The sequence below is a fragment of the Ambystoma mexicanum genome, chromosome 1p (assembly GCF_040938575.1).
Source record: "Ambystoma mexicanum isolate Mex_15411 chromosome 1p, UKY_AmexF1_1, whole genome shotgun sequence".
NCBI classification, from domain to species: Eukaryota; Metazoa; Chordata; class Amphibia; order Caudata; family Ambystomatidae; genus Ambystoma; species Ambystoma mexicanum.
The window spans coordinates 406,867,541-406,928,488 of record NC_090921.1 but is presented as its reverse complement, the minus strand read 5'-3'; the positions used below and the strand labels follow the sequence as shown (position 1 = coordinate 406,928,488).

General features: G+C 46.2%; 1 long non-coding RNA gene across 1 annotated transcript; it reads right to left on the bottom strand.

Moving 5' to 3' along the window:
* Nucleotides 1-746: 746 nt before the first annotated feature.
* Nucleotides 747-33,217, bottom strand: LOC138571528 (uncharacterized). Its single transcript, XR_011303891.1, has 2 exons — nt 32,983-33,217; nt 747-3,656 (listed from the first exon to the last, which is right to left on the bottom strand). It is a non-coding gene; the product is annotated as an uncharacterized lncRNA (long non-coding RNA).
* Nucleotides 33,218-60,948: the final 27,731 nt, after the last annotated feature.

The following is a 60,948-nucleotide window of genomic DNA, read 5'->3' as shown; positions in this document are numbered from 1 at the left end:
TTTTGGCTTTGAGGTTGGTGTTTAGGTTGGTGTTTAGCCGGTATTAACTGATTTTCCCGGGGTCCAAGCCATGCCCCCTTAAATGCTATTTCTTGATGAACTCTGTTATGTCCTTTTGAGTTCAAGTAACTAATGGTATGGCGATTGCTACAAACATTTATTTATCAACCAACAAACCTATATATCCGTAACTAGAGGTGGTTTCCCTACCTCAAACAAACTAAAACTCGGGCAGTCAGGAAGTCTGTGTAGTCCAAATCAAACTTTCACTGTCCTAGTCCAAACTCCTACTCAATCCCTGCCACTTAAACACAGATATTAATCTAAGAAAAATTATTTCGACAGCCCAGGAGAATGACTCCCTTCTCCGGGGTATGAATCTCTAAAAATGACACGTTCTCATATTCAGATGTTCCAAGGTTCAATCAAAGAAAAGTTCCATGGTTCATAACAAAAGGACACAAAAAAAATAGCAGGTGCCCCTCTCTAGAAAGGGCATGGCATGATAACCTGTTCTGTGGTTTTTTCCCGCTTTGAGAGTCCGCAGCCATCGCTTTTTGCTTACTGTACTTTTTCACAAAGGAGGAATATCCATTTGCATATCAGTGTGTAGTGATAAACAGTACCCGCACCTCCCTGGGATCCAGCCCTTTGTGCAAAGTAAATCACTCCTAATTACCTTCCCACACAAATAAGGTTTAAGAAGCACGATGAACTCAGTCTGGAAAAAAGCCAATCACACAGAATATGATGCTTGCATTTATTATCTACAATGACTAATGCAAACTAAGCAGCAATTTATAATAATGTGGAAATAGAGAGTGCAAGCTATATAATGCCAATTATCAATCACAGATGAATATGCAATTATTTGGTCTTACGCTCCTAATGAAATGTAGATGAAGATACGATCTGATCACATCCAGGACCCTCGCCGCTACCGGTGCCCGGCACTCCTCAGCAGAGGAGGGGAGGACTGGCCAAGCCCCCACAGTCCTACACCAGAGCGGGGATGTGATGTTAGGAGCCTCGGCCCTGATAGCGCACAGCTGGTCGCCCAGGCACTGTCCTTGATGCGCACGTCTTTCCAACAGTCCAGGATGAGTCCCCCCTCCCTGGTCCAAGTATAGTTCTCTTATTAGGAGCTGCACGTCAATCATCATGACGTGTCAGCTCTTCGAGAAGCTTCTAGGCTCTTCCCTCCTGGCAGTAAACATGTTTTTTGCTTGGAAAGTTACAAGACTGGAAACAGCCAGTCTTGGCTCCCAGGCTTCGGGCACTGTGTTTTTTTGCATTCTTGTCTTATCAGTGCACCTGACTCGCAGAGCGAAGACGGGCAAAACTATGCCTGGCTCCCACGAACTGCATGGAGCCTCTTGCTAAAGCACGATGTTTTATGTCTTCAAAAGAAAGGCCTTTGCAATTAACCCCTTGCAAGCATGCAGGCTCATCCAGTTTGAGAGTCCTGGTTGATGTCAGCATTTTCCTCCACGCTTCGAATAGGCTCTAATACACACAAGATAGCTCAGTGGGTTAGTGCAAATGCAGGTTACTGCAAGCGCCTAGCAGCTTATCACTACATTCCACCCCTTTCGAAGTGAGGCCTGAAAATGCTGACTCAGTTCCATGATCTGGAAGCATGCACAGTGTGCTGTAGGCCAATTAAGCGTTTCTCTAGCGCAGTCATTCTAGTATAAAGGAAAGACATTCTGCGCAAGAGCCCAATGAAGACGATAAGTATGAATATTAGGGAAATCAGCAACCACAGCAATGGGTGCAGTATTATATTAAGCAGCTTAGTGGAGGAAGGAGACCATCCAGTGAAAATATCCCACCAGTGGTGAGTAGTAACGGATTGCAGATGGTCAGCAGTTTTGATTAATTGATTTCTGTCTATTATTAGCTTGTACTCTGCAGAAATAACTGAGGTAGCTAGCGTCTGGAAATCTTTCCAAGCAGTTTGAGCAAATTGTCTAATAGCTTGAAGCCGGGCAGTAATCACTCCATAGGATAGAGTCCAGTTAAGCAAATGCGTGAGCTCAGCATGCAGAGTAGTGTGAGACCACTGGGTTAAAGAATATAGGGTATGAGTAACAATGTCTAGGATAGTCACAACTTGATCTACACAAAATACTTGAGGATTCCCTAATAACCTATAATTGTTAATAAGCAAGGAATGATTAGTAACTACGCAAGCTGTATGCTGATCTATCTGAAAGATGTCAGTCCCATTTATGTGGTATTGCATCCAGGTGCACTCCCCTGCTACGGGATGTATACATGGGTCCGGAGCCCTCCCAGTTAGGGGACACACCCACCCCTGATCCCAGGGCATGCAGGTGTGACTGTGGATGGTGTAGTTTTGGCTGTCTAACCATTCCCCTCGTATTTGCGGAACCCACCAGGAACCATTGATTTTCATAGGCAGTACTATAAAAGGGCACCATATTTCTAGAGCATAAGCGGTCCTACTCACTTGCATTAACGCATGGCAGGTGTTATTCATGCAATCAAAAGCAAGCGGCTTAATCCATATGTCTGCTGGTAACTGTAGCTCTGTGTGCCAGTGGGTTGAAGATAGTCGCCCCCATTCGGAGCGGAAAGCCAACACCTGCTGATTTAGCAAAGTTTGCCATAAAATACATCGTGTGTCTTTAGCAGTTTTGTTGACCTGTCCTATGGCAGAGAAAATGTCTTCATAGCTGAAATTCTGCCACTTCCAATGGTTGCCAATACTTGTAGCAGTGTTGCGCAGGGTGGGACTTATCAATGGGCCCCACTGAGCCAGAAGTTTTATAGCGCCGCTGGCATCAGAACCCATAGTGGCTAACTTGTTGCGCACAGTTTCTATGTCAAAAGCATTTAAAGCCCCCGTTCCCACTCCCGCTGCACCCGCAATCAATGAATCTAAACCCCTAGCTACGCGCAATTTGGTGATGGGCCATAGAAATTGACTCCATTTATAGCAGCTTGGTAGTACTAAGGAGACATTGCCCCGTGACAAGTCTATGTCTAAGTGTACCTCTGAAATAATGGAAGCGTGCATCACATGTCTGCAATTTAAATGTTGTCTTACTATTGGGAAATCTAGCAAGTTCACCGACTCCACTTTGTGAGATTTGAAAAACACCATCCTCCAAGTGGGATGCCTACCATGTACAATATTGGTTTTTGACACAAACACCATACTACCATCTGGTATAGGCTGTTTAAACGTACAATTATATGAAGAACATGTGGCTAAGTTATAGTCCAGAAAATCTTGGCGAGTACACTCGTTGCAGTTCTTGGGACAAAAGAAACATGAAACATCAAACAAATTATTTGATCCATTCACTGAAACTTTTGGACCTAAAATCTCGTAGGCGCCAGTCATATGAGTTAGTGATAAAAGGTGTCCAACAATGTGCCAATCTAGAACTCTTGCAGTTCCATGTGGATACTCATTTGTAACGCTTTTCTCACAGGTTACGGTGCGGTTGTAGTTATCACGCAGGACTGGAGCATCAGGTGTAGTGCATGCGATTCTCAGAGTCCATGTAGTGTCTTGAAATAACCCACTCTTTACAGAGAAAGCGTTGGTTTGGCAGGCCAGGAGCACCCACAGCAAGGCAAGTCCCATCCCCTTCATACTGCTCTACGTTCGTGGTGTGAGCCTAGTAGCGGGAATATAAACAGGCACATCAGAATTATGCAAAAGTACAACATAAGTACTTCCAACACCTTGACTTAACACTTCCCCAGCCTCAGGCTTTTTGTTAGGATGGTGCACCCACACCTTTTTTCCTGTGCTACCGAAGCCTCCTTCCCCCCTCAATGTAGTGTCTGGAGATTGCTTGCTTTCTACTACTAGGGGGACAACTGCTTGTTCACAAATCAATTGTGCAATTCGGTCATATTTGGTTAATGGTACTGCAGATGCACCAGCATTATGTAAAAGTACCGAAACAGTCCCTCTATAATCAGGATCAATCACACCTCCTAATATGTCAATGCCTTGTTTTGCCAGGCTGGATCGTGCAGCAATGCGTCCATAAGTGCCAGCCGGCAATTTGATGCCAATACCCAGCGAGATGGATTTGGTTTGCCCCGCCGGTATAACATCATCTTCACAGGTAGATAGATCAAGTCCAATGCTGCCTGCAGTGGCTTGCACAGGCAGCTTAGCTTCTTTGTCGGTTTTCCACACAACAAGAGTCTTTGTAGATTCCACTTTCTCACTTGTCAGTCTCACAAAGGGTGTTTGGCGATTTCCCAGTGGACGATTATTCAGTTCAAACAGTGCATGTGCCAGATGTTTGGACCACCCCTTGAGAGTGTGAGTCTTAGTCAGCTTCTTTATTTGTTGCTTGAGCAGCCCATTGCTACGTTCCACCAAAGCAGAGGATTCTGGGTATCGGCTGATGTGCAGTGTCCACTTTATGCCTTGCTCTAGTGCCCAGTCTTGCACATTGTGTCCAGCAAAATGGCTGCCTTGGTCTGATTGGATTTCATCCGGGATGCCATAGTGTCTGATGAGGTATTCCATGCCTTGCAAGGTAGCCCGTTGATCTGCATGGGCAGCTGGATAAGCTAATAACAGTCCAGAATATGTGTCTACCATGGTCAACACATAATGCTTTCCATTCTCGGGCGGTAAAGGGCCAATGTAGTCAACTTGCCATACGCTAGCAGCTCTTTCACCTCTTCTCAAAGGGCCTTGAGGCTTCCTCTCCAGAGGGTAGTGCTTCACTTCACTGCACACGGAACATTGGGAGGCAGCTTGTCTGGCTTGATCCATGGTAATGGGCAATTGTCTCTTTTTTGCCCATTGGTAAGTTCCTGTTTGCCCTAGATGCCCTGAGGTTTGGTGTGCCCAATCCGCCATCCCTTGCAGCACCTCAGCTTCTTGCGGTGTTGTCACTGGGCGAATCTTTGCCATTTGGTCCACTTCATTGTTGAACAGGGCAGCCAGTGAGGTGTCAGGGGGCATGTGTGCATCGACATGCCCAATGCAGATTTTGCACCTCTCACCTTTGCACCACATCTCTTCCCAGATGTCTGGCCCTCCCCAGATCGGCGTGTTCTTGATCTGCCAACCATCTCTTCTCCATGCCGGTGCCCAATGTGTCAGGCCTTGATATGTGGCCCAACTGTCTGTGTATATGTATGCAGTTTCTGTTTCCTTCACTTGTTCAATCACGGAGGCCACTGCTTGCAGTTCAGCATACTGACTTGATCCTCCCACACCTTCTCTCATTAGCAGTGTTTCTCGATGGGGCTGGAATGCGACAGCTTGCCAGTGTCTTTGCCCTTTATCATACTTTGCCGTGCCGTCCGTGATCCATGCAGACTTTTGTTCTTCTTCTGTCAATGTGTCATAGGCGGGTGCGACTTTGAAGGGAGATTCTGGCAACGCCACAGGGGTGTTTGGTTCAGGCATCGCTTCCAGATCTACCGCCTCCAGCATTTGTTCTTGCAGTCTGGAAACCCCTGTGCGGCCAGCTTTCGCACGTTGCTGTAAATACCATTTCCATTTGACATGAGTGGCGTCTTGTGCTCTGCCACTTTTCCCATTTGCAGCAGTGTCACGCACCCAGCCCATGATTGGAATTTCTGTGCAAATTGTCACTGGTTGCTCGCCTGTGATTCTTTCAGTTTCAACTAGAGCCCAGTACACTGCAGCAACTTGTTTCTCAAACGGAGTGTATCTTGTCATAGGATCTGTGAGTTTCCTTGACCAGAACCCCTGTGGCACTCTTTTATGTCCTTGCTTTTGCCACAAGCTCCACACAGCCACGTCATTGTAGACAAGAATTTCCAATTCAAAAGGATCAGTTTTTGTCAGGGGCCCCAGCGTGATGTAATTTTGCAAGGCGTCTTTAGCCTGTTGGAAGGAAGTCTGTTGCTCTAGGCCCCATGTAAAGTCATGTTTCTTTCTGGTGACTTTGTAAATGGGTTTCAGTATCAGGCTTAAATGAGGTATGTGATTTCTCCAAAACCCCATTAACCCAATGAATCTTTGTGCCTCTTTTTTATCTGCTGGTGGAGCCATCTGCTGAACCATATCAATTACCGGGTCAGGAATTTTCTTAACTGACCCAGACCAGATTGCACCTAGAAATTTCACCTCTTGAGCAGGCCCTTGTACCTTTTTTGGATTTATGGCCCACCCCCGATTTTGCATGTGTGTGATCAACTTTTCAGCAGCGTTTTCTACATGTTCTTTCTCAACACTGGTCAGCATGATGTCATCAATGTAATGAGCAATAAATACATTATCCAATTGCACCATTTTTAAGTCTCTGGCAATCAATCCATGACACAGAGTGGGACTATGCACATACCCCTGGGGCAATTTAGTAAAGGTAAATTGTCTGTCTCCCCAAGTGATAGCAAATTGGTCTTGTGATTCAGTGTCAATATCAATGGAGAAAAATGCATTGGCCAGGTCAAGGACCACATGCCATTCACCCACTTCTCTCGTAAGGTTTTCAATCAGGGTGATGATGTCTGGCACCGCCGCAGCTAAGGGCGGCACCTTCTTGTTCAAAATGCGGTAATCAATTGTCAGACGCCATGCCCCATCCGGGCGGCGGACAGGCCAGATCGGCGAGTTGAATGGACTGACTGCCGGCCTCATTATGCCAGCTTTCACCAATGACTCAATAGTTTCACCAATCTCTTTATGTCCTCCTGGCAACCGGTACTGTTTCACACACACTGGGTCAGCAGGAGGAGGTAAATGCAAGGGGGACCATTTGGCATGCCCAACCACAACGGGGTTAATAACTCTCACATGGATTTTTCGATTGCCAAAAACAAATTCGCCTAAATCTGTAGTCACACTTTTGCCCAACAACACATCCATGCCAAGGATGTACTCCGGTATATCTGCAATCAATACATTTGCTGTGAAAGGCAATCCCGCGCCAATTGACATTTTTACATTAAAGGCTTTTGCAACAGTTTCTGCTCCCCCATAACCATTGACCAAAACTCTGGGACCAGACAATTTACTGGGATTGCCATTCAGAATGGTTACCTCAGCTCCTGTGTCTAATAGAGCCAAGACATGTTTTACTTTCTCATCCAAATACAATGTAAGTGGCACAAAAGGGCGTCTGTCTCTGGGACTAGTTCTCTTTATTAACCGTACCTCAAAGACAGAGCCAGCCCTTCAATCAAAAATGGGGTCTGGGACCTCCCACTTGTTCTTTGCCAAATCAGGGTAACCTTTTGCTCGCACTTTGGGCTTTAACACCTCCTCTTCAGAGGGGGCAGAGGGCTTAGTTTTTTCCCGTCCCTGTCTTTTTATTTTCTTCCATTTCTCAAGCAGCTCAGATGTGGGTTTACCATCTATCTCTTCCCTTGGAATTCCTGCTTTTAGCAGGTCCACCCACATTTGTTTGCGTGTGATCTCAACAGTATCAGCTTTCTCTTTAGACTTTACATTTTTACCACGCTTTTTTTCTGAATCATTGTTTGCAGCCACTAAACGCGCTGCTTTGCGTACATCCAGCCCTTCTAGTTGCCCTAACAGAAGTGCCACTTCACCAATGGCTTTGCCCTGCGCTGGACCCAGCAATGAAAGCAATGCGCCCTTCATGTGACTCGGTGCATTTCTTAACAAACGTGCGCGCATGCCAGCTGTAAACAACTCCATGTCAGGCCCTGCAAAATTTGCACTGTACAGTGCACACTGCAAACCCATCTCTCTAAGCTGGTTTGTTGCTTCAGTTAGTGACTGCCAACAGCCCCAACTCTCTTCCATATCCATTGGACTCCCATACAGATTCATTAGGGCAGTCTGAAGCCAATTAAACAAGGAATGAGAACCTTGCTGTCCGAGCGCACCGCGCACTATCTGTCCCAACATCACATTAGTAGTGAGTGAACCCATCTTTAACAGTTCCTCTGGGGTTAAGAAGATACTATCGGCACCCGTGTCCCAGATGCGAAGGAACCAAGTCAAAAGTGCTTCACCTAGCTTCTGTCTAAATAACTTAGCAATCTCTAAAAGCTCTGTCTGTGTATAATCACGGACAATCCTTGTATTTTGAATATTTGCACCGCCAGCTTGGCCTTTTGATTTGTTAGTGATTAACGGCCGTGCTGGATAAACACATTTCTTTGGAGCACATTCCAGCTCCTCTTCATCGGACCAATTTAATTCAGCAAGTCTAATTTCAACAGACTCATTCCAGTCATGTGCTTGCTCAGTTTCACTATCACTGACTTCACCCGACCATAAATTTGGGTCCCAGTTATCTTTCCTAATTAGCGCGCGAATCCTTATCTTTGACGGAATGCCCCGCCGCTGTCTGCGCTTGTGCGTGGCTACACGCACAACTAAAGAGGCACACCTGTCCTCCATCTGATCAGCCCGTTTAACGGACGATTCAAGGGTCTCTCTCATAATAATTTGTTGCTCTTGGAGCAGGGATATCTCGTCTGTTAATTTACTAATTTTAGCATCTTTAAGCAATTCATTCTCATGCACCTTTCTGAGCGCCTGCAGGAATAACCAGCCTATGTTTCCTGCTGCCTTTAGCTCCTTTCTGCATTTCTCAAGCGGTAAACTCTCCAAGCACTTACTAATTACCGCCGGGGAAACATCATTTTCAAGCATGTCCCATGCCCTCGGTGCCGAGTACCGATGCAAAATATCTGCCACACCCGACCAAGCATTTGATGCCGGCCATCCTGGAATGTGACAGAGTGCACTATCTTCCCCATTGCATTCATCTTTTGCATGTTTTTTCCAGAAGGGCATTGTGCTCGTAAACCCTGCTCACAGCGCCAAATGTAGTGATAAACAGTACCCGCACCTCCCTGGGATCCAGCCCTTTGTGCAAAGTAAATCACTCCTAATTACCTTCCCACACAAATAAGGTTTAAGAAGCACGATGAACTCAGTCTGGAAAAAAGCCAATCACACAGAATATGATGCTTGCATTTATTATCTACAATGACTAATGCAAACTAAGCAGCAATTTATAATAATGTGGAAATAGAGAGTGCAAGCTATATAATGCCAATTATCAATCACAGATGAATATGCAATTATTTGGTCTTACGCTCCTAATGAAATGTAGATGAAGATACGATCTGATCACATCCAGGACCCTCGCCGCTACCGGTGCCCGGCACTCCTCAGCAGAGGAGGGGAGGACTGGCCAAGCCCCCACAGTCCTACACCAGAGCGGGGATGTGATGTTAGGAGCCTCGGCCCTGATAGCGCACAGCTGGTCGTCCAGGCACTGTCCTTGATGCGCACGTCTTTCCAACAGTCCAGGATGAGTCCCCCATCCCTGGTCCAAGTATAGTTCTCTTATTAGGAGCTGCACGTCAATCATCATGACGTGTCAGCTCTTCGAGAAGCTTCTAGGCTCTTCCCTCCTGGCAGTAAACATGTTTTTTGCTTGGAAAGTTACAAGACTGGAAACAGCCAGTCTTGGCTCCCAGGCTTCGGGCACTGTGTTTTTTTGCATTCTTGTCTTATCAGTGCACCTGACTCGCAGAGCGAAGACGGGCAAAACTATGCCTGGCTCCCACGAACTGCATGGAGCCTCTTGCTAAAGCACGATGTTTTATGTCTTCAAAAGAAAGGCCTTTGCAATTAACCCCTTGCAAGCATGCAGGCTCATCCAGTTTGAGAGTCCTGGTTGATGTCAGCATTTTCCTCCACGCTTCGAATAGGCTCTAATACACACAAGATAGCTCAGTGGGTTAGTGCAAATGCAGGTTACTGCAAGCGCCTAGCAGCTTATAACTACACAGTGTTTGTCCCGCCCACAGGGGCAGTCCAGCACCGAAATGCCAGGCAAACCTCCTTTGAACAAGAGTACCAACAGCAACACCAGACACATGTTTCAGCCTTGTTGGGCCTCATCAGTGAGGTGGAGCTGTGCCTCTCTGAGCACAGTGAGCAAGGGGTCCACGTCTGGCTTCCTCCAGGTAACATTGGATGACCAACTACATGTTCCTTGCAAAGATACACAAAATGAAGCAGACGCCCCGCTCTTGAAAGAACATGGCATTATAACATGGTCTGTGTTTTTTTCCCACTTTGAGAGTCCGCAGCCATCACTTTTTGCTCACTGTACTTTTCACAAAGGAGGAATATCCATTTGCATATCAGTCTTTGTCCCGCCTAAAAGGGCAGTCCAGCACCGACATGCCCGGCAAACCTCCTTTGAACAAAAGCTGTTCCTCTCTGAGCAATAGGAGTCAAGGTTTCACAATACTCAAGTGGGGCTAAGAGAATGACTTCCTTCTCCTAGCTTGTTCACCATTCTTTGTAACCCTCTTCTGGCTTTAATCTTAATGTTAACTTCTTCAACAGCTCTTGTAGTTACTGCCAAGGGTTTCCCTCACTCTCTACTTTCTTTAGCTTGCCCCCACTGGGACGATGAAGAGGCTCCCTGAGTCCTCCCTGACTTCCCAGTACCACACTCTTGTGGAACAGGCCTGGGAATTTCCTTACAACGTGTTCCACTACTTTCTCTTTTTCTTCTACTTCTTCAGTTCCACAATTCCCAGTTTCAAACTTTTCCTGCCCCCTCCAGACTTATTCTAATGCCTGTTACCTTGTCTCAGGGAATGCTTCACCGTTTTAGCAGGGGCCACAGGATTGTTCTTCCACTGTCTACTTCTACTTCTCTTCGTAGGCCTGCTTTTCTTAATGGCCAGGTACTGTAGGCAGATTCGGTGTACATCCCAGACCGTACAGTCAACCCGTTACAGGTCACGCAACCATCACAGTTTCTTGTACACCCCATACATTTGCCTAGGCCGCTATAGGTCAGAGTAGACGGTCTATGTGCAGTTCTCGGACTGCACAGTTCACCCATGACAAGTCACGCCACTACCTCTCTGTTTCTCCACTTCAAGGGTGCTGGCTCCCAGCTGACTCGCAGGACGCTTCTCAACATCCCGCTGCTTGTCTCTGCTACTCTGGAGAGCTGCCTCACTGCAGTCTGCCCAAACACAGTCTCAACCTCACGGGCTTCTGGATGGTGTCCTCACTCACTGGGTTCTCCTTCCGGATTCAGAACAGAACAAAGTCCTTCTGTACTGTTTAGTTTAAATAGCGGGGACTGCCCCAGCATAATGTCAGTTCGATTGACAACAGCTAGTCGACCTGCTTGATGCCTCATGCTCTCAATCTTCTTCGTCCCTGTACTTATCACAGCAAGATTGTCTGACAGTTTACACAAACACATGGTTTCAGACTGCATCATAGGTAGAGAAGGTTTGGTTGTTGTTATTACCCTGTGGGGTCGGGAGTTAATCGGGCTGTGTCCTGGACTCACACCCTTTTTCCCCGGAGGGGCGTTCCTCCCCATGAGATCCTCCCGCATGTTACCACCCATAGGCGACTATTGGCTGACTTCCTTCCTATCAAATCATCTTTTCCAGGTGCAACTGGACACTTTCCTCTCCCCCATCTCACTCTCTACCAACGGCGTTCCTCAGGACTCTATCCTATCACTGTGGCTCTTCAACATCCATCTCTCTCCCCACTTGATCTCCTCCTTTTCTCCTCATTTCCAGTGTTATGCTGATGATACAAAGCTTTCCTTCAAGCTTCCCTCCACTTCCTCCACTTCTCCCTCTCTCATTCCCGACTGTCTGACTGCTATTCAGGCACGGTGCACTGCTAATGATGTCTGTCCTCATGCCAGTAAGACCGAGATCCTTCTCATTGGGACCCCTGCTCCCTGCTTCCCCCCTTATCTCTGACCCAAATCCTTGGGTCCTCTCCCCGCATCGTGTGAGGCTAAAAACCTTGGCGTCATCTTCAACTCCTCTCTCCCCTTCTCTCCTCACATCATTGACCTTGCCAAGAAGGCCCACTTTCAGCTTCACCTCCTTAGAGGCATTCTCCCCTTCCCCAGAAACTCAATGTCTCTAGAGCTCTGGTCCTCTCTAGGCTGGACTACTGTAACTCAACCTGCTTCTTTCCTCTCTTTGCCCCCACAAGCCTTTCTGAGGCCTGGGACGCCGCTATATCCAACTCTCCCTAAATACCTCCCTGCTAGAGCCCTTCAGTCCTCTAGCTCCACCTCTCTGCAGGTCAGACGTTTTCACAAGAAGAGATTGGGTGGTAGATCTCTCTCAGACTCAAGCCGGACTTGCTCAAGTTCTGGAAACTTCTCAAGACCCTGCTTTTTCCACCTCTCCCTCCGCTGCTAATTCAACTTCTACTGCAGCGACAGGCGGCCTGGTCCCTTATGAGTTTTACTGGCTACCAGGCCCTCCTTGTCCAGTCTTTACCAGTATTCCCCCTTCAGCACTGCCCTCCTGGGCCCCCTCCCTGACCAGCTTCCCTCCCGAGTCTGGTCCTCCCCGGCTCTTGCACTTAGTCAGTGATCCACAGCTCCAGCACTCCCTTGCACTTACCCCCCTGAGCTCCTCTCAGCACTTCCTAGCCCCTGGGCCCGCCTATCCCTCAGCCCCTTTGGCACAGTATGCAGTTTTTGCACTTCTCTTTACTGTACTTGCACAATCCGAATGTCACAAGGGGACTGTAGGGGAGGAGCCAAGTACTCCCACTCCAACTGCCCAGCCTACATTACCTGAAACGTATTAAACAAAATATTTGAAGTATACTGAACAGTTAAACCAGCAAAGAGAAGAGCGTGGACTCTGTGCAGTACCCATAAGAATACCTATGCCTCAGAGAATATGGGAGATGAAGTACCCATTGAGGAAACCATACCTACATCCAAGACAATATGATGGCCATTCGAACGAGATTCCTGACGAAGCTAAGAAACTGAATGACCAGGATGAATGGTGATGTCATACGAAGCTGAATCGACTCCATATAAATAATAACCAGACCAGAGAGGCAGACGATTTACAAGGTACAAAGAAGTACCAAGGATAAGTAACATCTTGGGATCAAGATGAAGAGACTTATGCCACAAACATGATGAAGATACTTAGTTTAAATGTGAACAGATGCAATGAAACGCAAGCAGCAGAGAAATCATGAAGCTAGCTAAATGCTTTTAAATAGTTAGGTCGCTGCAAGCGGCAACATATACATATATACCTCATAGATACTTATGGATTAAATAAAGAATTAATGTTTCCATTACGTATAAAGCAGTCCTGAACAACGAGGAAGGCCTCGATTCAGTGTTGCAGTTACAAAAGCAATTGAATTAAACAGAATATATTTCAGCTAAGGAGTTGGCTGAGCCACGAAAGCTAAGGTCTTATCAGAACTGGAATTGGCTGACATTGGATACAATTAACGTGAAATAACAGAAGCTCCTATGCAAGAAGTTCAAGCAGAGCAAAAGACATCAGAGCACTATTGAAGAATAAAATCAAATGCAACGAAAAGGCTCAATTTGTGGTGTACAGTCACGTGATGGAAGAAATTTGGACGGATGAGATGATCACAACTACGCATGGAAGCCAAATAGTAACCATACTCCTTCCTTAAAAACTCCCAGAGAACAGTACAAACTCAAGGCCAACTTCAAAGTACTAATTGACACTGAACCATTGAGGTGATGATGGATGATATTTTAATTGGTGGGAAGCTGGTGCAAAGACGAGCTCCCCTGCACCTGGTTGTTCGGTCTACATGCTGCTCACGTAGATGGAAAGTTACTGAAGGGGATTAGCAGCCAGCCAATTGTAGAGGATCACGTAGTTGGGGGTCCTATAGTTTGTGTAGCCAATGGGACGTAGTACATTTAGTGACGTTCATAGTGGCCATCTTGTAGGGAGGGCTTAGTTGCCCCACCTGTTGTTGGCTATCCAATTATTTCTCTCCATTACTCCATACAGATATAACACCTATACTTAGTTATTTACTTAGAACCAATCCCGCTTCCCGATAAGTTTCTGTAGTTTGCCACATAGGATGACGTTGGTAATGATGCAGGTCAACATGTCAGCTATGACCAATTATGGGTTTAAGAACCCAGATTTTTTATGAAATGATTGAGAGAGTATCGGGCGATTGCTGATGTTCGTTGTACTCCCTGTTTTAAATACTTGCATTAAAACAGACAAACCTTTGCCAGGCTATTTGTGTCGTCTGAATTATTGATGTTTGATTAAAATCTGCATCCCCATCTATCTCCAGGGTATTGCTACTCATCTTAAAGGGCTGAAAGCCTCCACTTTAGGACTGTTATTGTATTATTTCCCCTGTTTCCTCCACCCTTTTGCTTTGTGGCACCTGGAAACACCATTTGCTGTATAGGTGCCTTCAATAAATACAATAAAAAATAAAAAAATGGGTTAGCTGTCGCTCCTCCCTAGCCTCATGGAAAGGGGCTCCCCTCTAGGGAGAAATGACGCCATCTGAAGAATTGTCACAGTATCCTTGCTCTGCTTAATAGAGTCACCAGGAGTATGGATTATGAAGCTCTGTTACAGGAGTATGCGCTACGTATTTATGTTTCTGGCCATACAGTAGTCAACTCCAACTTTAGCGTGGTGCGCCACAAAAACAAACTTGCATAATTTCTTATTTTGTGACATCTGGGGTACAGCTGTTACGCTTTTTCTGACAACCAGCAGCAAATAATATACAAAAAGCAACCGTTACTAGCACCAGGTCAAAATGTAACTGTACTTACACCCTTCGTCCCCCAGTTTCGGTTGGTGTTTGCTCTAGGATGAATCCCAAAATGAAGTCTGATCCTCGCTTTGCTTTGCAACAGCCTTCTTTCTGATTGAGGCGGGGGCTGCTTTAGTGCTTCCTTTTCACAAAACGATTTAAAATTCTCCATCACTTCAACATCTTCAGCCAATAAAGGTAGAGAAACAGTCGAAAGCACTATACTGCAATAAGTGTGTAAAATATGCTCAATGTCCCACATTAAATACTACAATCAGCAAATATACAACTATTGCATGATGGAGAAACACAAAGAGCTCAGCTTTGGATTTGTAACTTCACCAAAAAGTATTTTGATTTGTTTGGTACTTTGCCAGACATGTTTCCCATAAGTGCTGTAATTAGAAGAACAGTACACATAGCGGAGATAGTCGCTAGGCAGGGTACCTTTACAGAGTTAGAGTGATTTTATAGTTGATTTGTTTGTGAATTAATTTTAAAGGAATTTATATCATGCAAGCCAAGCAGACTAAACTAGCTGGGAATGGAAAGCAGGGAGTTAAGAGTCTGAATGGCAAGGGGCAAAGAATTCACCAGATGAGGGCCAGACATCAAGAACATAGTCCACACTTGCCCTACATCTAGACTCAAGAACATTGATCAGGTAGCCACATTGAGAACGACCAGCTCTGTTAAGCTCGCAGAGTAAATTTGTATGTGCCAGAAATTGTGAGGGCAACCTCATGAATGCATCTAAAAATTTAAAACAGCATTTTAAATGTTTCTGTTCATTGTACAGGCAGCCAATGAGAGGATAGCAGCACTCTTTACCAATTGCACTTGATGTAGTTGATAGACAGGGATCCCAACATAAGAAGCATTAACATAGTGCCGCTAGGCGTTTATCAAAGCACTGACTACCACTTCATGCTCCTTTCTAGGAAGAAACAGGATGGCACTGTGATGTTGCCAGAGTCTAAAGAAGGAGGATAAACTCACCTCCCCCACTTGCTGAATCTGCTCAAATAGGCTCAAATCTGACTGCTAAAGGGCATCCAGATGCTTAACCTTATCAGCAAAAAATGGTATGTAATTGAAACAACACAGATGGAAAAGAATGGTGTGAACAATAATTAAGCATGTGTTTTTGGCCCCAAAAAATAACCTCAGTCCTGGATGGGTTGACTGCAGCAGATTGTGAAGCATACAAAAGAGCGAACATTTTTCATGTATCCTAATCAAATAAGCATTTTTTTTATTTGCGCTAGGATCATGCTAACTCACACTTTTAGTTTAACAACACATTCTTGGATAACGTGCTGATTAAACACAATTCTTTTCAGATGAATTGGTAATTAGTGAATTCATGAAGTCCATATCAGAAAGACAGAATTTACCTGTGGATTGCGATTCAATAATCAGGACAACAAGATTAAATGCAAAGAGTCAGTAATATAATGGCTCATTTTAAATCAGCAAATATAATAGTATATATTCAAAATGTAAGGTAATAATATTAGGATATTCTTATTACAGAATTGTTCCTCCTGATGAGCCATATGTTAATTTGCGAAACACGCCCAGAGGAGCAAATAATACACACTACATAAAATCAAGTTTAGAAACAAGAATACATATGACAAACTGAAAACAATTACTAAATAGACAAGTTATTTGATGTTATGTTTTGATCAAGAAAATTGAAATCATGAATACTGAAAACGTGCACAAGATAACAAGTATTACAATTGGTGAAGACTATTGTTAGTATGTGTACGAACATGGTCAGTTCAATAAGAATAACGCTTCTTCTTTTGGAAATGCCTGCATAAAAATTAACAAGTTTATTAAACATGTATTGGCTCAGCAGGTCCATAGATCTTCTCTTTCAATAGTACTGTGTATACCGGGCAGATGCAGTATCTCTTTGGAGTTCAAACTTGCAGCAATAATCCTTTCTGAACATTTTGGGAGGAAAGTGGCATAGGACAACACGCATCTGCTCTTAACTCCTTTCATCATTCATGCAAGTCAACAGATGGAAGCAATCCCTGGGTGTCATCGGCATAAGAGTGATCTAAGCAACTGAAGCCATCAAGAATAGATATCAGAAGATGAACAGAAGAGGGGGTGGTGGTAATTGTGACCCCTGTGGATCACCACACTAACGCTGGTGCAAGTTGACAAAGTAGGGCCCATTCTCAACTGCTGGGTTCCCAGAGGAAGAAAAAAGTTCAAACCTGATGAGCGGCTTCTATGAATCACCTGTGAGTGAAGTAAAACTTAATAACAAAAATGAATGGTGCTGAACACTGCCAATATCCTCAACAATAACAAAAGGGAGTGGTACCCCTCATATCTGCTTGACAGAATGTCATCCCACACTGCATCCAATAGGATTCAGTGCCATGTCTAGGACTTAACCCAGATTCTAAACAATCCTGTAAAATGAGATTTTCCACATAATTCTGTAGTTGGAATCTCACCACTTTTTCTAAGATTTTTGAAGGCCAGGGGAGGCCAGCAATTAGACAATAATGTCAATAGTACACTCAGATCCAGTGGAGTATCTTTTTAGTAATGATGTATTAACAGACTCTTTCAATGTTAATGACCTGGGTTCCACCCCCACATACAAAGTGACAAAGCAAATGATGCGGTAAAGGGGGAGGAAACAGAAGAAACATTTGGTAACATCATAAACATATAAAAATATTATATATATTTAGAGAAGGGCCATTGTTCCCACAAGTGCAATTTACATTTTGTGAGAAGCCTGACAGTATTCTAACATCTACTCCTTCAGGATCTTCCGTTCAGGTGGCCAGGCAAGGGCCATCGCTTTTGGATCCGACCCTGGCGGTGGAAAAACACGGGACGATCCCCTGAGTGGAGGGTCACCAGGGATTGGGAGGAGGGTACCCAAGGGCGAGACATGATATTCCACCATTCCCAATAATATTCCAACCCACTTTCCCTCAGCCTTCAAGGGGTATTTTCAATCTCACACCACCCCCCCCCCCATTTCCAGCAAGTACTGAGACGAGGAGGATGCAACTGGGATCGGTGAAGATCACCCATAGAGACAACATGGGGAAAGTAAGGGAAACATACTATAGAAAGAAAACAAGTTGTCGCACTGATAGAGTCAGGCAGGGTCAGTCATTTGGAAATGGCCACTCACACCTGACTCCACTTAACTGTTTGTTTAACTATAAAAGGTGTAGTCTTTCAAAGACAAGTGAGCGAGCTGGGGATGTTGTCTGGTCCCAGTGCTTAAAGTGGGCCGGGGCCTGCCGGCAGTCTCCAAAAAGTGAGACTGAGCCGGGGCCCTGACGGGGCCCCCCAATCCCACCAAGCCACGGCGGATGCATCTCCCGCCACAGACGCGACAGGAGATGAGCCCGCCGGCCGCCCATCAACAAGTCAGGCATGGCAGAGTGAGGCAAGCCTGTGACTGACAGACTTGCCAGCCAGTCACAGCTTGAGCGACGCTGTGACTGGCTGACACTTCTGCCAGTCACAGCAGCCTGCTGCAGTGCTGCTGGAAGAGCACCTTGGAAACTACGCATTTTCGTTCATTTATTTTCCTTGTTCCAAACATTCTGCCGTTTGTTCCCTCGCATGCGAGGAGGATCGCATACTTGCCAACATTCTGTGACCAAAAAGATGTGTAGGATTTTTCAAGTTTCAAAAATAATAATTCCCATAACAATGACATCACAGGGAAATACAAAACATGCAAACAGCACAACATGGAAAGATGTTGAAATGTAAAAATTGAATAATTGTGAATGGTAACTTAACACCAAATTGTCAGCAGATGCTGTGTGATGGTGTTACACTCTGCCACTTGCTTTCACTGGTGGTTCACCTAAGAGTTGTCCCGGCAAGAGTGCTGGACAGAGTCAAGTACGGGTCAGTTCAGTTTAATTGGTCTGAGTCCAATTAATCACCTACCAGTCCACTGTATGGACAGACTAATGTGTTGCATACTTTGTCCTGAAGCCTGCCTTAGAGTCACAAAAATTACATGCCACCACTGTAAAAAGCAGTAGGATCTGTCACTGAAATCTGTAGGCGGTAGGACTGCTTAAAAGGCAGTAGCCTACTGCCTAAATCTGTAGGGTTGGCAAGTATTGGATCGCATGCATTTTCGTCCATTTATTTTCCCATTGAACCATTTGTTGCACCGAAGTCAGCAGTATCCTCATGGCGGCTCTGTGAACAAGCCTGGTGCGCCCTGATATTCAGTTGTCTTTGGTCCTCTGGACTATCTTGGTTGTGTGAAGCAACATGGGCATTATGTTGGGTAGTTTTCCTTTGCCTAGCACAAATATGAAGCATTCTCCTGACCCTTGATGATCATTTTCTTTCATTTATGTTTCCCTGATTTTTATTCCTGGTGCTAATTACTGCATTTGGCATGCCATACCGGATTTGATACCGGATTTGTTTCACACAATACTGGCCCTTAACACCCTGATTTTTATTCCTGGTGCTAATTACTGTATGTCCATGAGCCGACATTCCACTTTCACAATATCCATTCCAATGTACAATCCATTCCAATGTACAAAGCACCTTTCGTTTTTGACTCATGGTTGGGACTTTGCTGTATTCTAATTTCATAACAAAATGGGAGAGGGGCTTCAATCGGGTGTTGACAAATCCTACCCTTGTTACTTGAGTGTGGGCCAATACACCAGATAAGGCCTTGGCCCTGGGCTATAACATCTCACTATGGCATTAGAATACTGCCTTTGTCACTGCCTAACTTTTCCATATTCCTGAAAATTCTAATTGTCACAAGTGGTTTGCGGTGTATTTAACTGTTGCAAATGAGCATTTTAAAATGCCACCTGGCAAATAAACTTTTTTTTTCTTTTTCAATGTGACTCACTAGCAATGTGCCCTTATTGCCAATTTTTCTTCTATAAAAAATGCATGGGCACAGCATAAGTGGCAGGCATGGGTAGCATAAAATCTGGTTCACAAATAAGATAAGCTATGTTCAGTGCAGTAAACCACATAAATAAATAATCACCTTGAGCTTTGATTTGTTATACTTTAAGCCATGTAGCAAGCAGTCTCCTACACAATATGTACTTAGTAATGCAGGCCCGACCAGTTTTACCATGTCGCATGTAGGCCCCGCCCACCAATTAGGCCATGCCGATCACGTCTCAGGCCACGCTCCCCAAATGAGGGCCTCCCCCCCAGTTTCTTACCCCACTTAAAGCACTGTCTGGACCAGAGAGGCCAAGGAGCAGAGAGCAGCAGGTGAAGCCTGGTGGAGAACGGTGTGCGTAGACGCTGGCTCAGTGTTTGTGAGGGGCTGCAGAGTGGCTATGGAGCCGTGCCTCCAAGGAGCCGGAGCAAGGCAGCCTGCAGCCTGCTGTTGGTGTCCGGCGAACTGCTGGCTCCCTTGGGACTGGTAAGCACACTGAAAGGCGCAGGAAACCCCACACACTGGACTAGGGTATTAATGTAACACAGTCTACTGAAAACAAATGTCCAGAGGTTGTTTTTTATTTTTAAAGGTATCAAAAATGGATTTATTGAGATACATTATTTTTCAAAAATGAATTGATCATTAATTAATGCACACACATTAGATTACATTAGTGTTGCAGGAGAGCATAAAACACCAGATAATAAAAACCAAACACAACCATCATTCATCAACAATCAAACCATAATTTGCAACTTAAATCAATCAGCCTCATTCATTCACAGTAAAACTTTTTTTTACTAAAACTTTTAGTACAATTCATAAATTAGGCCCACATAGTCTTAAATGTTTCATTTTATCCACATAAAATGTGTATCAGCACAACCATTGACCAGAAATGTGCTCTATTACACGGAGTGGGTACGTTCAACATATAATGATAAATCCCATCCTCGGATATTCTTCTCTACCGGTTTCGACGTTTTGAAAAATAATTGAAAGAAAGTCTTCGTCAGGAGAAACAATTGATACAATATTACCACTGTAAAAAACACAAAAATACACCAATTATATGCAAGAATCTACTGCCCGTACTGGCTGCCAACATGCAATTGTTTATACCATTAGTTAAATTTTATTTAAAATACATTCGAGACACCATGTAGTGACAAATCCCAAGATGTCCCTGTTATTCCAGGGTATCTAGAAAAGGGGAGTGTGTGGAACCCTAAACCAGAACAAACCACTGTGTCTCAAGTTGAATTACACCACCACCGTGTGCGGAACCAGAAGCACCAGAAGCCCAACTATACCTAAGTAATAATACAAAGGCTGTGAAGCCCAACATGGTAATCAAACGGCCAGACTAACCTGACTCCCAATGTCATATGCTCTAAGTGGTCAAACCCATTAAATCAGGCTCAAGGAAATTCAACAGGGTTTCAAAATCTGAAATGACATGTTGAACAGCAAAGGTTGTGGAACCATAACTTCAGTGCTGCCTGAAAACCTTGAAAAAAATTTCAAACACTTAAGTGTGAGTGACCCACCACTAACCTCGAGAAACAGAACTGGGATTATTCCAGTGGTCAGACAACTATTGCCGATGGTGGTGTTACCTCAGCACAAGTGAATTGAATTTCAATTTGGTCTGTCCAGAAAAAAACAAGAGGAGGGAGAGGTAAAGGAGTCATGCATGTTATTCATAGTAAGACCATGTGTGCACTTGGAAATGCTAAAGTAATTATATTGTAAATTATGCTCGCATTTTAGTTAGTTTAATTTGGAAGATGGAATTATTGTGTCCCTTGTGCTGAAAAAACCCACAATTCAAATTATGCCATTTGACATTGAAATATCCACGTATGTTTTTGGGAAAGGGACATTCATGTTTGGAATGGAAAACAAATTCTATTTGAAAAATATATTATCCACTTAACTAAAAATGCACATGACCTCAATTGTCTCGCTTTTAAAAGTGAGCGCCCATGTTTACAATGAAAAACGCGTTTCACGTAACGTGAAGTCCAAAACATAAATACAGGTACACACATTACAGCAAGGAACGAGTACTGCCAGGGTTACTCGAGTGGAACCTGATAAACTCGCACTGTTTGCATCGCGTGTATGCGTATACTTACAATTGCTGCCTGCTTAAGGTAGCCGTGTCTGCTGCCAGACGCATGTTCCAATCTGCCGTTGTGTCGGCAGTGATCAGCGAAAAGTGAAACTGAGGTTTCATCAAGGAGTTACCCGGGTCGTGACGGTGGGCCAATTGCATTTGAGCATTAAATGCGTGACGTGAAAGGAAGCTCCCTCAGTAGTCATGTGACTGCTGAGGAAGTCCATCACGTAATTCAGGACCATGCAAATCTCAAAGGGGCCATATAAACATGACACAGCGTTGGAAAAGGCGGCTTTTTGAATCAACTGCATTAATAAAAACAAGCTCCAGTTAGAAATCAAAAGCTATTAACGAAACATAGACCATAATAATATTTAAGAGGGGCACTGTTAAATTAACTGCATTAATGAAAAAAGCTCCAATTAGTAATCCAAAACTATTCACTGAACACAGGCCAAAATAGTATTCCAAACAGACAATTCCAAACGCGGAATCGGGTGTATCGCTGGTAGAATCGCTGGTAAAAGACCCACTACCAGTGTTTAATTTATCATCACGGATACTAACTGAACCTGAGCTATATATTCTTAAACGGGGACTCTCGTTTGTACCTACACAAACAGCTAGTGCAATGACCCTGACGAGTGAGGTTAAAGATGTTTTGAGGAAAATCAGATTGAAGGCTTACTTTGCAGATAAAGATGGTCCAATTGAGAACAATTTATCAGGACTGGCTAAACCATTGTCTTTCACTCCCACTGTGTCAGATGTCCCAGTAGAAGTGGTGATATTTGAAAAAATTGTTCTCAAAGAACTTGAAAAATCCATTCAATTTGCAAGAAATAATGGGCGACCAAATCTTAGTTTGGCTGAATTTCAGGCCATAGATACTTTGTCCAATGATCCATCTATAGTAATTAAAGCGGCCGACAAAGGCGGTGGCATTGTAGTTTGGGATGCTAGTTTATATGATCAAGAAGTACAAAGGCTGTTGGCTATTCCAGGTCATTACTTGAAAATCAATGGAGACCCCACATTGGCAATAAAAGAAAAAATACTGGCTCTCAGTGAAAAAGCTCAATGGGAGGGTTATCTTTCCACAAAAGAGTTTGAATTTATTAATCACTCTGATGAGTGTATTCCCTTGTTTTACCTAATTCCTAAAGTTCATAAAAATATCAACCAACCACCTGGATGCCCCATTGTATCCGGGGGTGGCTCGATTTTAGAGCCCTTGTCAAAATATATTGATTTTTTCATTAAGCCCTTGGCAATGGCAACACCAACGTTCCTATTGGATTCTAGGGATGTTATCAATTTTTTGGAAGGGTTGACATTTGATTCCCCCACACAAATTCTTGTCACCCTTGACATAGAAGCACTTTATACTAACATCTCACAGGATAAAGCGATCAACAGCCTATTTTGGATAGGCGTCCTTTACCACACAATGTGCCAACTCAATTTCTGTGCCAAGCTGCAGATTTGGTCTTGGCAAATAGCTTCTTTAAATTTAAAGAAACCTTTTTTCTGCAGAGCAAGGGAACTGCAATGGGCTGCACATTTGCCCCCAATTTGGCCATTATTTTCATGGCCTTATTCGAAGAAAAGAAAGTGTTACATGACCGTAATCCATTTTTCCAACAGATTAAGTTATATCGAAGATATATTGATGATATCTTATTAATCTGGGAAGGCAATGAGGACACACTTCTCCAATTTGTGAATTGGCTTAATCAAATGGATGATGACTTACATTTTACTTTCGAATTTTCCACCACGAGAATCTTGTTCCTGGATCTCTCCATTTATAATGAATCAGGCCATACACAATTGGAGCTATTTAGAAAACCAACGGAAAGAAACACCACACTGCAATTCTCCAGTCAACATCCTAAAAGCCTATTACAGAATCTCCCACATGGAATGTTCCTACGAATCCGACGCAATTGCTCAAATGTGGTAACCTTTAATAATCATGCAGAGTTCATGTAAACTAGGCTCATTGAACGAGGATACCCTCAGAAATTGGTGAGACAATCCAGAAAACAAGTATGATATACGAATCGCGAAGCACTCCTTTTTTTTTTTTTTAAATATTTTTATTGGTTTCATAACAAGAAATAAACAACAAACACAGAAAAGCATCATTGGCGATTGGTTAAGCATATCAAGAAAACAATCCAAAACCCCACCCCACCCTCTCCTCTCCCCTCCCCGCAAGACCACGGTTAGCTCACTGTTCCTCTCTAGTTCGTGCCCGTATCCGGGCAACTCCTCCCACTCCGCTCCGTATCATCCGCATCAGGGTGGAGCAAGGGCACCGTCAGGGCCACCCAGCGGTGTAGTTCCTCGCTGGAATCCAGCCTTTATCGCAAAGCACACCTAAGTCCCAAAATCAGGACTTTAGATCAAGAACAACTTGTGTGCATTTCTACTTTTTGCCAGCACAGTCAGCGATTAAAGGTATTATCCTAAAAAACTGGAGAATCCTTAATTCGACGGGTATGAAATTGCCAAAACCGCTCTTTGCCTTTAAGAAAGGAAAACATTTGAGACAAAAACTAACTCGTGCCAACCGACTTCCACCAAAACGTCACCTCATTAGAGACATAAACTTGAACCCAGTGGTGGGACACTATCCTTGTACTTAGTGTACAGCCTGTAAATATTCAAGAAAAATGACAACATTTGTGGGAGAAGGAAAAACATGGGACTTAAGGACCTTTACCACTTGTAAAAGCAAAAATGTGGTATATGCGGTCCAATGTTCTTGCAACAAATTCTATATAGGAAAAACCTCAAGAGAGGTACATGTTCGTATTAACGAACACCGCTCAAAAATCCGAGCCCGTAACCTTAATGCACCTATGGTTCTTCATTTTGTGGTGACAGGCCATAATGTAGAAGATCTAAAGTGGTTCTGTGTTGAGAAAATTGTTACCAGTGGACCTATTCAGACCAAGAACAAGTTGTCATACAAAGAACAACTGTGGATTTTCAACCTTAAAACATTAAATGACTCAACACGTTGGAACCTTGGGAGTTCAACTCATGTTGATATTATCCCTTCTCTGTTATGCCATACACATAATGCCTCTCCATGCGATTCATTTAACATATAATATCTGTCTTCGAACACATTATGTGAGCAATAAATGCTTGGCTTTTTTGGACTTATTTCAACAATTATTTTTGTTCCATTCAATTATGACTTATATTAGTCATCTTAATTTATAATTTTCCAAAAACCTTTTTTGTATGTATTTTAACAACATACATCAATTGGGGCTCAGCTCATTATGATTCCAATACTAACAGTGCCCCTCTTAAATACTATTTTGGCCTGTGTTCAGGGAATAGTCTTGGATTACTAATTGGAGCTTTTTTCATTAATGCAGTTAATTTAACAGTGCCCCTCTTAAATATTATTATGGTCTGTGTTTCGTTAATAGCTTTTGAGTTCTAACGGAGCTTGTTTTTATTAATGCAGTTGATTCAAAAAGCCGCCTTTTCCAACGCGGTGTCATGTTTATACGGCCCCTTTAAGATTTGCATGGTCCTGAATTACGTGATGGACTTCCTCAGCAGTCACCTGACTACTGAGGGAGCTTCCTTTCACGTCACGCATTTAATGCTCAAATGCAATTGGCCCACCGTCACGACCCGGGTAACTCCTTGATGAAACCTTGGTTTCACTTTTCGCTGATCACTGCCAACACAACGGCAGATTGGAACATGCGTCTGGCAGCAGACACGGCTACCTTAAGCAGCCTGCAATTGTAAGTATACGCATACACGTGATACAAACAGTGCGAGTTTATCAGGTTCCCCTCGAGTAACCCTGGCAGTACTTGTTCCTTGCTGTAATGTGTGTGCCCGTATTTACGTTTTGGACTTCACGTTACGTGAAACGCGTTTCTCATTGTAAACATGGGCGCTCACTTTTAAAAGCGAGACAATTGAGGTCATGTGCATTTTTAGTTAAATGGATAATATATTTTTCAAATAGAATTTGTTTTCCATTCCAAACATGAATGCCCCTTTCCCAAAAACATACGTGGATATTCCAATGTCAAATGGCATAATTTGAATTGTGTTTTTTTTTCAGCACAAGGGACACAATAATTCCATCTGCCAAATTAAACTAACTAAAATGCAAGCATAATTTACAATATAATTACTTTAGCATTTCCAAGTGCACACAGGGTCTTACTATGAATAACATACATGACTCCTTTACCTCTCCCTCCTCTTGTTTTTTCTGGACAGACCAAATTTAAATTCAATTCACTTGTGCTGGGGTAACACCACCATCGGCAATAGTTGTCCGACCACTGGAATAATCTTAGTTGTGTTTCTCGAGGTGAGTGGTGGGTCACTCACACTTAAGTGTTTGAAATTTTTTTTAAGGTTTTCAGGCAGCACTAAAGTTATGGTTCTACAACCTTTGCTGTTCAACATGTCATTTCAGATTTTGAAACCCTGTTGAATTTCCTTGAGCCTGATTTAATGGGTTTGACCACTTAGAGCATATGACATTGGGAGTCAGGTTAGTCTGGCCGTTTGATTACCATGTTGGGTTTCATAGCCTATGTATTATTACTTTGGTATAGTTGGGCTTCTGGTGCTTCTCGTTCCGCACATGGTGGTGGTGTAATTCCACTTGAGACACAGTGGTCTGTTCTGGTTTAGGGTTCCACACACTCCCCTTTCCTAGATACTCTGGAATAACAGAGACATCTTGGGATTTGTCACTACATGGTGTCTCGAATGTATTTTAAATTAAATTTAACTAATGGTATAAACAATTGCATGTTGGTAGTTCGAGGCTGCCAGTACAGGCAGTAGATTCTTGCATATAATTGGTGTATTTTTGTGTTTTTTACAGTGGTAATATTGTATCAATTGTTTCTCCTGACAAAGACGTTCTTTCAATTATTTTTCAAAACGTCGAAACCGGTAGAGAAGAATATCCGGGGTTGGGATTTATCATTCTATGTTGAACATACCCACTCCGTGGAATAGAGCACATTTCTGGTCAATGGTTGTGCTGATCCACATTTTATGTGGATAAAATGAAACATTTAAGACTATATGGGGCTAATTTATGAAATGCTACCACATATGGATTGTACTAAAAGTTTTAGGCAAAAAAAGTTTTACTGTGAGTGAATGAGGCTGATTGATTTAAGTTGCAAATGATGGTTTGATTGTTGATGAATGATGGTTGTGTTAGGTTTTTATTATCTGGTCTCTTATGCTCTCCTGCAACACTAATGTAATCTAATGTGTGTGCATTAATTAATGATCAATTCATTTTTGAAAAATAATGTATCTCAATCAATACATTTTTGATACCTTTAAAAATAAAAAACAACCTCTGGATAATTTTTCAGTAGACTGTCCCTTGGGACTGGTGCCTGTCCCAATGATGTTTTAAGCGGCAGGTGGTGAGACCCTGACCTCAACCCCGTGTATCTAGAGAGACCGCTCTTTAATGCAACACTGCCCAGTGAGTTTCATGTCAGTGAGAGAAAACCTCGGGAGCGTGCAGTTGATTGGAGCAGAGTGGGAGAAAGTCACTGGGCCTCATTCCGAGTCCGGTGGTAAGTAACAGTAATTACCGCCATGGCTTAAATACCATGTACGATGTGGTTGGAAGGCGCTATTTCCACCATATTCCGACTTCGCGTGCACGAGTATTCCGCCATGGCGGTAAACTCCCTTGCGGCATAGCGCAAAAGGTCCCGTCAAACCCCTTACCGCCATAAACCTAGACGTATTTAACACCATCGCCTTTGATGCAATCCGTAATTAGCGGAGATCGTAATTTACGCTTACGGTAAATTACGCTTACGGTAAATTACGGCCACCGTTAAATACCGGAAACGGAAATAACGTCATCGCACAGGAACGGGAAGCATCACGGCGGCCATATTTAAAATCACAATCCATTGCAATCCTCTCCATACAGGACATACAGGACTCCATACAGGACTCAGATCGACCAAATATACCACAGAGAACATCATCATGCCTAAAGTTCTGAAAAAGGGCGCTGCGCGCATCCGAAAAGAAAAATTCACCCAGGATGAGTTACAGGTCCTGGTCGACACTCTGCGTGAACATGCAGATATCGTATTCTGCAGCGACATGCGTAGGCCCACCATCCTCAGAAAGAAGGAGATATGGGAGTTGGTCGCACAGAGGGTGAGCGCCGTTGGGAACACCCCCCGCAGCACAACGCATTGCCGCAAACGCTGGGATGACCTCCGTCTCAGGGTGCGGGCCATCATGTCAGCAAACCGTCAGCAGGCCCTGGAGACAGGAGGAGGCCCAGGCTCACCCATTAAAATGATGCCCTGGGAGGAAACATGTGCGGAGATGATGGGCACAGAAGCCATCGAAGGTGTTGGCGAAATGGATTGCGGTGATCCCTCATCCGCTGATGCAGGTGAGTGTCATGAGTCCAAACAGTACATGCATCCCTAATGTAATTCACCGCAAAGGGCCGGCCAAAGAGTCATATCATGTTTGCTTCGTAGACCCCCCCCCCCCGCAACCATGTCGTAACAAGTGGGACCCAGGATGATGTCAGGTGCAAGGCTGACACCCATATTGGCCATGCCACACAGAAAGCTGGTCAATGTCACTCACCACAGTACTCCGCCAACATGATTGACCCCGCCAACAGTATGCTTTTACCATCCAAGCCAAGTTCACTCACCGACCAAAATATTACCAAGACGCTGCTCTCCCAATGTGTTACCATATGCTTGAAGTCATGATTACCCCCAGATCATTGATCATGCTGTCTCTCTCTTGCCCCCCACAGGTAGCGGTCATGAAAGTGAGGAGCAGGAAGGCTCCGGGCCAAGTACCTCCCGGGACAGGGGCAGGGTACAGCACATACCTGCTGGCAGACATAAGTCCCATACTACACCACCTGCTCCAGCAACCCCCATGGAGGGTACACAACCCCCACCCGTGCACCTGGACATGGCTGCAGTTCCGCCGGAAACATGCCCCACGCTGCACCCTGAGGAATCCAGCATGTCAGGGGAGAATGCTGCCATGTGCCTCCTTAGTGTGCCAGACAGCCCCACATCCTATCCCGTGGTCAACATGGAGGAGACCAATGTGTACAGCCCTGAGTCACCATCGTACAGCCAGGTTGCACACAGCGACTCCGGGTCGAGTGATGGCCCAGGTCTCACAGGCGAAGGGGTAACACCTGTCTCACATCAGCCCACTTCCCCTGCCGAAACACCTGAGAGGCCTGCAGGCCCAATACCAAGCCTGCCAACCACATCCCCCACATCGGCCGCAGAAGCTGTGCACTCCCAGAACCTCACGGCCATGATTGAGGAGTTTCTCCGGGACAACCGGGAATCAGGGTTGGTGCATCACAATGACCTGCAGGCTCTGGGCGAGGTCATCACTACATCCACAAACCGGCTCTGTGAGGTGCTCGGCAGGATTGCTGATGCCCTGGAGGCAGCAACCCCCAGACCTCAGCCCCAGCAGGAGGAACCACCCTCCCAGTGCTCCTCCACGCAGACCAGCCCGGTCCGCAGGTCACAACGCACAATGCGAAAATGATACCCCAGGCTCGGGGAGTGCCCATTGACTATGAAGCCACACACATGTGGCCTATGTAGTATTGATGGGACCATTGTGGGGCTGTTGTGGGGGGAGGGGGAGGGGGGGTGAGGCTGTTGTGGGAGTTGGGGGGCAGGGGGGTGAGGGTGTGCGTGGGAGTTGGGGGGGAGGGGGGTGAGGGTGTGCGTGGGAGTTGGGGGGGAGGGGGGAGGGTGGAGGATTATTTGTACACGTTTTCACATGATTATACAATACACAGTTTGGTGTATCCTGGAAAACAGAGTGGACATTGATCATTGTGCATGTGTCTTTTAATGTCTCACAGTGCATGTAGTACATGTATCCCCACACCCAGTGCCCAATGTCCTGTCATCCTGACCCCCTCAGCTGACTTGTGACTCAGAAATATTGGTCAATCAATGCTTGTCGCACGTGACGTCCCTCCTGTGCATCGGCCCCGTGATGCTGTCCTGCCATTCCTTCCTCCTCCTCCTCCTCCTCCTCCTCATCTGGTGGTAGCAGACCCACGTCAGGGGGCAGTGGCACGTTCCGATGGATGCACATGTTGTGCAGCATTGCACATGCCATGGTGATCTTGGCCACCTTCTCGTGGCTGTAGATGAGGGCCCCACCTGACCGGCTGAGGCAACGAAATCGTGCCTTCAAAAGGCCGAAGGTCTGCTCTATCACCACCCGTGTACGGGTATGAGATCTATTGTAGTCCTCCTGGTGCCTGTTTTGTGGGTTGCGGACCGGGGTCATGAGCCACGGCTTCAATGGGTAGCCAGCATCACCTGCATGAGCGTGGAATGAAGGTAAGTGTTCGTGCAATCATGGTGGAGAACTGTGCTAATCTGACATTGCAGCAGGTGTTCACTGGCCATGTACACATGTCCCAGGATACAGTCACCCCATTACATCGTACAATGGCGTTGACTGTCCCACCCTTATGCATCCCTCTACCCCACCCTTTACCACCCGGGTGGAGTATGCTGACAGCCTACTCACAGCCCCAATGGACTGCCATGGCCCATTCTGGTTACTCACCAAGCAGCCAGGTACGTCGTTCAGCATGTCGCTCCATGTAGCGTGGTAGTGTAGAGTTGCGCAGGACCAAGGAGTCATGAGTTGATCCGGGGTATCGGGCATTGCATTGTGTGATGGCTTTACTGGCATTACACACCATCTGGACGTTGATGGAGTGATATTGCTTGCGGTTGTGATACGGCACCTCCATGGCATGGGGGACCACCAATTCTACGTGGGTGCAGTCGATGGCACCTATGCAATTTGGCATGCCTGCAAGTGCATGGAAGGCAGCTTTGGTATCATATGTCTCCTGGGGAGTCAGGGGGAGGCATATGTAGTCCCTTCTGTGCTTGAGGAGGGCATCGAGCACTTGGTTGAGTATCCGGGAAAATATGGGCTGTGAAATGCCATGCATGTGCCCCACTGTATGCTGGTAGGTCCCTGTGGCAAGGAAGTGGAGCACAGACACTTCCTTTAGTAGAGGGGGGATGGAAGTGCTGATTTCTATTAGGCTCACTATGTCGTTATGTATCAGGGCCACTATGGTGGTTATGGTGTCCCGGTCAAGCCGGTACAGGGTGTGTATCTGCTCTGGTGTGAGGTTGAAGGGGGTGGGTCTGATGCGTGGAATTGGGGGCTGACGGCGTGGTAATGGTGGCTGCACCGGTAGGGCATGCTGGGCCTGTCTCTGCCTCCTTCTCCTCCTGTGTATCCTCTGTGGTGGGGGCTGTGGTTGCTGTTGTTGATGTTGTCGTAGTTGCTGCCTTGCAAGCAGGGCCTCCAGCTCCATGAATGCTGCGAGAATTGGTATCATCTTGGTGTGGGAGGGGGTGTGGTGTGTGGGTGTGCTCCTTTTGTGCTGTGCCTGACTCCATGGACTCCACCTGTGCTGATTGGGTGCACCTGTTCCTCTTTCTGGCACTGTTCAGGGTTGTTAACACCTTCTCTGCGATGCCGGTAATTACGCCATGGCGTTAAGGTACTTTGCGCCCTTGTGGAGCCCGTTTTTACCGTGTCCGCTTTACTTGGGATCGGCACTGGTTAACGCCTTAGCGTTATTTCCGACGTGGTGTCTCGGGCGCGCGACACTGGTCCGCTATTTACGCCGTCGTACTTTACGGCGGCGGTAATTACGGTGTGATGGGTCGGAAGAGACTATGGCGGGAAAGGATGGCGGTATTACTTTACCGCCATTGTTTTTCCATTAGCGCCGGACTCGGAATGAGGCCCACTGTTTGGAAAGCAGCACGGCAGAGAAAAGCTAGAGAAAGTTTATAAAGCGGCACAGAGCAGAAAGCAAAAGGAAGCTTAAGAAAGTCGTTTAAGGGAAGCAGAAAGAAGGAAAAGGTGCTAGCAGTGCAGAAGAAAAGTAAAAACATTTAAAGTGTGGAAATGTGTGCAGAGACACAGGAAGAAAACAAACAGGTGCAACTGTGCATGTTAAGGAAAGGAAAGTGTGTAAAGTGTGCAGAGACACAGTAAGAAAACGAACAGGTGCAAGTGTGCATGTTAACCATTTGCAAGTGTGCACGTTAAAGAAAGGAAAGTGTGGAAAGTGTGCAAGAGGCACACTACGGATAGAACAAAGCAGAGGAAGGTGCAAGAGTGCACAAGAAAGTAAAAGAAACAAAGGAAAAGAAGAAAGGGGTGCAGGAAGAACCTGAAGGTGAGAGGTTAAAAGGAAAGAACAAGGAGCAAAGAGCAGGGATACCGATCATAATCACCACGCCTAGGAGAAGCAAAGAACCTGATTGCACCCCAGATGTGAAATGTGTATGAAAGAACTGAATATAAAAGGAAGGGTACATCCTGACAAACTGAAATTGTGTTTGAATCCAAGAGGGGCCTAAGTTTGGGAAAGGGAAACCCTGAGAGGTCTAAAAAAGTGAAATACCTATTATTTTGTGACAGCTAAACTTGTCTTTGAATCCTGGAGAAGTGGAATACTTATTGGTTTTGATGCTAAAGGAGTTAACTCTTGGGGAAGGAAACCCCAAGGAGCTTGGAAAGGAACTGTCTATAGTTCTTTTTGATCGGGTTTTGGAACTTGGAAGAGCTAAAGCTTGGGTAAGGGAATCTCAAGGAACTTAAGACATTTGAAAGCGTAAGACTGCGACAAGAACTATGGAGAAGGTCTGATGAACAGCCCTTTGATTATTGAACTCATTTTTGTGACGCCTACCACCCCACACCCGGTGAGAAAGTCAACCGAAACCAAGCTTGGTTTCCTATTTTCTGTTGAACCACTATTTTTCTTTTTTTAAGTCTTCCTAACACATTTCTGGTAAGGAGTGAGGGCAAGCATAGGTTTAGATACAGATTGACTATTGTTTTGGACTCTTAGACATCGATGGCCCTTAGAAACATCAGTTAAGGGAACCATCCCTTTAAAGTTAGGGCCAGCTAGGCATTACACCAACCCAGGAACCTTAGTAAATAAAGCTTTTGAAACTAACATATTTGAGTCTGTGTCTCTCTTGATACCATGCCTGTCTCAGAATATGTACATATGTTCAGCATCACAAGTAGGTGGTCAAGTGGGATTAAAAAGTGTTAAAGAAGGGGGCGTGGCCAAGAGGCAACGGAGATGACCGCATAGCTCATTAGTCTTTATACATAATGAATGACATATTTTTCACTTCATAATACTACTTTTAAATTGGAATAGCAATACCACTTATTAATGATGCTTACATGTGTCTGCAGCTTTAAACTACATTAATTCCTGATTTCCTCCGACCCCGTGACATTGTCCATAGCATCGGCTCCCCTCAGGAGATCCTCTCACACCGCCGGAATATGTCAGGAAGCTACATTTCCTTGATGGTCGGTGTCGAACGTATTATTACTGCAGATAATTTCTTATTTTGCTTTGGCACGGCCTGCTTTTACATCAACTAACTCTGCTGGTGAATAGCGTGCTGTCTGCTCGGCTGGATCGTTGGGCGAGGCCTGCGACTGCAGCCTTGCGTCATTGTTGACATCAGCACGTCCTGTCAGCTGATGGGCACACATACTGCTCGCATTGGGAAGCACGATTTTGCTACCACAAAGGCAGTAAGTGTGGTTCTACTTCTCTAGGAGGATTCTGCATCTTTGGGCTCAAGGACTGCAAAACTGGATATCATTTAATACTTTTAAATATTTTTAAAGCCTAACCAAGCAACTCTTATTCATGTACTAATTAAACTGTGCCATTAGGATCATTGATGTCTACTGCTGCCCTATAAAGCAAACGACTTTCAAAACTTGGATGCGCAATTTCATATAATAACTTTCTCCTCTTTTCACGCTCACTCCCAATTCCATTTATATGAAAATAGCAATTTAGTGCAGCTTGGCTACTTTATTTCACACAGCTATTGGGAGCCTTATTTATTGAGAATGACCTAGTTTCATAAAAGGAACAAGTTTAGTTTCATGGATTCATAACTATTTTCATCCCACAACAAATCAAAACTGTGTCATAGATATATTTAGGCATTGTCACCTACCTGCCTTGCCATCAACTATCATCATATTCGTGGAACAACTTGCTCATCCTCATACAAGATTCTGGTGAATCTATAAATTGCCACAACTCTGGTTGGGTGCACCTTATTCATTTCCTTGAACTAATCCAATCAACTCTTGGCTGTGCCCTTTACTTAGCCCCTTTGTTGTAGCAGCTTTCGTCATTGTGTCCGGCTACTTCAGCACACTTCCTTCAGACCTTGCCATCCCTACTCAATTTAACTCAGCACGATGGCTGAGTCCACGAAAACTGCGACATCACCTGACAATGCACCATTCAATGCATGCATGGAGAAAATTCTCGAGGAACTTGGCAATATTCGATCCTCCATTTTCTCGTTAGACTGCCGTTTCTCCTCCATTCAAGAAGAGATTAAAGGCTTCACGATTGAAATCAAGACATTCTCTGTCAGACTTGAAGAAACGGAAGAAAGAGTTGGCGTCATGGAGGATAGAGTGGAGGGCCTCGAAAGCATGCAAGTATGACTTTTGCAACTGGAAAATGAAGTCACGGAACTAGAAGATAGAAATAGAAGGGACCATCTTCGCTTCTACGGAATCCATAAAATAATTGAAGGAGATGACCCTATCAGTTTTTCTACCAAATGGATCCACGCAACTTTAGGGATCACTTTTTCATCCCTCCATTGGAATTGCAACGTGCTGACAGACTCCGACCATGCTCCCAGGCAACAACATTGCACCTAGACCCTTAATTGCTTGTTTACTACGCCATCAGCAAGCGTGGCAAATCCTACTTACTGCCAGGAAAAATTCCCCTATCCTTTTCCAGAACAATCAAATCGTTATTTTTCCAGACTTTCCTAGAATTACCCAGGCCAAAAGGAAAAGATTTCTTGAAATGAGTCCTCACTTGAAATCCCTCAACATTAGACATGGTCTGTTGGATCCCGCAAGGATGATTATAACCATTCCGACAGCCCCACTAAAGAATTTACAGACCCAAATGATTTCCATAATTTACTTCAAGCTTTACAAACGTCACAGATGTATATAACCTCCCCGAACTCTTTGGTCAACACTACCAAATCGGATCCTCCACTTCATTCTCCGACTTTCAAAATACCCAAGAACCAACATGTTAAATACGCACCCAAATGCAGCAGATCAACTTCCTCAATCCCATTGGATGCTCCCTTCAACCCATTTGAGGAACAAATCAAGATCTCCCATTAAATCATTTGATCCTTCTTTCTCAACTTTGCAAACTTGATCTACTTCAAATCTGGAGTATATTCCATCATTGCCTTAACCGACTTGTAATCTATTCCCTACTTAATCTTCTGGCTTCATTGCCTTGTAGTATTATTATTGGTTGTTCAATATGTTCATGCTTATATAACTTTGGTTATTACTCTCTCCTCTTGCTCTTTGCTTCTCCTCATCTGTGCTTATTCCGTCTCTGTACTCTGGTTCCCCCCATGATACTCATATGTACTTTTTTCTAGTTAATCACACCTCTACCCTTTTGCCATTACTTATTCTTATTTATCCTTTTTTATCCAACTTATGCATTCTTGTATGTTCTTCCCTCTATTGTCGTCTCCCCTCCTTTTGTTTTACCCCTTATACTCCAATGTTAATATTATATTTAATGATTTCTATTCCATTAATGTTTTACAATATTCTGAACCTTGCTCATTGCAATATATAAATGTGTAATTATGCACTGCTTTTTACCCTACTTTTGGCATTAACTACTTTTTTATTAAAAATAATTTTAATTTGTTTTACAGCATATAACCATACAGTTTAATCATCATTGTACAATATATCTTTACACGTACAGTTGTATGCTTCATTTACTCCCTTCCCAACTCATATCTCCCCCCTCCCTTCCCCGGCCTACTTCGCACCGCACCATTCACCTTCACACCCAGCCCAGCTCTATTCGCTATCATGTCTCCCCTCCGTGACTGCTGCTCTCCAGACTGCCTTGGTCCGATACGGTTAGCACCGCCACCGATTGCCTCCACGCTTCCAGTCCCCACTGTTCTGGATCCTCATTCCTTCCCCTTGCTTATACCACATTTGCCCATTTCTTTAGGTCTAGCCACCATGCGTGTGCTGATAGTCTCCTACTCGATTTCCAGCTGATCGCTATTTTCCGTTTGGCCAATATATACGTTAGGTCTTTCAATTTGCTTACTTGCTTAGTCCTACGCTGCCTTGAAAATCCCCCCAAAAGGCACGCCCAGGGGGTACTCACATCTAGGTTGCACTCCGCTTTGGCCATGGTTTGGGCAACTTCCCCCCAAAATCTACTTATGCTGCGCACAACCAAAACATATGAACCATTACAGCATCCACCAACCTACATTTCGGTCACGACTGTATACTTGCGTGGTTGAACTTCACTATTTTCTTGGGGGTCAAGTATGCTCTCTCGGTCACATACTGCTGAATTTGTTGTAGCCACAGGTTTCTCGATACCTTCTTATGGTACCCTTGTGCTTCGCTCCATAGCCGATCTGCCATCGGATCTCTCACATCCTCCTCCCAGTTTAATTTTGTTTGGACCACCTCTTTCCCTATCTTGGACATCAACAACTCATATATACGGGAGACCTCATGCCCCCCTTGCGCCACATAATACATATTATTATATTATTATATATATCAATACCTAGGTATCTGAACATCTCGATTTCCAAGACTATCAGTAATACTGACAGTTTGTGCTTTGGCATTCCTACATAATTCCCAGGGGGTATATACATGATTTTTGGGGGTTAACAGTTATTCCTGACATTATTGCGTTTCGTGCCATTACCTCTAAAATATATTGTAGGTACTCCTCTGGATATTGCAAGCATAGGAGCATATCATCAACGTACATTGATATCAGGTGTTGCCCTCCTTTGGTACTGATCCCAACTTGAACATAAACCTTTCTCAAATACGCCGCAAAGGGTTCTAACGTTAAGATGAATAGCATCGGGGACCACAGGCATCCTTGCCTGGTACCCTTGCTTAATTGCCATTATTCAGAGATGGTGGAACCCATTTTGACCCTTGCTACCAGTTCACTGTATAATAATCGCACCCATTTCAGGTATGTAGGCCCAATCCCATATTCTTCCAGGACTGCTAGCAGCCACAGCCATTTGACGGAATCAAACGCTTTCACTGCATCGAGAGAGATTATCACCACTTCCTGCATGCTCCCCTGGGTGTGATCCATGATGTGATGCAATCTCCACAGATTGTTGGTTATGTTCCGGTGCGGAACATAACCCATGTGGTCTGAGTGTATAAGTTTGCTTATGCCTGGCTTTAGCCTGTTAGCCATAATTGCCGTCAGGATCTTCACATCTTGATTACGTAGGGGGTATAAGAACCACATTCCGTGTCTATTTTATCTGGTTTAAGGAGCAGGATAATGGCCGCTTCCCATAGGGTCTCGGGCAATCTGCCCATACTGAGCGCCTCATTGAACATAGCTAATAGTGGGGGCAGTATTTATGTCTTATACGCGTTACAAATTTTTCTGGGAAGCCGATCTGCTCCTGGTGCTTTACTAGTGGACAGGTGCTTTATTACATCTCTTCTCGTGTTATAGGGATTTCTAGGCTCTCTCTTTCTATTTCCTCAAGTTTTGGGAGTGTGATCTCTGTTAGTGCCTCTCGTATATCTATCTCTTCCTCTTTGACAGTGTCTGCATACAGTCGCTTATAATATTCGTAAAAACATTCATTAACCCCCGTTTCTCGTACCTGTCCGTCCTCCCCCCTCATCGCCCTTATGGGTTGCCTGGAGGTCTCACTTTTATATAGCCAGGCTAGCAGTCTGCCTGGTTTGTCTCCTTCTGTGTGCTGCTTTTCAATGTATTTCTTAAAGATATATCTCATACTCTTGATATCCTTGCCCCTGTCATGAGAATCCGCCTGAATCCCAAAGCCTAGTGCAACTCTTGGTACGACTCTGACCTCGTCACCCTTAAACGCGAGTACAGGGTGGCTGAGAGGAAATGGCGCGCTGCATGTACATTCTCTGTCAAACTGGCCTGCTGCCTGCTCCAAAGGCAATACCGGCTCACTGTCCTAACCAAGAAGAGAACACATATCCAAGCCCGCGTGTCTGCGGCATCTAACAACTCGGCTGAACTCTTTAAAATCTGCAAGGAACTGGCCAATCCTGCTGCAGTCTCTACTTCTCCTGTCCCTTCCGAGGCCTTCTGCATGGCACAGGCTTCTCATTTCATCTCTAAAACTCAGGACATCCTGTTCTCACTCTCCTCCTATCCCCTCCCTTCCTCTACTCCCTGCTCCTCCTCTGGCCCTTCTGCAGCCACCTCGCCTCCGTCTTTCTCTGCCTTTCCCCTGTTCTCCTCAGACGAGGTTTCCAGAAAAGTCTAATCTATGAAAGTCTTGTCGAAACAGGTTCACCCGTTCCTCCAAAACTACCAAGGACCACATCGACTCCCTGCCTCCTGCCCTGGCTGATTTCTGCAATCACCCCTTTGCCACTGGAGTCTTCCCTTCCCCCCTGAAGCACTCCCTTGTGCACCCTGTTCTAAAGAAAACCTCTGCCGGTCCCACCTGCCCGGCAAACTATCGCCCAATCTCCATCACTCCCTTCCTGGGCAAGCTCCTGGAGAAAATGGCCATCTCCCAGCTTAATCTCCACACTGAATCTGTTGGTTGTCTTCATGACCATCAGTCTGGATTCAGAGCTGCCAGAAACATGGAAACTGCTCTCCTGAACATCCGTGAAGACATGCTCTCCAACCTTGACTCTAACACCCCTTGCATCCTCATCCTGCTTGATCTCTCTTCAGCCATTGACACTGTCAACCATGCCATCCTGCTCAACCGTCTCCGTGATAACCTGGGTATCACTGGTCAGGCTCTGGCGTGGCTGACTTCTTTCCTTCCTGACCGACCCTCCCAGGTCCAACTTGGGTCCTTCCTCTCTGCTATCTTCTTCTCTACCTGTTGTGTCCCCCAGGGGTCTAACCTCTCTCCCTGGTTGTTCAACCAATACCTTGCACTCCTTGGCCACAGTATAGCTGCTCTCTGCCACAACTTTCAGTGCTATGCAGATATCACCCAGCTCATTTTCAGACTGCCCTCGGCCTCCTTGTCTCCTTCCCCCATCTCTGATTGTCTGTCTGCTATCCAGGAGTGGAGTGCCGCCAATGACCTCTGCTTTAATGCTAGTAAGACTGAGATTCTCCTCATCGGCACACCTGCTCCCTCCTTTCCTGTAGCTCTCTGGCCGGCCTCTCTTGGCCCTCTTCCTGGTCCCACCTGCAAGGCTAAAAACCTCTCTCCTCACATCTCTGATGTTTCTAAGAAGTCACACTACCAGCTGCACCTCCTCTGAGGTATTCTTCCTTTCCTCTCCTTCCCCCAGACACTCACTGTCTCCAGAGCTCTGGTTCTCTCCAGGCTTGACTATTGCAACAGCCTCTTTCTAAATCTGCCTGCTTCTACTCTCCGCCCTCTGCAACTCATCCAGAACAGGACTGCGAGACTTGTCCTTGGCCTCAAGCCCAGGGATTGTATCTCTCCAGGACTTAAATTTCTGCACTGGCTCCCAGTGGCTGCAAGGATTAAGTTCAAAACCCTCTGCATCGTCGACAAGGCCTTCTGGGGCCTCAATACCTTCAACTCTCTCTTCCTTAGTATCTTCCTTCTCGAGTCCTTTGCTCATCCACCTCCAACTCCCTAAGGGTCAGTCGCTTCTCCAAACAACAAGTTGGTGATAGATCCCTTTCCTCGGCTGGTGCCTCCCTCTGGAACAGCTTCCCTGCCTCCCTTAAACTTGAGGAGAACCATCTCCGGTTCCGGAAGCACCTGAAAACTCCTCTTCTCTGCTGACCTCCTTGCTGTAACTGGAACTGCACTGGCTACCTGGACACCCTCTGATCTCGGGCCCAGGTCCCTCCCTCACCAGCGTCACATACCTGCACTGCCCGCCTGGCAACCCCCGCACTGAGGACTGTTTCTGTATCCCTACAGTCCCCCTACCAGCCCTTGACACTTGATGTTTGGCACTTACCCTTGCACTTGCCACATGCTGGCCGTTACTTTACTTATATTTATTATCTATTCCCATGTACTGCACTGGCCCTGCCCCCTTCCGACGCACTTGCGCGATCTGAATGACACCTGGCCTAGTAAGATTGCTGTCTGTCCTCCCTTTGTTCCCCTCCCTTGCCTCGTCGCACCTTGAAACACTTGTGTATAGGCGCGTTATAAATGCCATATCATATCATATCATTTGTAGGCTATCCCAGTGGTCTCTGCATTGTTGCTGTAATCGGGTTATGGTCTTGGCCTCCTCTGGGGATCTCGTGCCCTCCCGCATAACCATTTATAATTTCTGTTCTGCATCTTGCAGTTGTCATGTTATGACGCCTTGCATCCCCTTGGATTTGGCCATGGCCGCCCCTCTCACCACCACCTTAAACGCTTCCCATAAGGGCCTGGATGAATCAGCACTTTCCGTATTATGTTTGAAGTATTCCTCTACTTCCACCTTCAGGTCCTCCCAGAACCCTGTGTCTTTTAAAATCTCCATGTTGGGATTCTGGCTCGGGGTGCAGGATCTGCCATGTCACAACCAAAGGGGCATGATCCAACAGAACCATGGCTTTATGGTCTGCTTGTGTCACCTCATTTATCAAACCCGTCCCAGTAAATCCATAGTCCAGTCCTGTGTATAGGTTCTTTGGGGCAGAATAATGCGAACGCTCCCTGCTCTGTGGGTGTCGTACCGTCCACACATCCACTAACTGAAAGGCCTGTAGGAGGGTACCCAAAGCTATAGCTGCCGGAGTTGGGCAAGCCAACTTCTTGCTCGACCTATCCATCTCGGGTCTAGAGTACAGTTAAAATCTCCCCCCATACCACTGCCCCATCTATATACGGGCTCATCTTGGTATACAAAGTTCTTAAGTAGGCTGTAGTGTCCTGATTTGGGGCATACACGTTGATGATGCTCATTCCTTTACTTTCTATCATCCCACAAATCATGACCATCCTGCCATCCTTGTCTATGGTGGACTGCAATAGTTTAAACGGGACATGAGGCGCTATCTAGATTATAACACCTCTGGCGTACGCTGAGTAGGTTGCCCCCAGGGTCCACCCTTTCCATTTTCTCATGATCACGTCTTGTTTCTCTTAGGTCAGGGAAGTTTCTTACAGCAGTGCTATGTCGATTTTTTGTCATTTCAGATACATCATGACCCTATCACGTTTAATGTAATTATTTAGCCCTCTAACATTCCAAGCTATTATCTTTAGTTCTCCCATCTTATCCAGGGTCTAGCCCTCCCCACCACGTTCCTGTTCCTTCCCTATTTTACCGTGGTGCTTGTCTGTAGGCCCCCCCCATTAACTACTCCAACTCCCCCCTTCCGTCCCCCTTTAAAAAACCCCAACAATTGTCAAGCTCCATGACTGAATTTCAGGCATCTCTGCTTCTCTCCCCTTTCCCGGCCCATTACCAGTATGAGGGGTGTGGCAGGTGGATACTGCATGATCAGTATCTCTACTAACTATCTTATTGGGGGTAAGAGTGATTCTTGCACTGCTCTTCCTTGTGCAGCGCCTGTTGCTCCTGTATTTTGTTAATAGTCATAGGTCTTATAAGTTAATTACATCATAGTCCAAGTGTCTTGATCGCCACCGCCCTTATCATCTCCGCCTCCCCCTTAAATGTGATTTAGGGCCCCCCCTGGCGTATGTGTATGCCAGGGTACAGAGCATTAGCCTACCGGTTTCAGTGGTGAAATGTTCTTACCCCACTTTCATCAGGGCTGTTGTAGAAGACCACTGATTAGTGTGCAGTCTTATTTCTTAATTTTTTATTGTGTCTTGACTGTTAATAGGAGGCCCCACCTGTACAATTGAGAGAAGGGGGCAGGGGGTAAAAAGGAAGAGACAGAAGTATCCCTGTTAGAGAAATGATGGAATATTATATCTGGGGGCTCCAGAAACAAATTCGATGGAGTCCCATCGATGGTGTCTTACACATCGCTCTTACCCTTAAAGGTGGATTCTCGCCATGTAGCGCTCCTAAATGATCACAAGCATTGGCATTTTCTTCCAATTGTAGTTTTTTCAACAATGTATTCCTGGGAACCTAGGAGAACTGAAAACTATATTTCTAGGTCTTAAGGAAGGGGCAATAGGAATTGTAGTGCCTGCAGGCACAACACAAAAGTTAAAATCATTTAAAAATCCTAGCTAGAAATTGTGCAGAGGGTCCACTGAGAGCGAGTTTGGGCCTTCAAACACATCAAGAGACCTGGACATTCATTAGCTAGACCCCATCGCGTGTTACTAGGCGTTGTGATATTACATACACAGAGAACCGTACGTTCTGTCATGATTCAAATTCAGATGTGCAATCTGTCATTACGTTAGCACAATGACTAGTTGTGAATTGGCGAGATCACATAAAAAACGTGGCCAAGGGGAACGTATTAGCTCACCTATTGTGTTCCCAAGGCCGGGGAGACGTCCCAATGTCTGCGTGCTGTGCGGCCAGCGATCCAGTAGTTAGATTCAGAGCCGGAATGGAGCAAGTAAATCAAAGCACAGCAACGCGTTCTATCGTCATGTGACAGATCACGTGTTACGGGTAACTCGGAGAGTGGTGTGAGCAGCAATATTGGGTAGCCATGTTTGTGTGGAAAAAGACATTGGTGGTCATTCCGAGGTTGGAGGTAAGGGAAAAACGATGCCGGTAAAGGATTACGTTAATAATTGTGCCTCTAATAACAGCATCGACGCGGGCATGCCGCCCATCATACCGGCAATACCAGCATGCCGTTAATGGGAGGAAATCATAAGTCAGGAGGACAAGCAAATACCGACATCATGAAGGCGCTAATAGAGAATACCGGTCTCGAACAAACTGTAAAATGCTATGTGCAGTGTTCCCAACTGCCACAGATGCACACAATCAGCTCAGGTGGAGGCAATGGAGTCCGGGCCAGTGCAAAAGGAGCACACCCACACACCACACCCCTTTCCACACCAAGATGATTCCAATAGTAGTAGCAATACTGGAGCTGGAGGACATGCTTGCATTGCAACACCAGCAACAACAACAACAGCAACAGCAGACACCACAGAGGAGACGCAGGAGAAGGAGGGTGAGACAGGCCCAGCATGCCCCACCAGTGCAGCCAGCGGCACCACGCAGGCAGCCCCCAATCCCTCGCATCAGAGCCACTCCTTTCAACCTAACCCTGGAGCAGATCCACACCCTATACCGTCTGGACCGGGATACCATCACCACCTTCGTGGACATTATACACAACGACATTGTCAGCCTCATTGAAATATGCACCGCCTCCCCCCCACCCTCTACTGAAGGTAGTGTCGGTGCTGCAAGTCTTGCCACAGGCACCTACCAGCACGCAGTGGGGCACATGCATGACATATCACAACCCTTATTTTCTCGCATTCTGAACCAAGTGCTGGATGCCCTCCTCAAGCACACAGGGGACTACATATCCCTACCACGTACTCCCCAGGAGATTCTTGACACCAAAGTTGGCTTCCATGCACTGGCAGGCATGCCAAATTGTATAGGTGCTCCCGACTGCACCCACGTGGAGTTGGTGGTCCCGCATGCCATGGAGGTGGTGTACCGCAACCGCAGGCAATTCCACTCCATCAATGTGCAGATGGTATGTGACCCCAGCAAGATCATAACACATTGTTGTGCCCGATATCCCGGATCAACTCATGACTCTATGGTCCTGCAAAACTCCACGCTACCACGCTTCATGGAGCGACATGCTGCATGACGTGCCTGGCTGCTTGGTAAATTGCATGACAGGCATATGGCACTGATTCGGGGGGAGAGATGCACACACCACCATCATGTCAATGTTGATGTCAGAGCATGATGTGCACATCACTAAACACTGTGCCCCAAAGCATCCCAAAAAGAACATGGAATCCAAATCCCATAGGACAGTAGTAAGGTCGACACCTATCACAACATGACAAACAGTAAACCCCCCCCACATCCCACTAAACGTGCACCACTCATCAGCGGACCTCACCTTCCGTAACACCATCCAGCAACATGCAGTGAATATGCACTAAGTTGCTGTCTCCAGCAAATCACCACACAGGACAAGCATCCATGGGAGTGCATTGAACCAAACCACCAAGGGAATCCATTGTCTGTCACAGGGCCGCCACAACCACAGGAATGCAGCATGTCACCATGGGAAAAATCAGCGCTGTATGCCTAACATTTCAGAGACTACTGCCAACGCTCCAAGTCAGCAATTCCTACAGAAGACAACACATCACAAATTAGACACGAACACAGCTGTATGCGTACACGATGCATGTGCAACAAGACGGCAGTGCACACCGTGAATCATCTTGAAGATGCAACCCACACCATTAGACCATGGCACAGGACACAATGAGGGTCTGAAAATAGCGTGCATACAACCAGGGACATGTGCATGAGACCAACGATAACCTGCAGGCATGTGTGACTAGTTTAGCTGTCCATCATGATTCGACTGACATGTACTTTTTTTTGCCTCCCATGCAGGTGACAGTGGCTATCCTTTGAAGCCGTGGCTCCTCACCCCTGCCTGTAACCCACAGAACAGGCACAAGGAAGACTTCAATCATTCCCACACCCGTACCCATATGGTCATTGAGCAGACCTTTGGCCTGTTGAAGGCACGATTCTGCTGCCTCAGCCGGTCGGGTGGGGCACTCCTCTACAGGCATGAGAAGGTGGCCAAGATCATCATGGCATGTGTAATGCTGCACAATATGTGTATCCGACGGAACGTGCCCCTGCTCCCTGACATTGAACTGCTACCACCTGGTGATGATGAAGGAGACGAAGAAGATGTGGCTGCACATCATCACGGTGCCGATGCACAGGAGGGACGTTATGTGCGTCAGTCAGTGATAGCACAATATTTCTGACACACATTGTCAATCTGGAAAAATGAATACCCTTCATTTGAATGACAGACGTAACTTGATGGCTGTGGGCCAACCGTTTTATGCACCGAATTATAGAAATTTAGACTGTTATGCTTGACCAACAAGCGGCCATTTTAAACGTAGCAGAATCGCCATTTTGCTTGTTAACCATTGCTCATTGCTTTCTGTCTAAAAACTGCTTTGCAGCTTGCAATTCTTGCGGATTCTGCTTACTCTGCTCAACTGTTAACATTGTTGTCTGAATTTGAAAGGACAAGGTCGGGGGACTGAAGAGTTTGCTGAACTCCTCATGAGTAGCCCAGAAAGGAATGCCCACGCTCCCTCTCTGTAGCCTGGGGAGGAAGCTGCAGGGCATTTAATCACTTCACAGCTGCCAGCCAGTCTCGTACGATGGTAGAATATGATAGAATAATACAATTAAAGGCTTGAATTAAGCTTCTCTTACGGCCCCCCTTCGCAAAACTCCTTAGAACGTGTCGGCTCCCAGGACACGAATAGTACCTCATAGATAGCAAAGCTTGGAATGTGGCTCTTCCCCCGTGTACAGATTGCTTCCAAGAACAGAACCACCGTGTTCTAAAAGATCCCTCCGCACTTTCTAAATTGCACATTGTTACTAGAATAGACATCAAAAGCATTATGATTGTCATACTCGTCGGATATGTCCATCGTCATCCCGAGTTCAAAGGAACTTAATAAAGAGGGGTGTTGAACATGACTTTGCTGATTGTATGATATGCATTTTGTATATATGTAATTGATGTACGTAATTCGCTCTCTTGCATCCCTTGAGGTCTAGGAAACTCATGTCGCGGGGCGTGAGATCAGAATTGGCCAATTGATACTATCTTTTGCTTGCAATAAACCCTAGCATTGGGAATTTGAAACCTCGTGTCTGGCGCATCTTTTCGTGTATGGTCATTGCCTTGTTTCCATAGCACGAGGGACCCCTAGGGGCCCCTTTCAAGATGGCGCCTGAAAAGGGACCCTCCCCCACTTGTCCCATCGTATACGTTGTAACGGAGTAAAGGCGGAAGAACGGCGAGGACGGGACGGTCGAGCCGGGATCAAGAAGTGTACGGGGCGCCCTGTAGAAGAGAGGAGAGATTCCTTCCGCAGATCTGCACACATCTGATCCCTGACCGACTTACTGGGCCAGAGGGCAAAGGAGGCAAGGGTCCCGAGACGAGGCAGAAGCCAGAGAAGTGCAGACACGACGTGGGGAGAGGGTGCGTTAGAACAGGCGACTTGTTTTATCAGGTGAGTCATTCCCCGATTGAAAGAGAACCCTCATTTTTGGTAGAGTGTTGATTTTGCAAACTCAAACGTCCAGGTAAAGTTGGCTAACCAAAGGGGAAGGTTAAAGAAACATGCCTGGAGTACTGTCCACTTTAGCGGGGCTTTTCAGCTGCGGTAGACAGTCCTTGGAATATGGCCAAAGTGCACCGCCTGGGGGAACGCCGGCTTATGATATGTATGCGAAATATGGTGTGAGTGCGATAATATTCTGTGAAATTTGGCATAGGCAAACTAGAAAGCAACCCGACCATCAGTGGCCGATTAATGGTAGTTTTGAGATGGGGAGGATAGATAACCTAGAGAGGGTGCTGATTAGAAAGAAAGCGCGACCTGCAGCTTTTGAGACCGTCAAAGATTGGAGGAGGGAAGCGATGCTCCGATTAAGGAGTAGAGAGAAGCATGCGCGTAGGCATAAAACGAAGCTTGAGATAGCAGAAGAGAAGGAAGAGGAGGAGTGGACTGAGAGTCTAAGACGGGAAAGGAGACGGGACCAGATGAACATAGACAGAATATACCCACAGCGGGAACTACACATAGCAGATGAATTAATGGAACATTTGTTAACTAACACGGGTCGAGGCCCAAAACCAGAATCGAAACCAAACACGCCAGCAATGACTGCGTGGGCCCAACCAATAGCTCTCATACCCCCTCCCACAGCCCGAGCACTTCCCTTCACGCAAGCGTTAACCCAAGCCCCGCCCACAGCACGAGCACTCCCACAAGCGCAGACCGCGGACACACAATTTCCCAGCAAGGCCCTTCACAGTTGCCACCTGTGTCACTTGTCCTATCCGCACCTCCCGCTCTAGAGACAGCTTCAGCACCATCCGCCCCTCCCGAAGTGGAGATTGAGACTGGGGAGGCGAGAGGCGGGGCTGAAGGAACAGGATTTGGACGGGTAACTCAAAGCGCGATCAGCAAAGTGAGAAAGATTGAATTACGGCAAGAGGCAGAAATGTACATAGAAGGAAATGATGAGAGGGCAGCATTGGCCTCATTGTATGGGTACCGAAGAGGAGATGAGAGACAGGTAGTGTTGGAATGCATGGGGGAGATTCTGGTGGGAGAGTGGAAAAAGATACTTGGGAATTTACCGCCACAGCGGTTGTTAGATTTGAATAAGTTAGCACGCAGTGAGCAAAGAGATGAGGATGTAAGAGAACATGTGCACAAACTGATTGAAGTAAAAAATGAAATGTAAGACAGATATGCTGAAATGTTTGCTATACCTGAGTACAGTAGAGAGTTTATTAAGAAAAGTAGGAAGGAGGCGTCAAGGTTGAGTATGAAAAAATCATGGCCGAGAGTTTTTCCAGGTGGTACAAAGCATTTGCCGATACCGGGACAGATAGGCGATAAACAAAGATTGCAGGTATGAGTAAGGGAAACAATGCGATGGATGTCGAACAAAAGAACGTCAGTAAAAGAAGTAAGTGAGATATGTAATGGGTACCCATTGGAGATGAGGAAGGAAGCGATGCAAACGATAGTAGGGGTGTTGCTGCAGCAGGTCATTGGATACAATAGAGGTAGAAGTAATGCACAAGGCCGGGGAAATTTGAATAATATGCACGGGGTGTCATTGGGAGTAAATCAATGTGCGTACTGTAAGGAGGAAGGACACTGGCGAGCGCAATGCCCCCACCTACAGAATACAGGTGGGTTTGGTCAGAGAAAGCCTCATAGAGGACATCAGGGGTCAAACGGCCCAAGCAGAAGTAACATGCAGCAGCAGCAGGGATATACCAATGGAGGTACTCAAACCCAATCATATGGCCAAAACCAAGCACAACAGAACCAGACATTGAACCAAAGTGTTTGGAACCAAAATCAGGGCGGGTAGGGCCAACAGAGAAATGATCAGAGTGGAGGACATCGAGGGGGAAATGGGAATATTTTTGATACACAACCAAACACGTATTATAGCAGTAGCAGTGACTACACATCGGACGATGTGTTATTTTCGCAATAGGACAGCCCACGACAGGGGTCGGAACCAGTGTCTATTCCCGTGAATCAGAGAGGACCCTACGTAGAAATGAAAGTCGGGAATAAGGAGCACCGTTTCCTTGTAGATACAGGGGCACAGAAGTGTTCGATAGACCACCACTTGGTTCCGGAGATACCACTGTCGGGGCACAAGAATGTTTCTGTAGGGTTCGCAGGCACATCAGTAATTAACCCCATGTCCGAAGCTGTCCCAATTACAATAGGACCATTGACGGAGCAGTGTCCATTTCTTTTGACAGAGAATTGTGGAGAGAACTTGCTAGGATTAAATTTGTTGAGAAAATTGGGGGCAGTCATACATTGTACGGCAGACGGGGTGTTCCTCACGATGTGGCCTCACGATGCACCGGTGACGGAATTTATGTCAAAAGAGTTGCCAGAAGAGCTAAGTAGAGTACCAACCTGTCTGTGAGCAATGCATGATAATGATGTAGGATGCTTGAAAATAGAGCCAGCAAAAATAACTTTGAAAGAAGGTGTAACACTACCACGAATTCCCCAGTATAAAATTTCTGTTGAAGGTGAGAAGGGATTGAAAAGCATTGTTACTAACCTGGTGAGATTGGGGGTGGTTGAGGAAATTGCAGGAAGCACGTGCAACAGCCCGATTCTTCCAGTTTACAAGAAAGGAGGCAATGAAGTACCCTATTGTTTCATAATTGATCTGCGCGCATTAAACAAAGTGGTAGACCCACAATTCCCTTTGGTCTCAGATGTCACAACAATACTGACAATGATGCCGGCCACGGCAGAATACTTTAGTGTAGTTGATTTGAAGAACGCATTCTTTAGCATTCCAGTGGATAAAAGCAGTAGATATCTGTTCGCGTTCACTCTAGGAGTTCGATCATTCACATTCACACGCATTCAACAAGGATATACAGAAAGCCCGAGCATTTACAGCAGAGCACTAAAAGAGCAGCTAGACATGCTAGAATTACCTGAGGTTGCGTACTCTTGCAGTACATAGACGACTTGTTATTAGCTGCTGACACGAAAGAGATCTGCAAAGAAAGTACTGTATTACTCTTGACACATTTAGCGACCCATGGTCATAAGGCAAGTTTGAAGAAATTCCAGTATAATCAAAAGGAGGGGTCTTATTTGGGATACATACTTTCGAAAGAAGGGAGAAAATTAACACCAGTACGCATAGAAAGTATTTCTAGTAGGCCTATTCCAAAAACTCAAAAAGGAGTGAGAGCTGTAATAGGCATGGCCTCTTATTGTCGGCAGTGGATCAGTAATTTTGCGTTGATTGTGAAGCCGATGATAAAGTTGACTAAGAAGGATGCAGGGATGCCTTTGCAGTGGGATGAGGAATGTCAGAAAGCTTTTGAGCAATTGAAAGCTGCATTGTGTGCTGCGCCAGTTTTAGGCACTCCTAACTATAAAAAGATCTTCAGACTATTTGTGAGTGAGAGTGAAGGATGAGCATTGGTGGTTTTGACACAGGAACAAAGTGGAAGAAATAGGCCGTGCGGCTATTTTTCTTGCACGCTGGACCCTGTAGCGCGCGCACTACCACAGTGTTTGCGATCCATCGCAGCGGCGGCTGCGTCAGTGAAACAAACGGAAGGAATGGTATTGGGGCACACTTTAATTCTGATGGTGCCACATGCTATAGACGTTCTATTAAATAGGACGCAGACGCAACACCTCACCTCAGCTAGACTGACAAGATATGAGCTCATCTTGTTTGCACCCCACATCCAAATTATGAGGTGTAGCGCATTGAATCCTGCAGAATTAATGCCACTCCCCATAGCAGAAATTGGTGACAACGAATCACCACCCCATGATTGTTTAATGATCACTGAAGAAGAAACAAAGGGAAGGATTGATTTGAGCGATATCCCGCAAAAAGATGGGGAGTTATTTTGCGATGGCTCTTGTTTTAAATTACCTGATGCCACATCAACGGCTGCATATGCAATTACTACCCTAAAGAGAGTTGTAGAGAGCAGAAGGATCCCCTACAATTCGGCACAAGCCGCAGAAATAATAGCACTGACCCGAGCCTGTGAACTCTCTGAGAATCTGAACGTAAATATTTATACTGACAGCCAGTACGCCTTTGGCGTGGTTCACAATTTTGGCCGACTTTGGCCTGAGAGGGGTTTCTTGACATCACATGGAGCCAGGATTCAGCATGGCCCTTTGATTGTGCGATTGTTGTCTGCGCTCACGTTTCCAAAACGCTTAGCTATAGTAAAGGGCGAGCCGCATAAGAAAGTAACATGCAGAGTGGGAGATGGAAACGCGTTTGCAGACAGGATTGCGAAGCAAACAGCCACAGATTTGAGGAATAAAATGATGACAGTACAAACTGAGGAAGTACCTTGTATGATAGAGAATGGAGTTGCCACAGTCAAAGAAATGCAGGCTGAGGCCACGACCGAAGAGATTCAGGGGTGGGCCAAGGGCTCTGCTGAGTTAGATTTGGAAGGATGTTGGGTGGACAAGGAAACAAAGAACTGGATGTTGCCAAATTGTTACGTAACTGCAATGGTTATAATGGCGCATAGCCCTACCCACATTTGCGCAAATAAAATGGTACAGCATTTATCCACAGTATGGAAGAATGAGCACATAAAAAAGAATGCAGAAAGACTAGTGCAGAATTGCATCACATGCCTGCAACACAATGTAGGAAAGGGAACCGTGACTCCAGCAGGTAGTTTCGGCCCACCCTCTATGCCGTTTTAGGTGGTCCATTTTGATTTCATAGAAATGGAAAAGTGCCAGAACTACAAGTACGTGTTAGTGGTAATATGTGCATTCAGCAAGTGGGTGGAGGCATATCCTTTAAAAGACTGTACTGCCATGTCCACAGCAAAAGTAATGCTGAAGGAGTATTTCTCCCGGTTTGGGTTGCCTCGTGTCCTGTGGTCAGAAAACGGCCCCCACTTTGTGGGTGCAGTAGTGCTACAGATCTGTGCAGGTCTGCAAATAGAGAAGCGATTCCACAATTCCAGGCATCCCAGTTCTGCCGGGCTTGTGGAGAGACACAACGGAATCCTGAAGTCAAAGAAAGCGAAAATTTACGCTGGGAGCAAGTTGAGTTGGGTGGATGCATTACCCCAGGCGCTGTTGTGCATGCGCACGTCTGTGCAGGCTAAGACTGGGCTCTCCCCTTATGAGATTATAATGGGGAGACCAGCAAATGTATGGTGCGCACCGCAGCCTAGAAAATTATGTGAGGTCAAGCATCCTATGTTAAGCACTTACTGTGAACTTTTAATACAAAAGTTGTGTTTCATTCATCAGCAGGTGCAGGAGGCGTTGCCGATGCGATATACAGGACCAGGACACTCACTGGAGCCTGGGAGATGGGTGCTAATCAAGAACTTTGAACGGAAGACAACTCTAGCACCCAGGTGGCGTGGCCCCTATCAAGTACTTTTGGCAACACAGACGGCCATCCGAGTGGACGGACGTAAGGCATGGATCCATGCTACCCATGCCAAAAGGTTCCCAGCGTCACTGAAAACTTTGCCTGATCCAGACGATGAGAAAAAGACAACGGTCTCGGAAACGAAAGAAACTATTGCCAGTCCAGTGCCACAGCATCAGCCTGAGCGAAAAGTGAAAGTTGAAACAAAGCGCAAACGAGAAGTGAAACTCGAAACAGAGTTCGAGGAGGCTGCCAGTAAGGGGGAAGGGCGAAAAGTGCCCCAACGTTGCTCAGCGGAAACAACATCACTGCCGAGCGACACAAACCCTGCATTGCAAACACGAGCAGAAACAACGTGTGTACCCCTTTGGCGCCCACCAGTTCTCGCGAATGCACAAAAGCCAGAGAAAGAAACTACATCATTGCCACGATGCCCATCGCTGCCCATCATTGTGCCACAGGCTGACACTGAGCCTGACACTGGAAATGCAAGGGCACTATTCACGGATCATACAATAGCAGGAGTGAATCGATATAATCTGCGGCCTCGACAGGCAAAGTGATCCACAGATCTTTGGTGCTTTTCTTTTTGGCCTTTGGTTCTACTCACGGATGGAGTAGGTACCAGGGGCGTAGAGGAGAGAAGTGTGAGAATTGTGCAAGTCGGACAATTCAAAACTCATGGCTCCTTGGTGCGCTTATAGAATACCTGTGTCCTAAGCCAGAGCGGGACAAGCTGGATGCACATGGTACTCTATCAATAAAGAACTGTTCAGAAATCGTCTGAGCAGTGGGAGAAAAAAACAACTAATTTTGCTCGGGAGTGGATAAATGATCCAGTCTGTGAAAAGGCTGGGAGAATTGAACTGTGACATTTTTCGTTGAACTTTTCTGGCATCAAGAACGAGAGACATTCACGACGAATTTCACCAGCAAGAAGAAGGACGATGAAGAACAAGTCAAGACCGGTTTCAGCCTCCTCCTGCACCCATGCTGAAAAGATAATAGATTTAGAGACTGTAAATTTAGGGAAAAAGCATGATGAGAAGAATAAGGTACTAATTTGGACATTGGTCCTATGTTTCTTAAGTATGATAGTACCAACAATAACAGCTATTACATTATGGTTCCTGGAGTACGTACACCCATTAGAAACACTTTTGCCAAAAACAGCTACCGAAAGCCCGGTTCATGTAATCACTGGTACTTTGTCCCCAATGGAAGAAAGACATAGAGAAGGTTACGACAACAATACATTGTTGCTCATCATGAACATGACCCATGCAGTGTTAAAGAAAAAAGATTGCTGGGTTTGCGCCCATTTACCACAGCACGGCGGGAAAGGGATAGGATGGTATGCACAACCATTGCCATTGATTTATTCCTGTGAAGTAATGCTAAGTGCAATGTTCTTTGGGAAATGGAACAAGAGTAATACGGGTCAGCTAGATGAGACCAATATGAATGAATTTGAGGAAGTAATCATGAGACTTGTGGGTTGTTCCATATTCCAAAAAGCTCGCGTATTTGCACTAGAACCCGTGAGAAAGAATACACGAACAATAACAAGACTAGATAGATTACATAGGCAGAATAGACCAACCCCGCCAGCAGAAAGAGCATCAGTAATGACATTTCGGATGAGGGATGAATGGAACAAAGATGCTGTGCCCGCAGCCTATGCAGTGGATCACAGCCCCAAAACTGCTCCCCTATGTCTACAGAAAAAGGGTTCCTATAAAGTAGGAACGTTTAGTAACTGCCTGAACACAGTGGTTTTAAAACATGAAATAGAACCCGTGTACGTGGGAGACCCTGTTTATTTTATATGTGGAGAAAAAGCATTTCCATGGTTACCTAGGAACTGGGGAGGTACATGCTACCTCGGTCTACTGCTTCCAGGAGTGTTCCTCTTGGAGACAGCAGAAGTAGCCAGACGAACAAAAGGAAGAACTCAAAGGAGTAGTGAGGATGGAATGATAGCAATGGATATAGCCAAATCATTTATACCGTTCTTGTCCCAAATAGAAAACTCTTACAATACAAGAAAACTGTCTGAAATATTACAAAAAACAATAGATTCCACAACGGATATTTTATTGAATATGACGTTAGAAGAAAAAGGAATAAGACTGATGGCACTTCAAAACAGGATGGCTCTCGATATAATATTAGTTGATCGTGGGGGAGTTTGCAAGCTCGTACAAACTGCATGCTGTGTGTATATCGATGATTACTCCCCTACGATATTTAAAGCAATCCGGAAATTACATGTCATAAGTTCCACACTCTCTACTGAAGCAGGGGGTTGGTGGACAGAATCCTGGTTATGGGGATTATTGCGGTCTTGGGGATGGAAGTTAATTTCAATACTAATGATGGTACTTGGGATATTCATAACATGCTGTTGTTGCATACAATGCTTACCAATAATATGCACTGAAATAACTGATGGATGTACTAATGGATGTATGCACATGGTGTTGAGAGGAAAACAAACGCATGGCCGGAATAACAGAGACACTGAGGAAATAAAAATAGTAAAACAATTCATGGCGATAGACATTAATGATGGAGATGATTCAGATGCAGATACCCCAGACTCCTCCTCAGAAGAGGAGGATACAATGAATAAATAAGACGTTTGGCACATGGCCAAAAGGAGGGTTTGTCAATCTGGAAAAATGAATACCCTTCATTTGAATGACAGACGTAACTTGATGGCCGTGGGCCAACCGTCTTATGCACCGAATTATAGAAATATATACTGTTATGCTTGACCAATAAGCGGCCTTTTTTTAACGTAGCAGAATCGCCATTTTGCTTGTTAACCATTGCTTGTTGCTTTTTGTCTAAAAACTGCTTTGCAGCTTGCAATTCTTGCGGATTCTGCTTACTCTGCTCAAATGTTAACATTGTTGTCTGAATATGAAAGGAGAAGGTCGGGGGACTGAAGAGTTTGCTGAACTCCTCATGAGTAGCCCAGAAAGGAATGCCCACGCTCCCTCTCTGTAGCCTTGGGAGGAAGCTTCAAGGTATTTAATCACTTCACAGCTGCCAGCCAGTCTCGTACGATGGTAGAATATGTTAGAATAATACAGTTAAAGGCTTGAATTATACTTCTCTTACGGCCCCCCTTCGCAAAACCCCTTAGAACGTGTCGGCTCCCAGGACATGAATAGTACCTCATAGATAGCAAAGCTTGGAATGTGGCTCTTCCCCTGTGTACAGATTGCTTCCAAGAACAGAACCAACGTGTTCTAAAAGATCCCTCCGCACTTTCTAAATTGCACATTTTTATTAGAATAGACATCGAAAGCATTATGATCGTCATACTTGTCGGATATGTCCATCGTCATCCCGAGTTCAAAGGGACTTATTACAGAGGGGTGTTGAACATGACTTTGCTGATTGTATGATATGCATTTTGTATATATGTAACTGATGTACGTAATTCGCTCTCTTGCGTCCCTCGAGGTCTAGGAAACTCACGTCGCAGGGCGTGAGATCAGAATTGGCCAATTGATACTATCTTTTGCTTGCAATAAACCCTAGCATTGGGAATTTGAAACCTTGTGTCTGGCGCATCTTTTCGTGTATGGTCATTGCCTTGTTTCCATAGCACGAGGGACCCCTAGGGGCCCCTTTCAACATGGCTGCAGAGGGTGACATGATAGTTTGACAGAGGGCACTGGGTGTGGGAGTACATGTACACTATGCACTGTATATGAATAAATGGCACATGTGCAATGTTGAATATCCACTCAAGATGTTTTGTTTTCACACAACGGGTGTATTGAAATTTGCAATGAAGAAGAAAGTGCACCAACCCCCCACCACCCTCATCCGACTCCCCCTCCCCCAAACTCCCCAACATACCCTAACCCCTCTCTCCCCCAAACTCCCCAACACACGCTCACCCCCCTGCCCCCAAACTCCCCATCACACCCTCAACCCCTCCCCTCAAAACTCCCCAACAAATGTCCAAACAAGTATCTATTGCCATCATCAGGTTTGCCAGTCTACTTCCTGCCACTTCCTGCACCTGGTGGCGGCATGCCCAGGTGGCGCAGGGTGCACGCCGACCTGCGCAGTGGGCTGGTCTGGGTTGAGCTGGAGGAGGGTGGTGTGGCCGCCTGCTCCATCTGAGGTGCTGGACGTTCAGCCTCCATAGCATCAGCGATGCGGCTGAGGACCTGCCGCAGGGCGGATACCTCCTTGCAGAGCCTACTTGTATTGTCCGCAAAGATCTTGCCCAGGGAGGCGGTGTTGTCGACAATTATCTTGCCCAAAGTTGCGGTGTTTTCACGCCACTCAAGCCTTGATTGGGCATTGTCATCCACAAATTGACGCACAAGGGCAATCAGCTACTCATGCCGCTGTGCCCCCGCCGGTGCACCTGTGGAGGTGGACGGTGCTTGGGTGTCATGTTCGGCTTCAATGGCCTCCACTATGGGACTCATGGCTCCTTGATTACTCTCCCCTCCAGACTGCTCCGGGGTGGTGGCGTGGTCAAACTCTAATGATGTGATCTGGGGGGATGGTGCTGGACTTGGTGTGCAGGGCGGTTCAGAGAATTTGTCCTCCACGGGCAGCCACACCTCTCCCTGCGCCTCCTCCTCAGCCAGGGGTGCTGTGGCTGCCGCCTCCCCGACTGTACTTGACTACTGAGTGTGGAGCCTCAGCTGTGTCCTGTGGCAGTGTGACAGGGGTTGCGGTTTCCGTCTCGACGGCCCTTGCCGCACCAGTGCCGTGGCATCTTCAGGTGGTTTCCTTGGTGGTGCATGGTGGGCCTTGTGTTGGGCCTTTGAGGTAGAAGGCCTGTTAGCCTCATCCCGGGCCCTCTTCCAGGGTGTGGTTGGATGTGGGGGTGAGTCCTGCGCCTCGCTGTCATGGTCTGAGCCTGTGGAGGTGGAAGAGAGGGACGGCATGAGTGATGGTTTGATAGGCATCATGCATACATTTGTATAATTGCTCATCTACACAATTGAGGGTAATTGGCATTTGAGTTTGGATGATCACGTTGCTTGCTACATGGGTGGGTAATGCAGGCATACGTCGGGGTCACTCATGTTGGGGCAGACCTGTGGTATGTGACATGCATATTTGTTGGGGCCTGCATGCAGTGTGACTTATGCCATTTACATCTTTGTGTGGTTTGTGTTAGGTATGGCATTGCCTTGCTGCAGGCTGCTGCATGTGTCTGTGCTGCGTCAGACAACTTTTCCGGGAATGTGTGTGTATTGGGCCATGGCTTGCCTCTTTGGACAGACATATTGGTTGACTTTCATCAGACTCTGCATTACAGTGTATTCTTAGGACACTCACCTCCAACCGCCGATGTCATGGCGCCACACTCCATGTCTCCAACCCCTTCTATGGAATCCATGCCGATCAGGCTCGCACAGAAGTCCTCCCACCGGGACAGCTTAATGGGAGAGCTTGCACCCCCACCAGTTGACATGGCCTGGCTCCTGTTGGCCGAGAGGATATTGCGGACCCGCAGGCGCAAGTCATCCCAACTCTTCCTGCAGTCCTTTATTGTGCGGTGGGTGTTACCGACCGCGCTTACTTTTTGCGCCACCAGTACCCAGATCTCCTTCTTACAGATTATGCCTCCCTCTTGAGGCTCTGGGCAAAAACAACATCTGCAAGTTCTTCCAGGGTCTCGGCTAGCATGGTCAGCTCATCTTCATTAAAGTGCTCCTTGCGCTGGCGGGAGGCGCCCTTCTTCACAGCCTTGGGCATTGTAGTATTTATTTTTTATTATTTATTTATTTATATAGCGTCGACTGCCCACAGGCATCGGGGCGCTTACATGTAGATATGTACATAGCTCAAGATGGAGCCTGAAGAAGCGACAGGACAAATACATAAAAATACCGGTTAACTGATTCAGTGTGGCCTAGACAGGGGGTTACTTGAAAAGCTCTGTTTTTAGTTTTTTGCGGAAGACCAAATGATTGGACTCCAATCTAAGGTACTTCGGCAATTTGTTCCAGTTAGAGGCCGCTCGGTTAGGGAAGGCTCTGCCCATGCCAAGTTCCTTCTTGTGTTTCAGAGGCGTTATGAGCCCATTTGCTTCTGATCTTAATGCCCTGGGCGGGTGGTAAAAAGTGAGTTTGGACTTCAAATAGGCTGGTGCCTTGCCATATAAACACTTGTGAGTAAGACACATTGGGCCTCATTACGAGTATGCCGGTAAAACCGTGTTCATTACCGGCATGGTGGAATGAGCGGGTCCGTGCACGTATGAACCCGCTAATAGCGGGTCATTACGAGTGCGCTAGCACGCGCGTTCCCCCATGCCGGTGGTGGCAACACCGCCATGCCGGTAAAGGGCCTCCAAGCCCCCTATACCGGCATCGCGGGGCCCGCCCATTGCGCTACCGCCTCACACTAACCCGTAAATACCGGCACGGTAATACCACCATGGTATTACCGTGTTCGCAAAAAACAGACCCGGAAATTACGTCATCGCGCAGGAACGGGAAATGGGCCGGCGGCCATCTTTAAAAACACAATCCATTGCCATCCTCCATTACTACCACTACACCCGTGTTGTTGAGTGCCAAAACAGAACCAGGATGTCAAAGGCCACCGGAAAAAGCAAACAAAGCAAACAAAGGAAGAGGAAGCAGCGCTTCTCAGATGCAGAATTGACAATGCTAGCGGACACCCTACAACAGCATGCTGACATTATCCGAAGCACGGACCTGAAGCATGCAGCCCAAACGCATAAAAAACAGGTGTGGCAGGAGGTTGCGCAGAGGGTAACAGCAGTGGGGGTTACCCCAAGGAGTGTCTGGGATTGCAGAAAGCGCTGGGACGACCTCCGCCTCCGTGTGCGGAAGATCCTTGCGGAGAACCGGAGGGCCGCAATGGCGACAGGCGGTGGCACACACTCCCCTGTTAAGCTCACCACATGGGAGGAGATTGCAAGTGGATTCATCGATCCAGAATCCATCGAGGGGATTGGAGAGCAGGAGTACGGGGCAGCTACTACAACAGAGGAAGGTGAGTGAACCATCACATCCACCTATAACAAAACATGATGTGACACAAGTGAGGTGGGAGTCAGAATAGGCAGGGCAATTCCATGCCCATGTCCCCCCCACACCTAGACAATCCATTGACACCAGCCATGCAATCATTGCCAACATGTCCCCTCAGTACACCAAATGCCACACAACAGAAATGAAATCATGCCTGAATGTATCAAGATATAACACTGCCACAAATCACAGCTGCCATTTGGAAATCTCACTGATGACCTGCATCTCTTATATCCCCCAGGCACCGATGAGGAAGGTGGAACCCAGGACAGGGGGCCAGGCACATCCAGTGCAAGCAAGGGGACCAGGGACACTGCAACCCCCTCCTCCAAAAAATGTCCTCTGACCAATCCCAGTGTGCCACGCAAGGCATCATCTCTGCAGGGGGCACCTGCTGCGACAGTGCCAGCTGTACCGCCGGCCACCACGGACGTCCTGTCCACAGAGGTGGTTGAAGAGGCTGAAGAATTTTCGGGATCGCCCAGCCCAACACCCATTGGCGCCCCCTGCCCCCCTGCGGAGACAGAGAGCCAGGATGACCCATGTCTCTATGACTCCGACCTAGGGGACTCGGACATCGGCATATTTGAGGACGACAGTGCCCAGGACGAGGGCCCCACGCAGGTGCCTGCCACCACCCAGCCCTCTGCCACCCAGCCCTCCACCACCCAGCCCTCCACCGGTACACCTGTGACAGAAGCCCCCTTTGAGGTCCGTCTGGCAAGGGTGGAGGCCCGTCAAGACGAGATGCTGCAGATAATGCGGCAACAGGTCCTTGCCGGTAATGAGGCCATGAAGGCCATAGCCACGGTCATTGCCGCAAATACAGCAGCCGTGGAGGCGTCCACGTCTGCATTCAGGCAGTGCATGGGGTCACTGACCGAGGCCCTACTAGCCAACATCAGGCAAGTGCAGCAGCCACACCATGGGTCTGACAGAGGATTGACAATTGACACCTCGACCATGTCAACACCTTCCACCTCTGTCCAATCAAGCCCCGTGCGCTTAACGCGCAGGAGTGCACGGTGCATGGGCATGGCACCCCCAGACCCGAAAGTCGCCAAAAAGTGACTTTTTGAAAAATGGAAGAAATGTGAGGAGTAGGATTGTTGAAGGCAACACTGTTTGTTGCACACATGGGGACATCTGGGATCTGTGGGGTTGGTGAGGGAGTTTGTTGGGCTGTTCACTGGGGTCTGTGGGGTGGGTGAGGGAGTTTGTTGGGCTGTTCACTGGGGTCTGTGGGGTGGGTGAGGGAGTTTGTTGGGGGATCGTGGGAGGGGGGAGTGGGCACAGTTTTGCACTTTCATATAATACACAAGTTTTCTGGAGAACAATCCATGGCTGGACATTGTCATTTTTGGTGTGCATCCATTTAATGTGTTACGGTGTTCAGTCTCAAAATTACAACATTCCCTTTGTGCATTTTCACATTGGCCCAGTGTCTGACTGACAAAAGTCATTCATGGTCCCTGTGTCTTAAAAGTATTTGTCAATTAGTGCTTGGCGTACAGCATGGCCGTCCCGTGCATCACGTACTGGCAGGGGGGCTCCTTCGCCTCCGTCTCCATCCCCTTCATCCTCACCCGGGCCATGCATGTCAATGTCAGGTGGCAGTGGTACATTCCTTCGGACGCACATGTTGTGCAGTATGACACAGGCCATGGTGATCTTTTCCACCTTCTCAGGCCTATATAGGAGTGCCCCACCAGACCTGCTTAGGCAGCGGAACCGCGCCTTCAACAGGCCAAAGGTCTGCTCAATCACGACACGGGTACGAGTGTGCACACGATTGCACTCCTCTTCATGGCTGTTCTGCGGGTTCCGCACAGGGGTAAGTAGCCACGGCCTCAAGGGATATCCTCCATCACCTGCAAGCAGATACAAATAGGTGTGTGTCACTCTGAACTGACACCTTCAGGGAGCACGGTCATGGCAGCAGCTATTAGGTGTGAGCATGCACATGTCCCTGTACGTGTACCAAATAGTCACCTATATGGGATGTATACTGGAAAGAGGTGTGGAACACTGGATGGGGTTGAATAGATGATGCAGGGTGTAATCATGCATGGTGAGGCAGATGTGCTGTGGCAGTGCAATAATGTTTAGCCTCAAATTCATGCTGTGTACTCTTTACTTTGCATGCTCACACTGGCCGCATTGGTACTGTTGCCATCCTATTCAGTCATGCATTGCTTGCCATCACCATGGTGCCACGGTTGAGCCTCTTACTTGTTGTCATCCATTTGCATTATTTGTGATATGTGGCCCAGTGATGTGTCATTTTCCGTTTGGCTGTGTCAGGTGAGGAGTGTTTAGCTCTGTATTCATTCTCCACTCACTGGCTATTGCCACCCAGGTGAACTTTTAACCCCCCCTTTCCCACCCTTGTAAACTACCCCCCCTT